Source organism: Microcaecilia unicolor, chromosome 11 (genome assembly GCF_901765095.1).
Source record: "Microcaecilia unicolor chromosome 11, aMicUni1.1, whole genome shotgun sequence".
NCBI lineage: Eukaryota > Metazoa > Chordata > Amphibia > Gymnophiona > Siphonopidae > Microcaecilia > Microcaecilia unicolor.
In genome coordinates, this window is record NC_044041.1 from 193886875 (window position 1) to 193958963 (window position 72089).

The following is a 72089-nucleotide window of genomic DNA, read 5'->3' on the forward strand; positions in this document are numbered from 1 at the left end:
ACTTATTTTTAGCACTTTTAAAATTTCAGGGGTCAGTGCTAGTCTCTTTGATGTGAACTGCTCATGTGCAGTAATTCATGATCCTAGTTAAATATCTCCCTGGCAACCCAGGACACCTCCAGCCAACCCCCCTGCTCTCCCAGCAGTAAGGTAATCAAATTACACTAATTTCTACAACTGGAAGGCTAGAGACAGGCTTTCACTGCAGCTGCTGCAGCCTCCCCAAGCCTCTTATACCGGGCGCCTATGTCTGCAGAGTTTACTAACAGATGAAACCATCATTATAAAGAGAGCTGACAAAGGTGGAGATGTTGTGGTGTTAGACAAGGATGCATATGTAAGAGAGGTTTTGTCACAGCTGTCTGCAACGGATGTCTATAGACCAAGATGCCACTGAGGAGCTACAAGAAGTGATTAAAACAGCAACTTCTGAGGGAGTGGAACTTTGTTTTTTGACTAAAAAAGAATAGCTATTATTGAACCTGAAACACCCCAGAACCCCGGTGCTGTACATTCTTCCAAAATTACATAAAAGCCTAGAACAACCCCCGGGGCGCCCTACTTTGTCTTTGTGAGGGTCTCTATTAGAACCCTTATCCGTGTTTGTGGACTACTTTTTAAAACCTTTTGTGATTTTGTCACCTTCCTTCATTAAGGATACAACATACTTTTTGTGTATTTTGGAGGAGATATCATTAAATAACAACAGTGATATCAAATCCCTGTATACATCTATCCCACAAGATGAAGCACTACAAATTATAAACACAACTCTTGAATTACGTCCTAGACTTTTTGATGTTCCGACTGAGTTTTTGATGGAACTAGCAGAATTGGCCTTGCGAAGGAATTTTTTCTTGTTCCAACATTATTTTTTCCAACAAGTTTCTGGGGTAGCTATGGGGGCGTCCTTTGCCCTTTCTGTGGCCAATTTATATATGGCCCATTTTAAGGGCAAAGGGTTGTTAAACTCTCAGTTTGAAGACTCTATTTTGTTATGGAAACGCTACATCGATGACGTTTTCGTACGATGGAAAGGAGATGGCTCTTCACTTTCTCGATTTGTGGAATGGTTGAACTCCCTGAATCCTGCTTTACATTTTACGCATGAGAGCTCTATGACTTGTATTCATTTTTTAGATGTGAAGATAGAATTGAGAGAGGGAATCTTTCATACGAAGGTTTTCAAGAAACCGACGGATAAGAACACTCTTTTGCAGTATGAGAGCTGTCATCCTCGCTCTTTGAAGAACAGTCTCCCGTTCTCTCAGGTTTTACGATACAGGAGAATCTGTACTGATGTGGAAGATTTTAAACAGCAAGCAAAGCAACTAGCAGATTCCCTACACCAGCGAGGCTATCTGTCGATGGTGTTTAAAAAAATGCTACACTAGAGCTCGTCACAATAATAGAGATCTTCTGCTGACTAACGAACCTGTAGCGAAAAAAGACCAAAAAGAAACGTTTGTCATTAGACACAAGATGGGTGGGGAAGAGGTGGCTAATATTATCCGGAAGAACTGGGATATCATTCAATCTCATGATAGCTTTCTCTAGGGATCGTAACCTCAAAGAAATCTTATGCCTTGCGGACATAAGTAGGGGATTCTCCCTTGAAATCGGCGCTCATAGAACATGTGGGGCATGCACGTTTTGTGCTATGATGGTTGAATGTGATAAATTCTCCAATCCTAGTGGATGGAAAGATATATAAGCTCAGGCTTCAAACTACATGCAGATCTGATCATGTAGTGTATGTTCTTCAATGCCCGTGTAGAAAGTTATACGTGGGCAAAACGGACAGACGTTTAAGCACACAGTTGAGTGAACATAAATCCTGCATTTCCTTGTTAAAATTGGGGGCGCCCTTGATGTCTCATTGTAAAGGGAAAGGGAAATGGGATTTGATATACTGCCTTTCTGAGGTTTTTTTTGCAACTACATTCAAAGCGGTTTACATATATTCAGGTACTTATTTTGTACCAGAGGCAATGGAGGGTTAAGTGACTTGCCCAGAGTCACAAGGAGCTGCAGTGGGAATTGAACTCAGTTCCCCAGGATCAAAGTCCACTGCACTAACCACTAGGCTACTCCTCCACTCATTCCACCAATAAGAGCCAACCTCATCAGTGATGTCACAATGGCTTAAAGTCCATTGCACTAACCACTAGGCTACTCCTACACTCATTCCACCAATAAGAGCCAACCTCATCAGTGATGTCACAATGGCTTGATTGCCCGATACTTGGCTCAGATATTGTGATGTCATAAGGGAAAGGGAAATGGGACTTGATATACCGCCTTTCTGAGGTTTTTGCAACTACATTCAAAGCGGTTTACATATATTCAGGTACTTATTTTGTACCAGGGGCAATGGAGGGTTAAGTGACTTGCCCAGAGTCACAAGGAGCTGCAGTGGGAATCAAACCCAGTTCCCCAGGATCAAAGTCCACTGCACTAACCACTAGGCTACTCCTTCACTCATTCCACCAATAAGAGCCAACCTCATCAGTGATGTCACAATGGCTTGATTGCCCGATACTTGGCTCACTTCTGATATTGTGATGTCATAAGGGGAAAGGGGACTTGATATACCGCCTTTCTGAGGTTTTTGCAACTACATTCAAAGCGGTTTACATATATTCAGGTACTTATTTTGTACCAGGGGCAATGGAGGGTTAAGTGACTTGCCCAGAGTCACAAGGAGCTGCAGTGGGAATGGAACTCAGTTCCCCAGGATCAAAGTCCACTGCACTAACCACTAGGGCTACTCCTCCACTAGCAACATTCCATGTAGAAGCTTGCCCTTGCAGATCAGCAACGCGGCCGCGCAGGCTTCTGTTTCTGTGAGTCTGACGTCCTGCACATAAGTGCAGGACGTCAGACTCACAGAAACAGAAGCCTGCACGGCCGTGTTGCTGATCTGCAAGGGCAAGCTTCTACAAGGAATGTTGCTAGTGGAATAGCAACATTCCATGTAGAATCTTAGCAACAGAATCTCAATAGTAGCAACATTCCATCTAGAATCTCCAATAGGGAAAGGGAACTGGGACTTGACATACCGCCTTTCTGAGGTTTTTTTGCAACTACATTCAAAGCGGTTTACATATATTCAGGTACTTATTTTGTACCAGAGGCAATGGAGGGTTAAGCGACTTGCCCAGAGTCACAAGGAGCTGCAGTGGGAATTGAACCCAGTTCCCCAGGATCAAAGTCCACTGCACTAACCACTAGGCTACTCCTCCACTCCGACAGTGTTTTGATTCATTTAAATGCTGGGCTATTGATTGTGTGAAGGCCCACATACGAGGGGTAGACCGCAGTAGGAAGTTACTATAGGTGGAACAACGATGGATCCCCCGATTAAAAATGCTGGAACCTTGGGGTCTTAACTCCACCATGCACTGGGCTGCCTTCATATAATTGCTTTTTATATTTTTTGTTAGACGTCCTTATTTTGCTTTTGATTAACGTCTACAGTGTTATTCAGTGGCAGCCGCTTGATAGGCTATGGAGCCTCTAATTGGCAATAACGTATCGGTTCAGGATTGGATAAATAAAGTTTTAAAGTCCGCGTTTTCCTGCCCCGATGTTCGTGAGCGGATAAAAGGAAGCTTGCTCTCCAGCACTTAGAAGTTAGCATCTAATATAGTGTCTGTTTGTTATAATCAAGAACTTCTTGGTATTTGTGTATCACATTATATGTTTTGTTTCATTTTCCAGCGCTTTTAAATTTGGAAGTTTTGCGGTGTGGTTCCCTGAAGAAGCAGTGCGAAACGGGACCATTGGGACCGCACTTGAATCATTACACAAGCTGGAGCCTACCATTCTAGACGTAACTGGGCATGGAGCTAAGATAAGTCCCAATGGTTTTTGGTTTTTTTTTAGATTTTAAATATTTTTTATTTGGTTTTTCAAAAATACAGCAAACAAAAGAAAAAAATACAACTTATACTATACAAGATAATGTTATACATTAAGCTGAGATCAAACATTAGGCAATACAGTTAGACAGCTGATGACAGAAAGAGGTCGAGAGTTTTCCATTTCTGAGAACCATAATTAGACCCAGGGATATCATTCACTGACAGTTGCTCATATTTCTTGTACAATAAGACCCAATTCCACCAAAGAATGACATTGACTGGATCGAACAATCGGAAAGTCCCAATGATTTCATCTACTTGATACATAAGGACATTGATATATAAGGACGTTTGATTGATAAGCTATTTTTTTGTTCTTGTTTTTGATTCAAATTGAGTGGAGGAGTGGCCTAGTGGTTAGGGTGGTGGACTTTGGTCCTGAGGAACTGAGTTCGATTCCCACTTCAGGCACAGGCAGCTCCTTGTGACTTTGGGCAAGTCACTTAACCCTCCATTGCTCCATGTAAGCCGCATTGAGCCTGCCATGAGTGGGAAAGCGCAGGGTACAAATGTAACAAAAATAAAATAGATACTACTGGAGATTCTACATGGAATGTTGCTATTCCACTAGCAACATTCCATGTAGAAGGCTGCGCAGGCTTCTGTCTCTGTGAGTCTGACGTCCTGCACGTACGTGCAGGACGTCAGACTCACAGAAGCAGAAGCCTGCGCGGCCACATTGGTGATCTGCAAGGGCCGACTTCTACATGGAATGTTGCTAGTGGAATAGCAACATTCCATGTAGAATCTCCAATAGTAGCAACAGTGGAGGAGTGGTGGACTTTGGTCCTGAGGAACTGAGTTCAATTCCCACTTCAGGCACAGGCAGTTCCTTGTGACTCTGGGCAAGTCACTTAACCCTCCATTGCTCCATGTAAGCTGCATTGAGCCTGCCATGAGTGGGAAAGTGCAGGGTACAAATGTAATAAAAAAAAATTGGATGGAAAAACTTAAACTTATTTGCAAAAAAAGAGGGTTTTTTGTCGATGATTACTTTTTATACTGTATGCAATTGACAAACGTGTTTATGCTGCAGTTTGATGAGACTTTTCCCCTTAATTCATATAGACACTCTTCACTGCGTGTGTGTGTTCTTTGAGGCGGCCACTTAAAACAACATTGAAAACATTTCTTCCCTTTTTAATTGTTTCTGCATTTTTTGCACACGTTTCATACATGCTAAAATGACTTGGCAAATCCTAAAATACAGAAATGAAACACAGAGAAAAATTAGAAGGAAATAAAATATTTTCTCATGTACAAACTGTCTTAAACATTCAGCAGCCTTTTTACTAAGGTACGTTGGCGCCTACACGCGTTCAATGTGCGTCAATTTGGAACTACTGCCTGGCTACTGCGTGGTAATGTCACAACAAAAAGATTTTATTGAAGATCGCCCGACACAGGCCGTGTTTCGCCCACTTAGGGCTACGTCAGGGGCTACAATGAACAAATATATAATAATTATCATAGATCATAATAAATAAAATATAACACACATACGAACATAATATATCAAACATATGAATTGACAAAAAACAATTAATAAAATATGGAATATTACTAGGTATACATAGAGAGTATACTAGAATAATTACATGAATAAACGTATCGATATGCACTGTCCAATATAAATGATAAATATATATATACATGTACATAAAAGAGCATATATAAGAAACTATATATATAAAAGAAGTATATATAATGCAACAATTGTATGACAGTGCATATAAACATATATATAAAAGCATAATAAAATCTGACATCACATAACAGCAAAGCAAGGGCACTGGTATAGGTTACGAACTTCAATACAAATATGTATAAAAAAATGTATAAATGAGATAATAAAAGGCACATACCTAATTTGAAACCTTCATAAAGGGGCACCATATTTGTTCGTATGTGTGTTATATTTTATTTATTATGATCTATGATAATTATTATATATTTGTTCATTGTAGCCCCTGACGCAGCCCTAGGTGGGCGAAACACGGCCTGTGTCGGGCGATTTGTTCATACACGGTATCTTCAATAAAATCTTTTTGTTGTGACATTGATCTGCTGGCTTTCTTTCCCATATTGGATTTTGCAGATCGTTTGCCTTGTTGTTTTTTGGTACCGCGTGGTAATTCCATTTTTTTACACGCAGCCAATATGCGCAGCAGAAAATATTTTTTATTTTCTACCGTGTGGCACGAACCAAGCAGTAATCGGCAGTGTACACGCACTGACGATTACCACCTGGTTAATGTGTGAGACCTTACCACTAAGTCAATGGGTGATGGGAAGGTCTCAGGCCCAAAATGGATGGGCACTGATTTTTATTTTGCCACGCGTCCATTTTCAGCAAAAAAAAAAAGGCCTTTTCGCAGGTGCGCTGAAAAATGGACCTGTGTACGTCCAATATACGCATCTACACCAGCGTAGGCCATTTTTCAGCTCACCTTAGTAAAAAGGACCCCTCAATATCCTCTGTGCCCTCCAACACATTAAGCTGTTAGGTATGGAGTGGAGGAGTGGTTAGAGCACAGGTCTGGCAATCCAGAGGTGGTCAGTTCAAATCCTGCTGCTGCTCCTTGTGATCTTGGGTAAGTCACTTAACCCTCTACTGCCTCAGGTACAAACTTAGATTGTGAGCCCTCCTGGGACAGAGAAATACCCAGCGTACCTGAATGTAACTCACCTTGAGCTACTACTGAAAAAGGGGTGAGCAAAATCTAAATAAATATTCTTTGGGGTTCTACATGGAATGTTGCTACTCTATGAGATTCTGAATTTGAATCTTGTTACTCTTTACAATTCCAGAATCTTGCTACTCTTTGGGGTTCTACATGGAATGTAATGGAGTGAAGGAGTGGACTAGTGGTTAGAGCACCAGTCTTGCAATCCAGAGGTGGTCAGTTCAAATCCCACTGCTGCTCCTTGTGATCTTGGTCAAGTCACTTAACCCTCCATTGCCTCAGGTACAAACTTAGATTGTGAGCCCTCCTGGGACAGAGAAATATCCAGAGTACCTGAGTGTAACTCACCTTGAGCTACTACTGAAAAAAGTGTGAGCAAAATCTAAATAAATAAATGTATTGCTAAAACCCTTGGTAGTTGCTTAACACATTTTAGTAAACATCTCCCGTAATCACCTACAGAAAAGCTTGACGTGGGGCTAAGAACAGAAATCACAGACTACAAAATTTTCAGTTTGCTCCTGGACCAAGATGACTGCCAGAACTCAGCATCATAAATATAGATAGGTAATTACTTTGATATGCCCTAGTTGCAAAGTACTATGTGTAACTATGTACCATGTGAAGCAAATAAATTAGCAGCTATTGGATAATGCAACCTGTCCATACAAGAGATAGTTTGCCAGTGCTTGTGCATTTAGTTTGCTGTTTATATAGCAACCAGCCGTGGTTATAGAGGTTGTGCATTCCATCCAGGGGTTTCTGATGACCTCACAAAACAGCCTGGATTATCAGACACCAAAGCCATGAGTCATCACAAACCAGCCCTGGACATGCACTTAATCCTGCCGCCTCCTGCAGTCAAAAATGTACTTCATATCGACAGGGTTACAGTACCAGTGACCAGAAATAACACTGAAAGCATGTCAAAAATGCAGACACAGAACAGAGTTAATTCTCCAGTTGTGACATCTGAATTTTAAGGGGCAGATTTACGCTTCAGTCAGAAGTAGGGCAAAACAAATAAATAAATTGGGTGGCAGAGCAGGTGGGGGGAAGAGGGGTTGGTGGTTGGGAGGCGGGGATAGTGCTGGGCAGACTTATACAGTCTGTGCCAGAGCCAGTGGTGGGAGGCGGGACTGGTGGTTGGGAGGCGGGGAATAGTGCTGGGCAGACTTATACGGTCTGTGCCAGAGCCGGTGGTGGGAGGCGGGACTGGTGGTTGAGAGGCGGGAAATAGTGCTGGGCAGACTTATACGGTCTGTGCCAGAGCCTGTGGTGGGAGGCGGGGCTGGTGGTTGGGAGGAGGGGAATAGTGCTGGGCAGACTTATACGGTCTGAGCCGGTGGTGGGAGGCGGGACTGGTGGTTGGGAGGCGGGGAATAGTGCTGGGCAGACTTATACAGTCTGTGCCAGAGCCAGTGGTGGGAGGCGGGACTGGTGGTTGGGAGGCGGGGAATAGTGCTGGGCAGACTTATACGGTCTGTGCCAGAGCCGGTGGTGGGAGGCGGGACTGGTGGTTGAGAGGCGGAGAATAGTGCTGGGCAGACTTATACGGTCTGTGCCAGAGCCGGTGGTGGGAGGCGGGACTGGTGGTTGAGAGGCGGGGAATAGTGCTGGGCAGACTTATACGGTCTGTGCCAGAGTCTGTGGTGGGAGGCGGGGCTGGTGGTTGGGAGGAGGGGAATAGTGCTGGGCAGACTTATACGGTCTGAGCCGGTAGTGGGAGGCGGGACTGGTGGTTGGGAGGCGGGAAATAGTGCTGGGCAGACTTATACGGTCTGTGCCAGAGCCGGTGGTGGGAGGCGGGAAGTACTGCTGCGCAGACTTGTACGGTCTGTGCCCTGAATAAGGCAGGTACAAATCAAGGTAAGGTATACACATATGCAGGTCTTTTTCTGCCGTCATCTACTATGTTACTATGTAAATAAAAATGCTGAAAGCCTGCATGCCAGCTCTCTTAAGCAGTTTGTGCTTGCCATTTAATCCATTTGAATATGTAGAAATTAGGGGAAGAGTGGTTTAAAACTAGATGTATTGAGTTGGACAGAGCTATTTGAAACCTGCATTATGTTGGTTCAAAATAGTGTGTCTGTTGCATAAGGATTAAATTTATTTATTTAACACATTTGTAGACCACTTAAATGAAAGCGGTTTACAAGAAAACATTCAGAGCAGCAATACACCCCTGCCAGATGTGGGGGGGGGGGAATCCAGAGGGGAAAAAAATGATGCATCCATGTACAAATGTGCTCAGGGACTTGTGTTAAATTGCAAAATCAGACAGAAGTCTTGCAACAACGTTTTTTTCTTTGCACATGTTTTGAGTTGCTGCTTCCTCTGCTTGGTTTTCCCTTCACCCAGTTGCAGAAAATTAAGGAGGTACTTTTCAGGTTTTGGGTGTAAGTGTATAGATTTTGAAAGCTTCTCTCAGGAATCGGAAAAGTGTGCACACAAATTTTCATCTGTTTTTTTTTTTTTTTTGTGCAGATGCTTTTTCTATGTGAGCTCATGCACAGGCTTAAAATATAAAACAAATAGGTACCAAAACTGTGATTCTCTGTTTCAACTGAAACCGAATCAGCAGCCAAAATTTGCAAACCAAAATGAAAATGGCACCTCCTCCTCCCCCACTGCAGAGACCGGGTCCTGCCGAGCCACTGCCCCCACTAAGACCCCCCCCCCAGGTCAGGCTGGACCAGCCATCCACACCGCCCCGCAGGAAGAGAGCAGGTACCTCCAAGCCAGCCCCCCTGACCAGCCAAAGGCCTTCCCCGGGCCTACCTGTAAGTGTCACTCCTGGTGGCCTAGTGGCCTGCTCAGGGCAGGAGCTATCCCAGTCACTCCTGTCTCTACTGGTTCCTCCATAAAAATGGCAGCTGGAGTTAATATGGGACCACACTTATTGCCCAGTTATTTTGGGGTGAGAAAAGTGATCTTAGCAATTGATGCCGAGAAAGGAGATAGGAAAGAGAAAAGAGAAAGGATCTAGATAATGAGGGGAGGGAGAGAGAGAGAGAGAAAAAAATGTCAGCAAAGAAAGAGAGAGTGGGTCTCAGAAGAGGGAAATGAAAAAGTGGCCTCAGGAAAGAGGGATGGAGGAATAAGGGATTGAGGCATGAGGGAGGGGAGGACAGGAAGAATCAGGGATGGGAGGGAAGGGGATTAAGGGGTGGGAGGTAAAATGAAGATCCAAAGGGAATAATGTACTCACAGTCTTCGTCCCTACACACTGATCCCATTCCTCACATTCCACACTCCCCTCAATCCCTCCATTCCCCTCCTCACACCCTATTCACTCATTCACCCTCCTCCTGCCCCAATCCCCTTACCCCACAGGTCCTGCAGTTTACTCCAAAGAGCTGCCCTTCCGTGACTCACACTTCCTTTGTACCCTCACCCAGGGGCGTATCTGGACTCGGGCGGTAGGGGGGGCCAGAGCCAGAGGGAGGGGGCACATTTTAGCCCCCCCCCCCGGCGCCACCGAACCCTCCCCCCCCCCGCCATTTCCGGACCCCCCCCCTCGCCACCAATGACACCCTCCCCCGCTGCTGTCACTTACCTTTGCTGGCGGGGGACCCCAACCCCCCGCCAGCCGAGGTCCTCTCTTCCATGCAGGCTGCGCCGCTGCAAGTTGCAACGCTTCCTGTTCTTCTGAGTCTGACGTCCTGCACGTACAATGCGCAGGACGTCAGACTGAATTCCAAATTCTGAGTCTGACGTTCTGCACGTTGTACGTGCAGGACGTCAGACTCAGAAGAACAGGAAGCGTTGCAACTTGCATCCTGCACGGAAGAGAGGACTTCGGCTGGCGGGGGCTTGGGGTCCCCCGCCAGCAAAGATCGGCGACGGGTTGGTGGCGGGCGGGAGGGAGGGGGAGGTGGAGAGGGTCTGTGGTAGGGGGGTCCAGGGTGAAATCTGCGGGGGCCCAGGCCCCTGTGGCCCCACGCAGATACGCCCCTGCCCTCACCCCTTCCCTCACGCTGCCCTTGTCATCACCTCTTACTCACTCTGCCTCCTCCCGCCTTTTGACTCACTCTCTCTTATCACTCTGACTCTTTCTCCCTTGCCCCTGACCCCTCCCCCCTCAAACTCATTCTCCCTTGTCCCCATACCCCTCGCTCACTCTCCCGTTGCACCTTATCTCCCACTGCAGCTCCTTGCCCCTGGTACAAAATACTACTACTTACTACTTAACATTTCTAAAGCGCTACTAGGGTTACGCAGCGCTGTACAATTTAAACGAGGAAGGACAGTCCCTGCTCAAAAGAGCTTACAATCTCAAGGACATGTAAACAGTCAGTCTAAAGGACAGATAAGCAGTCAATCAGATGGGGGAGTGTAGGTTTCCTGAATAGAGGTAAGTGGTTAAGTGCCGAAAGCTACAGTGAAGAGATGGGCTTTGAGTAGATTTGAAGATGGGCAGGGAGGGCGCGTGGCATATGGGTTCGGGAAGTTTATTCCAAGCATAGGGTGAGACGAGGCAGAAGGGGCAGAGTCTGGAGTTAGCGGTGGTGGAGAAGGGTACTGATAGGAGGGATTTGTCCTGTGAGCAGAGGTTACGGGTAGGAACATACGGGGAGATGAGGGTAGAGAGGTAATGAGAGGCTGCAGATTGAGTGCATTTGTAGGTTAGTAGGAGAAGCTTGAACTGTATACGGTATCTGATCGGGAGCCAGTGAAGTGACTTGAGGAGAGGGGTGATGTGAGTACCTGAATATATGTAAACCGCTTTGAATGTACAGTGGGGGAAATAAGTATTTGATCCCTTGCTGATTTTGTAAGTTTGCCCACTGACAAAGACATGAGCAGCCCATAATTGAAGGGTAGGTTATTGGTAACAGTGAGAGATAGCACATCACAAATTAAATCCAGAAAATCACATTGTGGAAAGTATATGAATTTATTTGCATTCTGCAGAGGGAAATAAGTATTTGATCCCCCACCAACCAGTAAGAGATCTGGCCCCTACAGACCAGGTAGATGCTCCAAATCAACTCGTTACCTGCATGACAGACAGCTGTCGGCAATGGTCACCTGTATGAAAGACACCTGTCCACAGACTCAGTGAATCAGTCAGACTCTAACCTCTACAAAATGGCCAAGAGCAAGGAGCTGTCTAAGGATGTCAGGGACAAGATCATACACCTGCACAAGGCTGGAATGGGCTACAAAACCATCAGTAAGACGCTGGGCGAGAAGGAGACAACTGTTGGTGCCATAGTAAGAAAATGGAAGAAGTACAAAATGACTGTCAATCGACAAAGATCTGGGGCTCCACGCAAAATCTCACCTCGTGGGGTATCCTTGATCATGAGGAAGGTTAGAAATCAGCCTACAACTACAAGGGGGGAACTTGTCAATGATCTCAAGGCAGCTGGGACCACTGTCACCACGAAAACCATTGGTAACACATTACGACATAACGGATTGCAATCCTGCAGTGCCCGCAAGGTCCCCCTGCTCCGGAAGGCACATGTGACGGCCCGTCTGAAGTTTGCCAGTGAACACCTGGATGATGCCGAGAGTGATTGGGAGAAGGTGCTGTGGTCAGATGAGACAAAAATTGAGCTCTTTGGCATGAACTCAACTCGCCGTGTTTGGAGGAAGAGAAATGCTGCCTATGACCCAAAGAACACCGTCCCCACTGTCAAACATGGAGGTGGAAATGTTATGTTTTGGGGGTGTTTCTCTGCTAAGGGCACAGGACTACTTCACCGCATCAATGGGAGAATGGATGGGGCCATGTACCGTACAATTCTGAGTGACAACCTCCTTCCCTCCGCCAGGGCCTTAAAAATGGGTCGTGGCTGGGTCTTCCAGCACGACAATGACCCAAAACATACAGCCAAGGCAACAAAGGAGTGGCTCAGGAAGAAGCACATTAGGGTCATGGAGTGGCCTAGCCAGTCACCAGACCTTAATCCCATTGAAAACTTATGGAGGGAGCTGAAGCTGCGAGTTGCCAAGCGACAGCCCAGAACTCTTAATGATTTAGAGATGATCTGCAAAGAGGAGTGGACCAAAATTCCTCCTGACATGTGTGCAAACCTCATCATCAACTACAGAAGACGTCTGACCGCTGTGCTTGCCAACAAGGGTTTTGCCACCAAGTATTAGGTCTTGTTTGCCAGAGGGATTAAATACTTATTTCCCTCTGCAGAATGCAAATAAATTCATATACTTTCCACAATGTGATTTTCCGGATTTAATTTGTGATGTGCTATCTCTCACTGTTACCAATAACCTACCCTTCAATTATGGGCTGCTCATGTCTTTGTCAGTGGGCAAACTTACAAAATCAGCAAGGGATCAAATACTTATTTCCCCCACTGTAGTTGCAAAAACCTCAGAAAGGCGGTATGTCGTCCCATTTCCCTTTCCCTATTTGAAGATTCTACATGGAATGTTGCTAGTGGAGAAGTAGCCTAGTGGTTGGTGCAGCAGATGCTGATTCTGGGGAACTGGGTTCAATTCCCACTACAGCTCCTTGTGACTGTGGGCAAGTCACTTAACCCTCCATTGCCCCTGGTACAAAATAAGTACCTGAATATATGTAAACCGCTTTGAATGTAGTTGCAAAAACCTCAGAAAGGCGGTATATCAAGTCTCATTTCCCTTTCCCTATTTGAGATTCTGGAATGTTGCTACTATTTGAAGATTCTACATGGACTGTTGCTAGTGGAGGAGTAGCCTAGTGGTTAGTGCAGCAGACGCTGATTCTGGGGAACTGGGTTCAATTCCCACTACAGCTCCTTGTGACTGTGGGCAAGTCACTTAACCCTCCATTACCCCTGGTACAAAATAAGTACCTGAATATATGTAAACCGCTTTGAATGTAGTTGCAAAAACTTCAGAAAGGCGGTATATCAAGTCCCGTTTCCCTTTCCCTTTATGCAGCAGCCCCCTCCCTCCTCCCCCCACCCCGGGTTCAGGGGCTCAGGTTGTTGTACTAGGAGCAGAGGGGAAAGGACTCTGCTTGAAGTACAGTGCTGCCCTGGGACTGCAAAGGGGGGAGACTGTGACAGAGTAGCCTCAGGCAGGATTGCAGTGGAAGTAAGGGACAGAGAGGGAGAGAGAGAATTTGCCACTATTGTTGATATTCTGGTCCTCCATTTGCCACTGCAGGTTCCCCAAAGAACAAGGAATTCTGCCAGATTGTGCAGCCCTTTCTGCAGTCACTGAATTACAGGAGGATGAGTACCCTGCTTATGCCTGAGCCAAAACCTGGTGATAAATATAACTGTCATTAGGATTCCCAGGTCTGCGGCATTGATTTTGAAGATGTCTGGTTTTCTGATGTTTAAAATAAATGCCAAAACGTGGAATACTATTTATGAAATCGCAGTGCCTGTAAAGTTTTCTGGTTTTTATGCTTGTGCCTCCTCATTGTGTTCGAGAGTGATACCACATCCCCAACGACCGATACAAGTATCATCCTCAAAAATAATCCTACTGCATGCTGCAGCCTGAACTTGGCATAGTATCTTGGAACGAAGCAACAAAGTCAGAATGGAAAGAATTTAATGTTCCAATTATGTAATTGGTGAGTCCCATCCCTCGGGATCTGCTGAACTATAAAGTTCTTTTTTTTATGATATTTTTATCATGAGCTCTAATATATCTGTAGGTGATGATGGTCTGGACGCACCTCTGGAGATATTGTGTGCTGACCAGAATTCCAGAAAACCGCTGCCTTCATACACGCTTCTGGAAGCCAAATTTCTACTCTGAATGGTTGTCAATGTTCTCTCTAATTTTTCTAGCCCATGTGGGCATAAATATTCCCCCCCCCCCCCCCCCCCCCCCAATGTTCAGCGCTATTTAACTGGCCAGGAATGACTTAACTGGCTATCCATGAACATTCAGCAGGAGATAGCCGGTTCTTTCTCACTGAATATTCCCAGTCATCGCCTAGGGCCTTATTCTATAAAGGTTATGCTCCTAAATGTATGTAAGAACATAGATTACGCTCAGAATTGTCTTATAATATTTGCTTGTTATACCAATATAATGTATTCCATTATCATATTACCCAAGAACCTTCTGTAATACTAAATGTATACTTTATCATATATTTCTACTATTCATGATGTATTGTAAGCCACATTGAACCTGCAAAGAGGTGCGAAAATGTAGGATACAAATGCAAAAAATAATAAATAAATAATAATAATTTACAACGTCAGTCAGGACTCACAGCACAGATCAGCGAATGCACCAGAGACCAGCTCTGAAAAAGACTAAGGTTAGCTGGGGTTGGGGACCCCCGCCAGCAAAGGTACCTGGTGGCGGTGGTTGAAAGTGGCGGGGGGGGGGGGTCCAAAAGTGGCGGGGGAGGAGCAGCGGCGGCGGGAGGGGGGGAGGTTGGCGACGGAGAAGCGGGCTAAAATGTGCCCCCCCCCCACCTTGGGCTCTGGACCCTTCCTCCCGCCGAGGTCTGGCTACGCCCCTGCTTCCAACATATTAAATACAATTGCTCCTGAAATAAACTCAAAGTTATGACATTCTACAACCACAATACCTCCAAAGGCCAGAATGAATTGAGGTAAGTTGACCTTCCTGTGCCTAATTGGAAGCGCACTTGATATATCGAGGGGCATTTTCGACCGGGGACGCCCATCTCTAAGGGCACCCATCTCCGAGGACGGCGCCGCAAAGGGGCGGGGCCAACCCTATTATCAAACGAGATGGGTGTCCATCTTTCGTTTCGATAATACGGTTGGGGGTGCCCAAATCTCAACATTTAGGTCAACATTAAAGATGGTTAACCTAAATGCTGAGATCGCCGGAGTTAGAGATGGGCACCCTCAGTTTTCGCCGATAATGGAAACTGATGGCGCCCATCTCAAAAACGAACAAATCCAAGGCATTTGGTTGTGGGAGGGGTCAGGATTCATAGTGCACGGGTCCCCCTCACATGCCAGGGCACCAACCAGCCACCCTAGGGGGCACTACAATGGACTTCGCAAATTGGTCCCAGGTGCATAGCTCCCTTACCTTGGGTGCTGAGCCCTCCAACCCTCCCCAAAACCCACTCCCCACCACTATACACCACTACCATAGCCCTAAGGGGTGAAGGGGGGCACCTACATGTGGGTACAGTGGGTTTCGAGTTGGTTTTGAAGGGCTCCCATTTTCCACCACAAGTGTAACAGGTAGGGGGGGCATGGGCCTGGGTCCACCTGTCTGAAGTCCACTGCACCCACTAAAACTGCTCCAGGGACCTATATACTGCTGCCATGGACCTGAGTATGACATTTGAGGCTGGCATAGAGGCTGGTAAAAAAAGTTTTTAAAGTTGTTTTTTTGAGGGTGGGAGGGGGTTAGTAACCACTGGGGGAGTCAGGGGAGGTGATCCCCGATTCCCTCCGGTGGTCGTCTGGTCAGTTCAGGCACTTTTTTGGGACTTGGACCTGAAAAAAAGGGACCAAATAAAGTGGACCAAATTCTCGCCAGGGACGCCCTTCTTTTTGCCATTATCAAGTGAAGCCGGCCATCTGAAAGCATGCCCCCATCCCGCCCCTATCCCGCCTTCGCTACCCTACCGAAACGCCCCCTTGAAGTTTGGCCGGCTCCACGATGGAAAGCAGTTGGCGCCAGTGGCGTAGCTACGTGGGGCCTGAGGGGGCCTGGGCCCCCGTAGATTTCAGTGGGGACCCCCCTCCCGGCGAACCCGCCCCCGCCGCCGCCTACCTTCCGTTTTGCTGGCGGGGGACCCCACTCCCCGCCAGCCGACGTCCTCTCCCGTAGAACACAGCAGCACTGGCAGAGAAAAGTCTTCTTCCTTGCATGCTGACGTCCTCAGAGAACAGTTCTGTTCTCCGAGTCTGACGTCCTGCACGTACAACGTGCAGGACGTCAGCATGCAAGGAAGAAGACTTTCTCTGCCAGACAGTGCCGCTGCGTTCTACGGGAGAGGACGTCGGCTGGTGGGGAGTGGGGTCCCCCACCAGCAAAACGGAAGGTAGGCGGCGGCGGGGGAGGGTTCGTGGCGGGAGGGGGGTCGGCAGAGACGGGGGCGACAATGGCGGCGGGAGGGGGGTGGCGGCGGGGGGGGGCTAAAATGTGCCCCCTCCCCTCGAGCTGTGGACCCCCCTCTCACGCAAGTCTGGCTACGCCCCTGGTTGGCGCCGGCCAAAATCGGCTTTCAATTACACTGATTTGGCAGGTTTCAGGAGATCACCAGCCATCTCCCGATTTGTGTCGGAAGACGGCCGGCGATCTCCTTCGAAAATAAGCTGGATCAGGTCCCATGTCTCCTACAATTTCTAATTTGTTTTCCTGAAAGCACCACAAATTCTATCAGACTTCGCTCTCCGATATGACTTTTAGGTCAGACAACAAGCTTCGTTAGTTCCACCCCCATCCTCCTTCTCTTCCCAGCTCCCCGTCAGCTCCAGTATCCTTCATCCTGATATTTCTTTTCTGGAGGTCAGAGGATTCTTCCCATCTCTACCAGCTGCCTCAAGCTTAGTTTTTTATCCTTCCCACCAGCATTTCAGATTCACTTTTCTGCTTCCTTCTGCATGCAATATGAGGCCTGTTGTTTCCTCCTCCTTCTAGGATATAAAGATATAACGGTTTTATCTCAGTTTCTTATGAAACCTTCAATTTTCTTGTGGTAGTTTTTGTACTTGCTCTGTTTCTCTTCTCGAAGCTACCGATAAGTAAAGGAGAACATCTGAGCAGAGGATGACTTTCATGTGTAACTGTTAAGCATTGTGTACACCAAGTAGCAGTAGAAGTGGTTACATTGTTACTCAGCAGACACAAGTAGAAGGCGGATTTTTGGCTCTTACAGTGAAGACTGAGGAATATTCTGGTGCACCATGAAAAACGATGTCTACTACTACTACTACTTATCATTTCTATAGCGCTACAAGGCATATGCAGCGCTGTACACCATACATGAAAAGACAGTCCCTGCTCAAAGAGCTCACAATCTAAAAATGGAATGTTGCTAGTGGAATAGCAACATTCCATGTAGAATCTCAACTAGTAGCAACAGCAACATTCCATGTAGAATCTCAACTAGTAGCAACATTCCAGAATCTCAAATAGTAACAACATCCCATGTCCCACTGCACTAACCACTAGGCTACTCCTCCACTAGCAACATTCCATCTAGAAGCCTGCCCTTGCAGATCAGCAACGCAGCCACGCAGGCTTCTGTTTCTGTGAGTCTGACGTCCTGTATGTGGGACTGTTGAAGATTTGATTTTTGATATAGCCATTGAATAGGTGTGCTGCGGAAGATTATGGCTTTTGAAGGATACAGTATATGGAAGATCAGATACAGAAATTGTTTATGTAGGGAGGAGTGCTAGACCTATCAAGATCCGACTGACAGAACACAAATCTAGGATCACTACCAATAATGCTCAAGCCCCTCTGGTAGACCATTGGATGCAGTGTCATCATACGGTTGAAGATATTAGATGGAGGATCGTTGAGTATGTGAGGCCGGGTGTGGAGGGTGGTTCAATAAAAAAAAGCTTCTAAATTATAGGGAACAATTCTATATTTTCACCTTACAGACAGTGATGCCAGCAGGTTTAAATGCCGAGCTGGAGTGGACATCGCTGATTTGAAGAGATTTTCCTTTGTCCAATAGGAGTCGGGGGGTGGTACTAAATCATCATCGATGATGAGGATATTTAAGAAGGGTGAAAAAACGCTGGCGCCATCTTTGAATGAGAATTTAACTGTCAGAGCTGGCGCTAGATTAGATCGTAGGTAAGAGAATGGGGTAAAATTGTTTTGGTTTTTTTTAATTTATATGAAGTCTTTATTAAACAGTAATAAAATACAATGAACTCTGAAACCAGGTCAACAGTGTACAAATACAAAACTTTAAAGTCAAACAAAAGCACCAGAGTCTCGCACATTTCTTTTCTGAAGTCATCCAAATTTGTTTCGCATTAAACTTCATGAATTTTTTTTTTTCCCCTTTAAAGAGTATGAGTTATTGAATTACCCCCCTCCCCATCCCCACCCCTTATCAGTTCGGTAAAATTGTTTTTTCAAATGCTCTTTGCTGCTGAAGATGCTGAGGGTGATTTTTGGGAGCAAGGAGAGAATTTTATGCCTGCTTTTTTGCCTTTGTTTGCAGGGGAGGTCCTTGAGACAGCTCCTATTGGAGCGAAACATGCATGTCGGGCAGCAGAGCCCCTGGATCTGATTCTTGAGATAAGTTTCATTATTAAATATAAGAACGAAAAGAAAAGTTCATTTATAATATATTAGTCGGGTGTACCGATGACGAAGTTTGCGTCGTTGATACTGCCATATGAATTTTAGTGTTGGCAGTAGACGCTACTGAGGTACCCTAAGAAATGAATGTTGATTGAAGAAGAGGGAATGTGTGACGTTGAAGCTATTGTTTGAAAGAAATATATGAGTAGAAAGTTGGATCCCATAACCTTTATATCGTTCTGCAGAAAGAAAAGTGGTCATCAAGAAATGATAGCTTGATAGCTCTGGGACCAAAAAGAGAATCCTTTTACAGAAAGTATAAATATTTGGGTTTTTTTAGATGCATTAATGTTTTTATTTTATTTTATTTTATCATTCCATTATGTCACCAAAGGATCAGTCCAGACTAATGGGTTGTGCCCTTCCACCAGCAGGTGGAGACAGAGAACACTAACGAGCTGTGCCATACAAGCACCTGTGGATTAGAACTCAGCCAGTGTTCTCTATCTCCAGCAGGCGGATAGATGTTCCCTATGCAGTTCTGGACTTCCTCAGTGGTCTCCTGTCCTGTTACCAGGTTCAGTTGAGTTGGGGGTTGAGATAGTACTGTGCCTCAGTGGTGTACCAAGGGGGGGGCGCCCGGTGGGGGCGGTCCGCCCCGGGTGCATGCCGCTGGGGGGTGCTGTGTGCCGGTCAGCGTCGTTCGTTTCCATGCTCCCTCTGCCCCGGAAGTAACCTGTTCCGGAGCAGAGGGAGCATGGAAACGAACGACGCTGACCGGCGTGCGGCACCCCCCCCCCAGCGGCATGCACCCGGGGGGGTTCTTTCACCGGGGTGGGGGGTGTGCCTTCACCAGGGGAGGGTCGCGCTTCATGGGGGGGGCGCTGCACCCGGGGGGCGGGGCACATCGGCGATCCTCCCCGGGTGTCAGCGCCCCTCGGAACGCCACTGCTGTGCCTCAGGTGTAAACCTAGTGGTACTAGGTCCCTCCCTGCTCCCCCATTACCACTTCTCTGCCTCTGTTCTTCCCTAGCTAATTTTCTCCTGCTTCTTAAAAAACAAACAAGCAAACAAAACAAAAAAACCTTTGCCTTATGCTTTCTCTTTGGGAATTAGCTTGGTATGGGAAGTTATAGGACTTTACAGTGCCTTTGAAGCAGACAGACTACCAGACTACCAGAGACTATCTACAAACTGTGAGTACTAGAACATGGCTGAACTTTTTAAAAGCTGCGTTACGTTCCAAAGTGGCAGTTTGTACCTCTTTTGTTGCTAGAGCTTCTTTATCTTGGGTTCAGCAATTGCCTTAGATTCTCCACATAAAGGTATGTCTGTATCAAGGGCTACAGCAGCTAGATGGTTGAAAGAGGCTATTTCTTCACCTTACTTGTTGTCAAGCAAAGCTTCTCCATTAGACCTTAAAGTTCATTCCACGAGAGTTTTGCCTACTTCTTTGGCAGAACCTCGTGCTACCTCTTTGGTGGAAATTTGTAGATCCACTTCCTCTCATTCCTTTGTCAAGCATTATCACTTAGATGTGGCGGCCAGATCAGATGCCTCCTTTGGAGCTAAAGTCCTCTCTGCAGGGGTATCACATTCCTTCCCTGATTGAGGATTGCTTTTCTACATCCCATTAGTCTGGACTGAACCTTTGGTTATGTAATGGAAGGAAAAATTAGCTTCTTACCTGATAATTTTCTTTCCTTTAGCCCGAAGGATCAGTCCAGAACCCACCCTTATTCTCTCTTCAGTGTAATTGTTTGTACATAGTTACACTGTTCCTTGTTTCTGGGGCACATGTTTTGTCCTCTTTAAATTGTTTAGATTCTTTAGATTCTTTAGAGGCTGGAGTTCTTTAGCTATGAGTCACTCTCTCCACTGCTTAGCTATCCAATACTGGCTCAGTTCTAATGCACAGGTGCTTGTATGGCACAGCTCATTAGTGCTCTCTATCGCCATCTGTTGGTGGATGGACACAACCCATTAGTCTGGACTGATCCTTTGGGACTAAAGGAAAGAACATTATCAGGTAAGAACAAATTTTTTCTTACTGTGTGTTTTTATTGCTTATGTTGATTGTAATGAGATAGATAAGTGAGATATAAATAAATAAATAAATAAATATAGAAACAGCATCAAAAATCACTCTAAATCTTGGAAGACCGACACCTACCACTGGTGATTTAATCAACTTTATGGCCTTCAGAAGCCAATGAATGTCCGACATTCTTATCAGAGGAAACAACAACCACAAAAAAAAAAAAAGGTTGATTAGGATGATTGTGAATTCCCTTCACAATGAAAGTTTACTTTTATATCAAGGTATGATGGCTGGTACCCAAAGAGGGGCATAATCGAATGGGGCACCCAAGTTTTCCTGAGGGTGTCCTCGCAGGACGTCCCCACAAAGGGGCGGGGAAACCCGTCTTATCGAAACAAGATGGGCTGCCATCTTTTGTTTCGATAATACGGTCGAGGATGCCCAAATCTCCACATTTAGGTCAACCTTAGAGATGGTCGTCCCTAGAGATGGTCATCCCCGATTTTCGGTGATAATGGAACCCAAGGACGCCCATGTCAGAAACAACCAAATTCAAGCCCTTTGGTCATGGGAGGAGCCAGCATTCGTAGTGCACTGGTCCCCCTCACATGCCAGGACACCAACTGGGCACCCTAGGGGGCACTGCAGTGGACTTCAGAAAAAGCTCCCAGGTGCTTAGCTCCCTTACTTTGTGTGCTGAGCCCCCCAAAACCCACTCCCCACAACTGTACACCACTACCGTAGCCCTTAGGGATGAAGGGGGACACCTAGATGTGGGTACAGTGGGTTTTGGAGGGCTCACATTTACCACCACAAGTTTAACAGGGAAGGGGGGATGGGCCTCAGTCCGCCTGCCTGAAGTGCACTGCAGTACCCACTAAAACTGCTCCAGGGACCTGCATACTGCTGTCATGGAGCTGGGTATGATATTTGAGGCTGGCATAGAGGCTGGAAAAATATTTTAACCTTTTTGTTAGGGTGGGAGGGGGTTAGTGACCACTGGGGGAGTAGGGGGAAGTCATGCCCGATTCCCTCCGGTGGTCATCTGGTCATTTAGGGCACATTTTTGTGGCTTGGTTGTAAAAAAAAAAAGGACCAAGTAAAGTCGGCCAAGTGTTCGTCAGGGACGCCCTTCTTTTTTCCATTATCAGCCGAGGACGCCCATATGTTAAGCACGCCCCAGTCCCGCCTTCGCTATGCTTCCGACATGCCCTCGGGAACTTTGGTCATCCCCACGACGGAAAGCAGTTGAGGGCACCCAAAATCGGCTTTCGATTATGCCGATTTGGGCGACCCTGGGAGAAGGACGTCCATCTCCCGATTTGTGTCGAAAGATGGGCGCCCTTCTCTTTTGAAAATGAGCCCAAAAGTAATTCTATTCTGTTAGCTGTAACTGTCTGTACCCTGACTGTAAAAACTTCACTCTCTCTATATACACCATTTTAAGATTGATAGCATTCTTCAGTTGGCAGAGAATGACAGAACATTAATATGTCTTGTGTGTATGTGAGGTGTTATGTAAAAAGGATATTTGGGTTGGGATCCACTGTAACATGTTTCACCACATTAGGTAGCATCACATGGCTTAACCATGTCACAACCCAAATAACAAGATGCATGATCTGTGCCAAAGAGGGCAAATAAAACACACCGCCTCAGACAGCCATGCCCAACTCCTGGCACGCCTGTGCCCCTCCCTGCTTCCAAACCCACAGTCCTCAGGAGTAAATTCTGAGTCAAGAAAACCTAGGACAGAAGAGCGTTATAAGTGAATTATTTCTTTCTGTTTTAATGTTAGTTTATCTTAACCACTTGAAGTATTATTGTTTGTAGCATTGTCATGCCAATAAAGTTATTTAAATCTAATAAGGAAGGATAACTTAAGAGTGTTCCAGGTGGGTTTGTCTTTGACCATCCTTGGAGTCACATATGCAATTCTGATTCCTAACACCATGTTTGGCTCTGAATTACTCCTAAACACAATGATTTAAAACCTAACTGGCATGGAGAATTGCTTCTGGTATCCTCTGTCTCATCCCTCGCCTTCATTTATGCCCACCTGTAGGAAGGGCTATCCTGAGGCAGAGAAGAAATGGGAACCTTCCTTTTAAAATGTTCAGTGGCTATTTTTAAAGCAGCTGTGAGAGAACCACTGATATACTTCTGTTTATTGGACAGCTGCCCTGTCCAAACCAGTAATAACTGGGTATGACTCAGAGCAGGGCCAAGAGAACGGGGTGAAACACTTATGAAGGAGAGACATGAGAGTGGAGCAGTGGTTAGGGTGGTGGACTTTGGTCTTGGGGAACTGAGGAACTGAGTTCGATTCCCACTTCAGGCACAGGCAGCTCCTTGTGACTCTGGGCAAGTCACTTAACCCTCCATTGCCCCATGTAAGCCGCATTGAGCCTGCCATGAGTGGGAAAGCGCAGGGTACAAATGTAACAAAAATAAAATAGATACTATTGGAGGTTCCACATGGAATGTTGCTACTATTGGAGATTCTACATGGAATGTTGCTATTCCACTAGCAACATTCCATGTAGAAGGCTGCGCAGGCTTCTGTGAGTCTGATGTCCTGTACATACGTGCAGGATGTCAGACTCACAGAAGCAGAAGCCTGCGTGGCCACATTGGTGATCTGCAAGGGCTGACCTCTACATGGAAGAATAGCAACATTCCATGTAGAATCTCAAATAGTAGCAACAGTGGAGGAGTGGCCTAGTGGTTAGGGTGGTGGACTTTGGTCCTGGGGAACTGAGTTCGATTCCCACTTCAGGCACAGACAGCTCCTTGTGACTCTGGGCAAGTCACTTAACCCTCCGTTGCCCCATGTAAGCCGCATTGAGCCTGCCATGAGTGGGAAAGTGCAGGGTACAAATGTAACAAAGATGAAATAGATACTATTGGAGATTCTACATGGAATGTTGCTATTCCACTAGCAACATTCCATGTAGAAGGCTGCGCAGGCTTCTGTTTCTGTGAGTCTGACGTCCTGCACGTACGTGCAGGACGTCAGACAAGCAGAAGCCTGCGTGGCCACATTGGTGATCTGCAAGGGCCGACTTCTACATGGAATGTTGCTAGTGGAATCTCAAATAGTAGCAACAGTGGAGGAGTGGCCTAGTGGTTAGGGTGGTGGACTTTGGTCCTGGGGAACTGAGTTCGATTCCCACCTCAGGCACAGGCAGCTCCTTGTGACTCTGGGCAAGTCACTTAACCCTCCATTGCCCCATGTAAGCCGCATTGAGCCTGCCATGAGTGGGAAAGCGCGGGGTACAAATGTAACAAAAAAAATGAAGAAGGGGGAAGGAGAAGAAGCAATAAAGGGTGGGAAGGAAAAAGAAATATTAAGAGAAAAGGAGGAGAGGGGGAAAGAACAAATCAATGTATCAAAAAGAGGAAGGGGAACAGACATAGAAAGAAAAGGTGGAGAGAATTTAAGGAGGCAGAGATGGAGGAGAAGGAACCAAAACCTGTAACCTAGCAGCATCCCCTGGGGAGGAACTGGAAAAAGAGCCTGGAAGGTCAGGTGACCTCTGAGGAACCCTGGACTTTACTTTTCATTCCACCTCAGCTGTGTTTTGCCAGGTTTCTGACATCTGCGGCCTGCCACTGTGTCCTTCTACTGTCTTCAGAGTGAAAAATAATCACAATTACCGGTATTTTTAAGTTCATACTTTTCATTCACTTTTACAAAGAAAAATTACAAGCCAAGCAGTGTAATATCAAAACACAGTGATGTATACAGGGAAACAAACAAAATCCTATGTTCTTTTTTTTGAACTGCCTAGTGAATTACCTGGGCTGGGAGTGTTAACACCCTCCTGGTCACTTTTAATAAGAGGAGAAAATATTCATAGAAACCCGGCAGCTCCACTAATGCATCATTAGACAGGGAGAAAAAATCTTCCACCGCTGGCTGGAGCCCAAGATGGCAGAGCAGAGCAGTGCCTGGGAGAGGGCTTCCCTTTACAACTTCTCCATAAGAGGAGGTGTTCGGGAGAGCCAGTAAGTGAGCTGAGCCCTGCCTCCCCCCCAGCCCTGATGCTTCATCCCTTAAGAGGCAATATGAAGGGGGGAGGGGTGGAAGGGAAGATAAATGGGACCAGTGTGCAGGCTAAGCCCACAGCACACCCCATCCAGGAACAGATAATAGCCACTGGGCTCAGCCACTGGCAAGTGCACTCTTTTCTAGGCAACTCAAGGCAGCCAAAGTGATGCTGAAAGGGAGAGATGGGGTCAGCCCCATATAAAGCTACTGCACAGCACTTGTGTCAGAAGAAGGGTGGCTCTGCTTCCTTTCCCTTTGTGAGATGTTTCCCCTGCAGAAGCCATTGTTTGGATCATCACAACGGTTTCCATGGTAGCAAAGTGCGTTGACACAATTGACTGACATCACAGACAAATATCAGAAGTCACCATAGCAAGAAGAACACAGCCTAAGCTTTACATTCCAGTTTCTCCACAATGTACAGCAGTGGCTCTTAATGGGGGAGGGGGGGAGGCAGGGGGTGAGTAGGAAGACAGGAAGGAATATAATAATCGGTTTAAGGTACGTTCAATGGCATTACACATTGTGCTGCAATTTAAAAAGCCATATTTTACAGGAAACCTAAATATTTATAAATATTTAGGTTTCCTGTATTCTTTTTCTTTTTGACTTTTAATCATCTTTTTCTAAGTTCAAGAATTGTAAAATGTAAATTCTTATAAATAAAAAAAAAATTTTTTTAAGCCATATTTTACTCTTTTTGGAGGGAGAAGAATGATTAAAAGTACTTCAGAGAAAGACAAGTGAAACAGTGCAGTAGAGGAGTAGGCAAACAGAGGGCTTCATCTATCCACAGTGATTCTGAGCTCTAGAGGGACGCTTGGCATTTACCTGGCGAAATCAACTAGTTATCTGAGATATGTCCTCCATCATAAGTACATAAGTACATAAGTAATGCCATACTGGGAAAAGACCAAGGGTCCATCGAGCCCAGCATCCTGTCCACGACAGCGGCCAATCCAGGCCAAGGGCATCTGGCAAGCTTCCCAAACGTACAAACATTCTATACATGTTATTCCTGGAATTGTGGACTTTTCCCAAGTCCATTCAGTAGTGGTTTATGGACTTGTCCTTTAGGAAACCATCCAATCCCTTTTTAAACTCTGTTAAGCTAACCGCCTTCACCACTTTCTCCAGCAATGAATTCCAGAGTTTAATTATACGTTGGGTGAAGAAAACCTTTCGCCCTTCGCTGCACCTTTTCCAATTCTACTATATCTTTCTTGAGATGCGGCGACCAGAATTGAACACAATACTCAAGGTGCGGTCGCACCATGGAGCGATACAACGGCATTATAACATCCTCACACCTGTTTTCCATACCTTTCCTAATAATACCCAACATTCTATTCGCTTTCCTAGCCGCAGCAGCACACTGAGCAGAAGGTTTCAGTATATTATCGACGACGACACCTTTCTTGGTCTGTAACTCCTAACGTGGAACCTTGCATGACGTAGCTATAATTCGGGTTCTTTTTTCCCACAAGCATCACCTTGCACTTGCTCACATTAAACGTCATCTGCCATTTAGCCGCCCAGTCTCGTAAGGTCCTCTTGTAATTTTTCACAATCCTGTCGAGATTTAACAACTTTGAATAACTTTGTGTCATCAATCCAGCTAAGTGTACGTGAGGGCTTCCATAGCACACGTACTTTTAATCTGAGGGTGGGGGGGGGGGGGATCGGCTTTGTTTGTATTCCCACAAGGACCACATTGAACTAGTCATGCTCTACACCAGTCCACAGAACTACAAACAGGGCCTGGTTTTCAAGATGTCCACAGTCCCTAAAGATCTAAAAATGAGGTTTATTTATTACATTTGTACCCTGTGCTTTCCCACTCATAGTAGGCTCAATGTGGCTTACATGTTATATACAGTTACTTATTTGTACCTGGGGCAATGGAGGGTTAAGTGACTTGCCCAGAGTCACAAGGAGCTGCCTGTACCTGCAGTGGGAATTGAACCCAGTTCCCCAAGACCAAAGTCCACCACTCTATCCACTAGGCCACTCCTCCATTTGCATAATACTGAAAAACTGTCTGTGGCACTCGAGAACCCACAGTTCCGGAGCTGTGACTTAGGGCCCTGTGTACTAAGCAACGCTAAGGGCGTTTTAGCGTTTTTAGTGCACGCTAAACGCTGAAGACACCCATATATTCCTACGGGTGTCTCTAGCATTTAGCGTGCATTAAAAATGCTAGTGCACCTTAGGATTGCATCACATTTAAAATCTGCTCCCTAGTACACAACATTCTCTATGGTGAAGTCCCTGACTACACGATTGACCTAATCAGCCTGCCACCGAGGAATGCATTAAGACTATCCCGTTCATACCTTAACCTTCATTATCCAACCTGCAACGGGCTTAAGTATAAATCCACATATGCTTCATCCTTCTCCTTTATCAGCTCACAATTATGGAATTCCTTGCCAAGAGCTATAAAAACCATTCACAACCATCTAAATTTCAGAAAATCTCTAAAGACTTTGTTATTTGGAAAAGCTTACCCCAAGGACTCAACATGTGTCTCCACTACTTGAAACATAAGTATATAATGACAATTTTGGACACATCCACCCTTCCCTTCTCTCCCCTGGTTTCCTGTTCCTTTCTTTCCTTCCCCATCCTCTCCTTTATTTCTTATGTAGGTTTCATGATGTATTAGCTTAATTTACTGCATTGGCGTCTGCCTTTGCAGTGTGATGTAAGCCCAGTGGTGTGCTGGAGCAGGCTCTCACAGGCTCGCAAGAGCCGGTTGTTAAGTTTTTAAGAATTTTGGGAGCCGGTTGTTAAAATAGGCCCTCCATTGCTACTTTAACAACTGGCTCCCAAAATGTGGGCTTGGGCCCTCTGCTGAATTATCTTTTACTTTGCTGGTGGGGATGCTGAGCCCTGCCAGCCAAGTAAATAGACTACTGCTGCTCCCCGCTCCTTGTTTCCAGCTCTGGGCAGCAGGCTGGGACTTCTCGAGCATGTGAGAGAAGTTCCAGCATGCTGCTCAGAGCAAGACGTTGGGAGTGGTGGAAGTCCATTTATTGGCTGCCAGCAAAGGTATGCCTAGCGTGCCCGCATGAAGGGAGGGAGGAGAGAGAGGCAAGTGTTGCTCCCCACCCCCGGCCACCCCTGGCCCTTCCAACTGCAGAGCTGGCTATGTCCGGAGAAAGAGCCTGTTGTTAAAAATTTACCAGCACACCCCTGTGTAAGGCACATTGGGCCTGACACAGTTGGGAAAATGTGGGGTATAAATGAGATAATAAATAATGGCCCTAAGTCTTCTGTCTCTGGTTTCAAATAATGCACATGCCACAAAAGCATATAATCTCCCCAGAGCCCCACCTTTCAAAGAGCATCGTATTGCCTATCTCAGCTGGGGCTAACAGTAATAACCCAGTGAAGAAAGGGGCCGTGCCTTCTCATTTCTGAACTAGAAAGCTAAGCCAGTGAGTTTGTTGGCGAAATAAATTGAACGGTATCTCCCAAGTGCCTCTCACAGTTGGTGCTGGGCTAAGAAACGAAGGATGGTGAATGCTCCTCTTCCATTGATTTGCTGCTCCTCGGGGTGACCCTGGGGCTTTCCCCGAGGCCCAGACAGACTCAGAGAGAGAGAGGTCTGCAGCCTGCTGCCACAGGCTCCTTTGGAAGAGATGGGAAGGGTGGCAGGCAGGCAGGCAGGAAGCGTGCCAACTTGATAATTATGGTTTACATTTGGCAATCATACTGGTAAAAAAAAAACCCTTTAATTAACTAAGCACTAGTCACAGCTTCTATCCTGAGATTATTATGTTTAAATCACTTATCAAAGATTTCTGTAAATTATAATATCCTCCTGGTGTTATTTTAGCCTATAAATTATTTTAGATTGTTTCAGCGTTGCCAGCCCAATGCTTTGTCAACAAAGACAGCTGAAGAGTGGACTCAGAGAAAAGATATGTGTAAACAGGGGCTATAACCATAATAATAGGTACAAATATTTTATTTCTAAAGGGTGTGAAAGCCTACAGAACGTAGGGCTCTGTGTACTAAGCAGTTTTATAGGGCGCATTAACGTTTTTAACACGTGTTAACTATGTACATGCCTACAATATCCGTATTGGCAACTACATGGTTAGTGCACTAATGAACCTTAGTAAACAGGGCCCTTAGGGTTTTTTGGGCACACAGTTTATTCCTTCCACGGTTAACTTTATGTGTACATCTTCTGCCTCCTTACAATGTCTTTCTCCATTCTTTTTTTTATGACTTCCCCTTCTCTAGTTATGAAGAATTGTTTTCTCTTCCCGCCAGGGGTTTAGCCAGACACCCAACTTTGGGTGAGCCTGGGCCAGTGGTGTAGCCACAGGTGGGCTTGGGTGGGCCAGGGCCCACCCACTTAGGGCTCAGGCCCATCCAACAGTAATGAAAATGTTGCTCTCCACAATACTGGCACCTTCGCATGCTCAGTTTTCAGCTCATGCCTGCTGCAGACTACCAAGGTGGAGACTGGAGAGAAGCATTTTCCCTCCAGCTGAGATATTGTTTTGATGTGGGGGTGGGGGAGAGAAAATTTGGTGCCCACCCACTCCTTGCTTAGGTCCACCCAAAATCTGCTGTCTGGCTAAGCCCCTGGCCTGGGCCCAAGATGGGTGGGCAGAAGAACCCCTCCCCATACCACGGGTGATTTGGTCTCTCCTTCTCTCATTTGCTTGCCATATAGTTTCTCAAACATCGCCCCCCCCCCTCCCGCATACCTTTTAAATAGCAGATTTCCACCGGCAGAGAACAGCAACTAATACACACTGCTCATGTTGGCCCCAAAGCCTTCCCACTGATGCAACTTCCTGTTTCCGCATAGGCGGGAACATGTCAGAGGGAAGGCTGTGGGGCCGGTGCGCATAATATGTATCAGTCGCTGCTTGCTGCAGGTGAAGATCTGCTATTTACAAGGTATGCAGGAGGGACAGTTGTTGGGAGTTTTCAGCTGGTGGGGCTTAGGGAATCTCTGCCAACCACATCTACGCCACTGCTTCCCGCTCTTTTGTAAGGCTTATTCTTCTCTCTAGATACTGACCTTTCTCAAGTTAAGTCAATGCTCCAGCCTAGTAGGTTGATCCCTTAGTCGGTAGGGCAGCCCTACAGATGAAGTGGCAGCCAAGGCAAGGGCGTCCGTAGTGAGTCTCTTCAAATGAAATCAATCCTGAGCAGCTTTCCGATTCTACTTGTTGTTGTACAAAGCTGATATTAATTAAGAATCCAGCTCATTTAAATCTTAACGGGCTTTCCCATCAAACCTCACCTCCATGTGTCAGCAAAGATGTCCATCTGTGAAGAACAAGGTTAGAAAATGGAGACGTGGGTCTAGGACAGCCAGGGATTTCTAACAAGCAGCCAGTAACTAAGAACTCTGTGATTAACTCCCTCCGTAGAATCACCATAACCCCCTAAACACTACCTTTCACCAGCACCAAGCAGTGAGTTTTGGCCAGAACAGCAGATTCAGAAAAAACTGTGTTTCGGAAGGATTATCGTTTCTTTGTCTTCTCTGATGTTGGCATCTCTTAGATCCCCCACAAAAGAATGCCCCCTTCTGAATACAGTAAGGAGCTGGTATATGTGTAAGTATTCCTTTGGAAGCTTGACAGAGCAAACCTCTAGAGTTTGTGGGGAGGGGGGGGGTTCCTATTAATTCTGTGATGGTTTGCCATCTACCTTTCAGGAAAGCATTAAAAACCCATTTATTCAAGCAAGCCTACCCTAAAGACCCTGATTAAACTTATGAACCGATCTACCTAATGAACACCGAAGAAGCAACGATGACATTGATCTCCCACATCACCCCCCACATCACCTATCCCTACCAACCCATCCATTCTTCCACTTATCCATCCAATCAATACCCCATATCGCCTATATTTACCGACCCATCCAAGCTATTCCTATGCTACATTTAATTTTCCTACCTATCTAACAAAATTCTGTATAACTTAATACTATGTAAGCTGCATTGAACCTGCTTTTAGTGGGAAAGCGTGGGATACAAATGTATTAAATAAATAAATAAGGGATCTTAAACCAGATATCTAGGATCCAAGATGGCGCCGATGAACAGACGTGCGCCGTGAGAGCTCCCGTACCTCCGATCTTTTTTGGTAGCCCGGCGCGTCCCCTGTGAAATGGGTAAAAGAAAGGGTAAAATCGGCACCCCTGCCTCCTCGGGACCGATTGGGAACCCCACCTCGCGCCAATCAACTTTGGAAACATACGGGATCCGGGCGCCGGTTACTCCAATGCCTACCTCAACCGCGCAGACATCCGCACACAGCAGCTGCGAGGGAGTGACGCTTAGCCCCCCCTCGCAAGGCCTAACCCCTCCGCAACCCGGAAGCAGTGTTGCTTTGAGCAGCGATCGCCTGAGGACGTCCGAAGTGGGCTTAATTCCTACAGCGCTCGGAGGAGGCTTACTCACTGAATCTTTCTCTGGAGAAACACCAATCGAGGGATTGAGATCTACCTCGACGCCGTTGCAGCCCAGAGAAGGTATTTTCGGGGGAATTGTGGAGTGGTAAAACCGGCCTCAGTCACAATTGACATGCTCTGGAATGTCATACAGAGGCTTGACTCAACCTTAATAAAAATCTCTGAGTCTCTTCAAGGAGAGACTCAGGAACTGAGAAATAACTTTCAACAATTATCTACTAAAGTAGAGGAAAACACAGATAGTTTAAAAAAGTTGGAAACTGAAATAGTATCTTCAAAAGAAACAACGGTTACATTAATTAAGGAAAGGAATGTACTTGCTAGAAAACATGAGTTTCTTGAGAATCAACTTCGGAAGAACAATTTACGATTATTAAATTTTCCTGTTACAACATTTATCTCTCCAATAGAGATGTTAAAGAAATATCTATCACAAATTTTGGGTTTTACAAATGATAATTTTCCACCAGTGACAAAAGCTTATTACGTTAAAGGAAAAAGTGTGAATGAACAATTACCCAATGCAGGTGCAGAATCTTTAAATGTGACAGAACTCTTAGAATCTTCTGTGATAACAGATAGAGCTACTTTAATAGTATCGTTTGCTTTTGAACTAGATAAAATCAATGTCCAACGAATATATTTTCAACGAATGAAAGAAGATTTCATGGGGGGACAGATTAAAATTTTTCCTGATTTATCATGGGATACTCAGTTAAGAAGGAAAAAACTTTTGGCCTTTAGGGCAAGAGTTTTAGCCCTAGGTGGATCTTTTTTTATTAAGTTCCCATGTAAATGTTTAATTTCCTATGAGTCTAATAACTTTCTTTTTATTGACCCCATGAAACTTCAAGAGTTTGTTATTGCTAAAGAAAGTTTGAGGAATCCCTCTGGGGCAATTAACCAGAATAACTCTGCTGTTTGATTGTATACTTGGTCTAACCTCTGTTCATAATTATTACAAATATGATGTTTAATATAATTTCTGATTCTTGGATCCTATTCCTAAGTGGTTCTTGTAAATGTGAATATTTCCTGTATGCAACTTTTAGTTATGACCTTAATTTCTAATAATTTCTGTTATCAACGTTCATTTGTGAATGTTATACATAAAATCAATAAAGAAAATTATAAATTAAACCAGATATCTATTCACTGTGCAGGAGAAGGAGTTTGCATTCTGACTCTTCTGGTCAGGGCAACCCTGGTGCCAAGAAGATGCACATCACTGGAGAGAATGAGTTTGGCACTCAGATGGTATTTAAACTAAGCAGTGTCACAGAAACTCACATAGGTGGATCTGTGTGGCAGGCTACGCCATGGACCCAGGAGGTCAGATCTTTGTGTAACAGCTACACTCCTATTGCTGGCTATTTATATTACTGTGATCCAGAAAAAAAAGCACAAAGGGCTCCCAAGAATGGAACAAGTGTGTTTTTATTGGTGACCCGACACGGGCTGTGTTTTGGCGTAACATAAACCTACCTCAGGAGTCAGTTCCATCAAACAGCATAGAATCCGTAAATCGCAAGACTTCAAGGCATTGTGCTCCGCTCCAGTTGCTCATTGATAACTTCGTATGTTGTGCCGAAAGGCACCCAGTCATAATAGCCCCGACAAAACAGCTTTGTAACAAAATAACCCTTGACAAAATGGCCCCTCCCACAAAACAACCATTGACAAAATAGCCCCTACACAAAACAGCCCCCTAAGAAAAAATAACACATCACAAAAATATAATAAACTATAACTGAAATCTTCACTGATAAAGACTCCTACCAACATTCAATTCAGTAAAGCATATATACTGTAAATAAACAAAATTCTATAGCTACCAACTGGTATTCATGATCTGTTCTGCTATTTAAAGAAACTATTCTTCCATCAACATGCTAATTTAAAAACAAAACAATATTGTCATCATTTTCATAGTCTTACCAACCTTATCCTGTTTGGCAAGGTAAGATTATTAGGAAGAAAAAATGCAGTCCCATATTCTGGGCAGCCTGATCAGGCCCTTTTGTCGGGGGTGGGGGGCTATCTCGTCAAGGGTTATATTGTGGGCAGGCCCATTTTTTACAGTGGCTGTTATGTCAGGCAGGGGCGTAGCCAGACAACAAATTTTGGGTGGGCCTAGGCAAGAAGTGGGTGGGCACTGTGTTCTCCCCCCCCCCCCCCCCCCAACCTCCACCAAAAACAAAATTTCAGCTGGCGGGGAAAGTGCTTCTTTCCACCTTGGTAGTATGCAGCAGGCACGCTCTGAAAACTGAGCGTGTGCAGGTGCCAGTATCGTGGAGAGTAGCATTTTTGTTACCATCAGGGGGAAGTCTTCAGCTGGCTGAGCTTGAGATCCCCATCAGCTACCACTAAATGTGTGCTACTGTTGGGTGGGCCTGAGCACTAAATGGGTGGGCCCCAGCCTACCCAGGCCCACCTGTGGCTACGCCACTGATATCAGGGACTATTATGTCGGGAACTTTTTTTGTTTGGAACTTTTTTGTCGGGGCTATTTTGACCAGGTACCGTGCCGAAACACGGCCCGTGTCGGGACACCAATAAAAGCGCATTGTTCCATTCTTGAGAGTTCTTTGAGCTTTTCTTCTGGATCGTTTGTGCTGTGTACTTTGACCCTCTCTGCTGGATATTATTTATCTTATTGTGAAATTTTGGGATTAAGCAGGCATGGGAAAGATGGATGCTGGAAGGAACTAACCCAAGATGGTGAAATGCAAAGGAGGGAGACAAATGTGCAAGGAGACATTTTGCAGGCTCTGTGCCGGCAGCTTGGATCAGGGTAGAACTAGCAAGCTAGGCAGATCCTAAGGCACAAAGTCAAGAGTGGGCATGCAGACCTGCCAAGTGTCCCGCCTGACACTGATAAATCTTTGACAGATGTGAAGCCTTAGGGCCAGGGAAGAGTTCTCAGCCAGTTGTTTTAATTAAGGGAGGCCAGCAATCTGCCAAACCTCTGCAACATCTCTAGCAGTAGATATGCCACAGGCTCCTCTCCCCCTCCCTCTGGATACAGTCCCTCCCCAGGTTCCTTTAATATACATCCTCCCTATGTATCACTCTCCTCTCTGCCACAGACCTCCAATCTCTCCCCTTCCCCCACTCATCTCCAGAAAAGAGACAAAGGAAGCTTCCAAGACTGATCCCCATGCTCACTCACTACTTCCACATCTAGAACCAGCCCCTGCAGTTTCCTAATTCCATTGCTTTCAATGGAAGCAAAACCCAGACTGGATCGATGTGTCCTTCTTTTTCTGGAACTAAATAAAGAAAGGCTCTCTCATGTGATTCTAATAGGTAGGGAATTTTCCAACATCATGATAAATTTTACCAAATGAAACCTCACGAGTCCAGGTGACCTACAGCGATGGTCTAACCCTTACTGGACTCATCATCATAGGTTCCCAACCTACCCCCGAAATCAACCTCAGTGTAAAAAACTCCAATGTGGAGAAAAAACACAGTGGCAAAAAAAACGGAGGATATTATATAGTGGAAAAATCCCTACCTATAGAATCTGCAAAACAAACTGGAAGAGTTAATCAGTGGCATTCCTAGGTCGGCTGCCACCCGGGGCAGATCGCCGCTGCGCACCCCCCCCCCCCCCAGGGTGCAGCGGCATCCGTCCCCCCAGGGTGCAGCGGCATCCGTCCCCCCAGAGTGCAGCACGACACCCCCCTGGTGCAATGACACCCCCTCCCCAGCTCATCAAGCCCCCCCGGCGCAATGACACCAACCCTCCCTGACGCATCGGACCCCCCCCCCAGGTGCATTCTTGGCTGCTGGAGGGTGCAGAGAGCAGCCGCGCGCCTGTTGGCTCCACCGGCTCCCTGCTGCCTCTGCCCCGGAACAGGAAGTAACCTGTTCCGGGGCAGAGGGAGCAGGGAACCAGCAGAGCCGACGAGTGCGCGGCTGCTCTCTGCACCCTCGAGCAGCGTGCACCCTGGGCGGACCGCCCCGCCCTTGCTACGCCACTGGAGTTAATGAACATCAATTTTCAAAATTATGGATGCACCACGTGAATGAGGAAAAAAAAGTCCAAAAAACACTTAGCTTGAGTCCTGGAACAACACCGATCAATTCCAATCCAGGTACGCCTTAGCTTTCACAGTTATAATCCTCGTGAGTGGCCACTCATTTTTAATAGTTCTTTTTCTGGAGCCATATGGTAACCCTACTCAAGTAACATTGGGTGAACATGAGAGGAGAAGGTAATCTGTGGAGAAGGGGCAAAGGCCAAGGAGGAGGTACCTGGGGGAGGGGGGGAGTCCAGAGCTTCAGAGCATACTGGGAGATCATGAATATGACAAACATTGAAATTAGCATTGCCTCATTTGTTTCTTATGACTGGTTTCCTTTTAGCTCCATTTCTGACATTCCGATTTATGGATGGATTTCTGAGTGTGGTGAAACCAGAAGAAACATTTATTTATTTATTTATTTATTGCATTTGTATCCCACATTTTCCCACCCTATGGCAGGTTCAATGTGGCTTACATATTGCTAAAAAGGCGGTTACAACATTTAGATTTGTAGAAGTCTAGTACGTAATACAGACATACAATAAATGCTTAAGCAGATATCAAACATATAAACAGCGAGTGACCGAACTCACTCGCAAATGCGCAGTAGAGACTTCCCTCTCTGTCCCGCCCCCGCGTCAATACGTGATGACAGGGGGGACAGAGAGGGAAACTGTGCTCCCCCCCCCCGCCGAGGTTGCCACCACCGGTAACCCCACCCCACCCCCCCGAGTCGCCGCCGCCACCCCTCCACCCGGCCCGGGCCCTCTGATCGCAATTAATTCAACTTACATCGCCGCAGCACACAGATCAGCTGAGCTCCGGTCAGCCTTCCTTCCCTGCCTGTGTCCCGCCCTCGCCGACGGTACGTCACACGAGGGCGGGACTCAGGCAGAGAAGGAAGGCTAGGCCGACGGGAGCTCAGCTGATCTGTGTGCTGCGGCGATGTAATTTGAATTAATAGCGAACAGAGGGCCCGGGCCGGGTGAACCGGTAGCGCCGACCTCGGGGGGGGGAGAGGGGGCGGCGGTGACCTCGGGGGAGGGGGGCCTTGGAAAACCCCCATTCCAATAGTAGCCCGTTTTAACGGGCTCAGCGGCTAGTATTAGCATATTGTGAGAGAGGTTAATATTATTGTTTTCCATTTCTGAACTTTTCGTGATGTACGGTGGTGTGGGATTAGGCAGATCCAGGAGGGAAAGACTTCTTGAAAAAAATGTGTTTTCAGGTTTTTTTCTGAATTGTAGGTAGTTTTCTGTGAATTTCAGGTCACAGTTACTTTTTTTTTATATAAGAACTCCTGTTTCACAGATTTCTGGGATATGCTCAACTTGAATATCTGGAAAAGGCACTTGGCCACAAGCTCTATGAATATCACAGAAATATAAATAGAACTGACATAAGCTTGAAAAAAATCAAAGTTTCCAAGGATGTTTTTGTATTTACTAGGAATGGGAAGGTGATGTTCCTTCTCATGCACAAGAGGAAAACAGAGAACAAATGCTATCAATCCTATTATCCCCACACTCCAAAGTCGATATAATATTCCAATTGTCCTTACTATTCAAATCATTTTAGATAGTTGGAAAAATGCATCCAATCTAAACGGTACATTCTGGTAGCACTCCATCTGCCAAACTTTGAACTGAAATCAGCTGGAAAATCAAACAAATATTTTAAAATTTTAAAATTCTCCTTTACTCTGTAAACCACTTTGATTCTCACTATAAAAGTGATATCTTAAATGCTGACTTGACTAAACTAAAATATGGAAACCACTAGAGCTACATTTAGCTCAGTCTAATTCTCGTTGACCTTCCATTTTATCTTCATTGTATGTTGATTTTATAATAATACTAGTAAAAAAAAGGCCCGTTTCTGGAGCCAATGAAACGGGCGCTAGCAAGGCTTTCCTGTGGCCCCCTCCCCACCCGTCGTCAATGTGGGTGAATTGCTCCGCCTCCGCCCTCAACGTCATAACGTTTGACGCGAGGGCGGGGCCCAGAGACTGTGAGTTTCGAGGCTTCAGAGCTTCGAACATACGAACCTTGGCTTCAGTGACGTCAGCAGCCAATAGAATGTTGAGGGTGAGTTTTATATATATAGATATTTCTTTCACTTTGGGGTCCTCCTGTGGTGGCTAATGAGGCTCCTTTTTACCTCAGTGGGTAAAAGGCCTTTATATATATATATATATAAAGGAAATAGCCATGCAGTAAGTTAACCACTTGTCGTGTGGCCATTTCCTGGGGCACCCCCTTACTGTCACCTATTTTTAAGGGCTTACTGCCAGGTAAGCCCCCAGTGTTAGCCCCCCCCCCAAAAAAAAAACAAATTCTGACATTCTGGGCTCCTGCGCTGCGGTAGTGCCTCATTGCCGCATGACAATCCTGTGGTGAGCTTGCCATGCTTTAGAAAAAGGTCCGCTTTATCTCTTCACAATATCCATCATACTATGGTCATGTCTTATTTCTTTTAAGTACTTCCATCACACTCAACATGTTTTAATTCCATTTAATCTATGCCTTTATTCTGTGACATCCATCATTGTTGTAGTGTTAACTTTTAGAAAATATAACAAAAACATCTCTCTATATAAAAGGCACCACCAACGTTCTAAATGAAGCTTCCAGCCAGAAGTGTGAAGTGGTGTAGATATCCGGTTTCCCCATGACACAGCTCCCGAGTCCTGACAAATATAAACAGTGAAGGAAAACACAGCAGGAATCCTGTATAATGACCAAACACTGCTCTCCGAAACTGGGAGGGGGGAGGAAGGGGAGAGGGGGCAGAGGGGAGGGACAGCAGAGGGAGGGGAGGGGGGAGACTCTCACTCTCTCTCTCAAACGTGCACACTCTGATAAAAAAAACCTTGCTTGCGCCCGTTTCATTTGCATCAGAAACGGGCCTTTTTTTACTAGTAATTAATAAAAAAAAGAAAAGTTTGAACCCAAAAGAAAGAAAAAAAAAAACCTTCCCTACAAAAACACTACCCATCCTTACATCAGGAAATACAGCACAAGCTTAGCATTACACCATATAACCCAACATAAGCCAGCACCAGATGATAAAAAAATAGGACAATAGCCCAGCCAGAACCATACCACCTTATAAAACCCAGCACAAGCTGGAACCACGTCATGAAACTCAACATAAACCAACACCAACTGACAAAGCAACACAACCAACCCATGTGAAAGCACAACAAAAATATGCTTCGGGCATTTCAGTCCATTCCCTGGTGACATACTGGGATGATGGAAGTTTGATGGTATGTTCCCAAGATCCCCAGCTGGCTTAAGAGATAAAAATGTGTTCCTGAGCAACAGTAATATAAACATATGCCTAGCTAGATCTGGCAACTGTCTACTGTTCTGTATTCCACAGTTTTCTTGCCATCTTTGCACCAAAATGATGAAAAGCAGAAGTCTGATCACTCTTTCCTCCAGAAACAACCATTCTGACCGGTGGTAACCTCTGCGTGAGCTGTTCTACAAGGTGCTGCTTCTTGGACTTGGAGTCACCTCTTTCACCGGAGAGCAATAGTGCCACCTTCTGGGTGGAAGGGGCAGTGCTCCCATTCCAAAGCCTGCTTGTTCCTACTCATTTCTTCTTGCTACTACTGCTACTACTTATCATTTCTGTAGCGCTGCTAGATGTACGCAGCGCTGTACACTTGAACATGAAGAGACAGTCCCTGCTGGACAGAGCTTACAATCTAATTAGGACAGACAAACAAAACAAATAAGAGATAAGGACAAAGAATAGCAAGATTCCGGAATCCCAAAGACTAGCAAGATTCTGTGCAGAACCCCAAAGAGCAGCAAGATTCCGGAATCCCAAAGAGCAGCAAGATTCCGGAATCCCAAAGACTACTACTACTTATCATTTCTATAGCACTACTAGACGTACGCAGCGCTGCACGCTTGAACATGAAGAGACAGTCCCTGCTCGACAGAGCTTACAATCTAATTAGGACAGACAAAAAGGACAAATAAGAGATAAGAGAATTACTAAGGTTGGAATGATAAAATATGAGTACTGAACAAGTTTCCTGCTCCAAAGAATGGCAAAGGCAGAGCTGCCAAATTACCCATTCCAGAAGGGAGACTTTTTGGCTTGTCCTGGTTTTAAACTTACATCCCAAAGCAGTCTAGTATTTGTAGTCTGTGATTCTATCCATTGAAATCAGTGCTGCAAGTCCCATAACAGCTGTTTGTTGATGAGTTTAGATAAGGAGCAACATGCTATGACTTTTTACAAGAGCAGTATTATTTGTCTGATGATAATCTGAATTGTTATGTGAGTTTTTGTTTTTAATTTCTATATATGTTTTACTATGTGTATATATATATTTATTAATTATTATTATTAATAATTAAATAAATAAAATAATGCACCAGGATGAAGTTGGCAGAAATCCAGGACTGGCCAAAAAGCCTCTCTCCTGAAATGGGTAACTTGTCAGTTCTATAAGGGCCGCCACACCAAAAGAGCCCCAGCCCCTATGCTATATAGATTTTCAATGTCAAGACAGCAAACCCCTCTCCATCTTCCTTTTCTGCCTCTCATTAGCGTATTAAGTTAACTGCTGAACAGTTGCTTTCTCAGGTCATTAAAACCTGATTCACACTTACCTAGGTAAACTAGTAGAGTTCATTCTGGACAAGTTGCAAGGTGGAAAGCAGGTCCTTACAGAAAGAACACTGACTGAAATCAACATTTATGGATATACTAGTAAAAAAAAACCCCGTTTCTGATGCAAATGAAACGGGGGCTAGCAAGGTTTTCTTCAGAGTGTGCATGTGGGAGTGTGTGTGTCCCTGCCCTCTGCCCTCTCTCCCTCCCCCTCCCACTCCCCCTTGGAGTCCAGTCCTTCAGTGTTGTTTCCTGCTGTTCTATGTTTTTGTTACAGAGAGAGTGAGGGAATCTCTCTCCCCTCCCCCCTCTGAGTCCTTCACTGTTTCCTGGGATTTTGTGCTGTGCTGTTTTCCTTCACTCATGGGGAAACCGGATATCTCTGGCACTTCACACTTCCGGCTGGAGGCTTCAGTGGTGCCTTTTATAGATTTGTTACTGAACTCACCAGTACTTCAAAGAACAATACTAGCTACCTAACCACTCTGCCCTTCCTTGCATGCACTGATTCCATTAAATCCTCATACATAAGCATTACAGGTGTCCTCAAAACCCGTCTGGTAAAGTTGGTTCCTACAGTTAGCTTGGCAGGTTTTAAAACAGGTTTGAATAATTTCCCGTAAGAAAAGCCCATAAGCCATTATGAAGATGGACTTGGGAAAATCTACTGCTTATTTCTAGGATAGGTAGCATAAAATGTGTTTTACTGTTCTGGGATCTTACCAGGTACTTGTGACCTGGATTGGCCACTGTTGGAAACAGAATACTGGGCTTGATGGACCTTTGGTGTGTCCCACCAGTATGGCAACACTTATGTTCTTAGATTAAGACTGGGAACCAAATTGAAGACTCAAAATTTCAGCTTACCTGTTTGCTGGCTTTTTACCTCCAATGTTTGGTTTTATTTCTAGGTCTTCTCTCTCTTTGTCCGTATCTAGTTTTGTACATGCACCTTTAATTATAATCAGATCCTATCTTCTTAAACTCTACTGCCTCCTCCCGCAGTTCACTCCTCAGTTATTCATGGTTTTGTTTGTCTGAAACCCGGTGGAAATCAGCTCAGCAATGCTGAGTTTCCTTAGATTGTAACACCAGAGAGGGAAAAAAAACCCTCCCCAAAAGGGGAGAGGCATCAACAATGTTGTTTATTTCAGTTGCCAATATTTGTTTTGCAACTTCCCTCTACCTCAACAAATATGGCATTCTAGAGGGGACCATCCCAGAGGGATTTAATTGCGTTAGCAAACTAAGGGTTAACTAAGGAAATGACGTCAGAAGAAGGCGGGACATTGAGCGAAGGGAAGACTAGTAGAGATGTCGGGAGCACTGCCTCCTTCACTGACGCTGCGCCTTCGTTCGCTGCCGGAGGTAAATTTAAAAGGGATCTTGGGGGGGGGGAAGAAGAGGGCGGGCAGTTGGGACATGGCCCAAGAAGCGGGAGAGCAGCGATCACCTTCACGGGGCGGGGGGGGGGCGCGCAACTGTTCGTCTGCGGGGTGGGGGGCGCCAACTGATCATCTGCAGGGGGCGCCACAGATCCTTGGCATGGCCCTGCCCATGCAATAAAACAGCAAAAGTTATCTTCGATCACTCAGACACTGGCACAAGATGTTCCTTTATTACCAAAAGTTAGGTGAGAGTTAAGACACCCTGGCGTAAGTTTTCAGGAGAATGTCTAGCAAATAGCTTGAAACACCAGTCTAAACATTTCAAATGACATGCACATATTGGGGTATGTAGGTGACTCACATAAGTCTAATCAGTACATATAAACAAAGAAAATCAGGCACTCTGCTTATAAATATGTCTTGCTGGGTCACCTTAGTTAGAGGTGGTATTTTGGTAGCACCGTGAAGCACGTACAAAGGAATTCTATAAATGATGCGCAAATTTCCACGCACAAAACTGCACACTGTTCTGAGAGGCACACGCAACTAAACTAGCTAGCGAGCCAATTAGCACTAATTGGGTGCTAGCAATTAGTGCTAATTGGCCACAATTTGGATTTGCATGTGCACCTTGTAAGAGCTGATTTAAAAGATGCGTGTGCAAATCTTTCAACGCACAACCAAAAGGGGACGTGGCCAGGTCAGGGACATTCATGAAAGGTGCATGCACTATGATAGAATTCAGAAGATTGGCACCTAATTTAGGCAAAGTGATTTCCACCAGTTGGTATAAATTCTCTCACCTAAAAGTTGGGCACAAACCCTGGCTCAATGCAGTATTCTATAAAACAGTGCCCGACTTGGAGCCCATTTATAGAACAGCGCCCAGTGTGCTTTTTTTCTGTTTTGGCCCAAACTTGGACACCATTTACTGATAAATGTATAGCAGCCAAATGATAGCGCTTATATACACAGATGATATATGGATGCTGCACCTCCTTCATGAAGTCCTATGTAGTGATGTACATTATTTTATAACAGCAATTCTACAACTAGGTGTCCAGATTATGTGCCATTTATACAACAAACGTACAGAATATCGGCACTTTCCTGTGGATGCGTCAGAAACATAGGAGCCAGCTCTGTGGGTGCTTGAGCACCCCCAACATTGAGAAAATTCCTTGTATATGTCCGCGAGGGGGTTTATTTCCACTGGACTTAGCACCCCCAATTTTGAAAAGTTGGCTCGCATGGTCAGCAAAGTGATTAGGTGCTATCCTGTAAGGGCCAGTTCTGCCACTTAAGTTACATACTGCCCTTGCCGCGTTTACACAACCACAAGTACGTCAGGTCTATAGCATATCTCCTTACCATGGATCTCCTGGCTACACCACTGAAATATGCATTGAATACAGCACCTGCTGAAATGCCTATAACTCAAGGCAAAAGGATGATGTGAGTTTAGTTATTTGCTCGATTAATAATTTTTTGTTGAGGACTGCAAAGCCAGGTCTGTGGTATTGCTTCTGGTAGGACTGGCTTCTTCTCTGCCAACTTTCTTTGCATTTCCAGCAGAAGCTGAATATACGCAGTGTACCTGAATGTAACTCACCTTGAGCTGCTGAAAAGGTGTGAGCAAAATCTTTTTTTTTTTTTATTCATAAATTTCCAAATTTCTTACAAGCATATCACTTGTTACAGAAAAACAGCATAATACAAACGTTAAAGAAAATAATCAAAGGAAAAGTTATACTTGCTTCCTTAGACCTCAAATTGAAGGGAGAGTTACAATTTAGTGGAGTTTTATACAGGTATATTAGCACAAATATAAAAAAAAATGCGGTTTAAGTATGTAATTCGTCACATATCATTTAACTAATTCTACATTAAGCTGTTTCATATCCAGAAAGGATTTTAGCTGTTCTGAGTCATAAAATACATACTTTATCCCACTATACCTGACCAGACATTTGCAAGGATACACTAAAAAAATGAACCACCCAATTTGAGAACATCCTGTTTCAATGCTAGGAATAATTTTCTACGTTCTTGGGTTACTTTAGTAACATCTGGAAATATCCATATTTTTGTTCCATAAAAAGGAACCTTTGAAAATGTAAAGTATAACTTTAATATTGCATTGAGGTCTTGTTCGAATACCAACGAAACCAAAAGGGTGGCTCTTTGCGGAACTATTTCAATAGATTGTTCTAGAATTTCAGACAAATTATTAAAGTCTATACCATCCAAACCTTCTTTCTTTCCTTCTTTTCCACCTGAACTTGTCGGAAGATAATAAATTTTATTTATAGGAGGAATAAGTTCTTGAGGCATTTTCAAATTTTCTTGCAGATATTTTTTAAATAACTCAATAGGCGTCTTATCAGGAATTTTGGGAAAGTTTAAAACACGGAGGTTTAGTCTTTTATTGAAATTCTCAATCTGTTCAATTTTTCTATGTATTGCCAAATTATCTTTTATCACCGTCATTTTAAAGTCTTGCAATTGATCCATATCTTTTTTTAAATCTTTTACTTGAATCGTCAGGTCTTCTTTAACCGTTTCTAAATTTTTTGCCATGTCCTCAATTTTCAAAGACAAAGTATTTACCTTTTCTGAAGCATTTTGAAGCGTAGAGTCCATTTTACTCAGCTTTAGCCAGATCTTCTCTAGATTAACCTCCGGAGTTGTTATGGGTCCTTTAAATCCAAGGACCTCTCTCTCCTGGCTACTTTCCTGAGGCATGGGTCCTCCGTCTGCTGGCTCCTTGTTCCCCATATTGGGCTCTAGGATGCCTGCTCCCCTCACCACATCTGTAGCCGGACACGGAGGGCATTTAGAATCGGGAGGCGGGGATAAAGATATTTCTAGGCTCATCAGGAGCTCCGCTCCACCGGTTGCCCCTGCTGCAGGCGACCCCGTCTCTTCTCTCTGTGACGGGCGCGTCAGGAAGCGGACCATGCTGCCCCGAAGTGGAGAAGAAGAAGCTGCGGGCGGCGGTGGAAGCCTCACGGCTCCTTTTCGTTTTGTATGCGGCATTTTGAAATGAAGGAATCTCTTCACCCTCGAGCAGCAAGGAGCAGTTTCGCCGAACGCACTCACACTTCCGCCATCTTAGGTAACGCCCCCTTCTGCCAGCAACCGGCTGGAGACCAAGGTGTGAGCAAAATCTAAATAAATATTCCTTTAATCTTGAGTGCCAGACTGCACCAAATAACTGCTCTGAAGTTAATAAAAATGTTTAAAAAGGCATCAAAGTGTAAGAGCTAATGTAAAGTGACTCACAGCTGTTGGCTAATAACCCTGAACAGATGCCTGCACCTGGCACAGGGAGGCTGCCCCTACCCTTCCCAGTGCTGCCGGCATAACGCAGCGACTCTTCCTCTCTCTCCAGGCCTTACAGAAGCAGCAGTTCCCAAAACAGAAACTACTATAATAAGCTCACTGATTTCCTCCCCCCTTTCCAATTCTAGATTTCATTGTAGAGGCAAACGTTTGACGTTTGGAAGCAGAGCCCTAGCTTACATTATGATCCACAGCAAACTGAACTGCTCCTGTTCTGATCGCCATCAGGAAGGCTGTATTAGTACAAGACCAATGTGTATTAAGCCACGGGCAGCATAACACGCAGAAAAGAATCTATGTTAACATCTAACTTCCGCAACCTACTGAAGACCCATCTCTTTAACAAGGCAAACCACAAAGATCAACAAATGTGAACTCCTACACACATATCCAGAATTGCCTTACGATATTTACTTGTTACACTACTATCATGCTTTATCATTATCATGTTACCCAAGATCCTTATGCAATACTAAATGTCTATTTTCTTATATATTTCCATTAATCATGATGTATTGTAAGCCACATTGAGCCTGCAAAGAGGTGGGAAAATGTGGGATACAAATACAATAAATAAATAAATAAAATAAAATCTGGACAAGGAAGAAAAGAATATGCAGATATCTGCTTTGAAGGAAGCACTAAAAAGGCCACATGAATTCTCTCTATTGAGCCCATATAGCAAACATGTACCCAGCCATCAGAGCTGAAATAATATTCCCCTTGCTCTTCCCTCAGTGGATTGTTTTAATTAAATGTAGTGCTGGTTGTCAGGTGCCCCACTCCCCTTCCTGGAAACTGCAGTATAACACAGGGGGATCAGAGCAAGCACCACACCCCCAGCTGCCTGCCCCAGGACTCTGCCAGTGCCCAAATGCTGAAAAGCCAGACTCAGCCCGTTCACCTCCCAAGATGTTGATTGATATGGGCAATTGTCCCATACAGGAACTAGACTCATACCACCAACCCATTCTTCTTAAGTTGCTAAACTGTCACCACATGTCCCTGCCTGTAGGCGGAGGAGTGGCCTAGTGGTTAGGGTGGTGGACTTTGGTCCTGAGGAACTGAGTTCAATTCCCACTTCAGGCACAGGCAGCTCCTTGTAACTCTGGGCAAGTCACTTAACCCTCCATTGCCCCATGTAAGCCGCATTGAGCCTGCCATGAGTGGGAAAGCGCAGGGTACAAATGTAACAAAAATAAAATTGGAGATTCTACATGGAATGTTGCTACTATTGGAGATTCTACATGGAATGTTGCTACTACTGGAGATTCTACATGGAATGTTGCTATTCCACTAGCAACATTCCATGTAGAGGGCTGCGCAGGCTTCTGTTTCTGTGAGTCTGATGTGCAGGACGTCAGACTCACAGAAGCAGAAGCCTGCGCGGCCACATTGCTGATCTGCAAGGGTCGACTTCTACATGGAATGTTGCGCTAGTGGAATAGCAACATTCCATGTAGAATCTCAAATAGTAGCAACAGTGGACGAGTGGTTAGAGTGGCGGACTTTGGTCCTGGGGAAATGAACTGAGTTCGATTCCCACTTCAGGCACAGGCAGCTCCTTGTGACTCTGGGCAAGTCACTTAACCCCTCCATTGCCCCATGTAAGCCGCATTGAGCCTGCCGTGAGTGGGAAAGCGCAGGGTACAAATGTAACAAAAATAGATACTATTGGAGATTCTACATGGAATGTTGCTATTCCACTAGCAACATTCCATGTAGAAGGCTGCGCAGGCTTCTGTTTCTGTGAGTCTGACGTAGACTCACAGAAGCAGAAGCCTGCGCGGCCACATTGGTGTCTGCAAGGGCCAACTTCTACATGGAATGTTGCTAGTGGAATAGCAACATTCCATGTAGAATCTCAAATAGTAGCAACAGTGGAGGAGTGGCCTAGTGGTTAGGGTGGTGGACTTTGGTCCTGAGGAACTGAGTTCGATTCCCACTTCAGGCACAGGCAGCTCCTTGTGACTCTGGGCAAGTCACTTAACCCTCCATTGCCCCAGGTACAAATAAGTACCTTTATATAATATGTAAGCCACATTAAGCCTGCCATGAGTGGGAAAGTGTGGGGTACAAATGTAACAAAAAAATATATATAGTCAGTTTTATACTGGTTAATTAAAAGTTAAAAAAAAAAACTGCACATAGTAATCTATCAACCCTCTCCTCCTGCATGGAAAGATTAATTCTGCTTATATTATCCTGTGATTCTTTTAAGTGATTCCCTCCAGCTCAATCAAACAGCTCATCAAGATTATGAAATATTCAGTTCCACATGAAGTGTGAAACTGGTTCAAGTCATATTTTGGTGGACAAATGGAGCAGGCAGAGCCTACTGGTTTAAATGCCACTATGACCTACTTCTTATGAAGACCCTGGGAGGGACGGACAGGGGTTTGGTGTTTATCATTATTGTTATTGTTGAGAATCTTCCCAGGTGCCAAATGAACCTTTATACGATGTCATGACCAACAGCCCTTGTGTCCCAACCTAGTCTCCCTTCATGACTTCCCTAGCAAAACAGGGCTCACGGGACTGTCACAGCCCTGGGAGAAAGAGGAAAGAGAGCAATAACAGAAGCAAAACACGTAACTCCACCAACAGGCCAGAAATGTGACCTGATCAAGCACAATATGAACCAGTACATTGGCTTGTGATTGATGCAATTATTTTTTTTTTACTTTTTAATCATCATAGGGTTAATTTAATAAAGCATTTTCTGCATCTGAGAAAAGCTAGTCTAAGATTTCACGAGAGTATGCATGCATAAAACATAAAGACGGTATTAGGGCAAAGTTGGAACTAAGCTGGGATAAGCATTCATACTTTTGTGCATGCACAGAGCACACTTGCTAATCTGCATCTGCTTTAGAGCAGGTTGCAAATTAGCACACTATTGGCGCGGGTTCTGGGAGTCTTATTTCATAAGGGAACACAGGGGCCTAGGTTCCCTTCAGAAAATAGGCACATTTTTAGGTGTCTTGTTACAAGATTACCTAGAAATGCAGGAAATGGCAGTCTGCTCTTCAGTCAAGCAAGCCAAACCACCACGAGGGTGGAGGTACACAAATTCCTACGAAAAGTAGAATCTGAGGAAAGGGGGAGTAGGAGGAGTAGGCTCTTGAACAACACTAGTAGGCGACATTCTCTTTGAGCTTAATATTCGTATATCTATATATCACAAGACTCCTGAAGAAGGCGTCTGTAGCGTCGAAACACGGCTGTGTTGAGTCGAGTGTATATTTAAATAAAGAGACTGTTCCTAACCTACGCCTACTAGTGTTGTTCAAGAGCCTACTCTTCCTACTCCCCCTTTCCTCAGAGTCTGCTCTTCAGTACCCGCTAGTATCCCATTATCTCCCTTAGAGATCCTACATATTTGTTCCGTGCTCTCTTGAATTCACATACAGTCCTCATTTCCACCACCGTTGCCAGGAGGCTGTTCCACGCATCCACCACACTTTCTGTAAAAACAGTTTTTCTTAGATGACTCCCGAGTTCTTCCGCTTTCGTACTCATCCTATGGGTTCCAGAGCTTCCTTTCAATTGAAAGGTCCTCCTCATGTGTATTAATGCCATGGAAGTATTTAAATGGCTTTATCACATATTACACTGGCATCAGATCTACAAACTGCAAGTTTCCTGACTCTGAACACTGGCTATTAAAAGGCGCAGGAATCCAGTTGCATGTATCAACACAAACAGCTCTCTTGTATGCAGGAAGCCATAGATCTAACATAGTAACATAGTAGATGACGGCAGAAAAAGACCTGCACGGTCCATCCAGTCTGCCCAACAAGATAACTCGTATGTGCTACTTTTTGTGTATACCCTACTTTGATTTGTACCTATGCTCTTCAGGGCACAGACCGTATAAGTCTGCCCCGCACTATCCCCGCCTCCCAACCACCAGCCCCACCTCCCAACCACCGGCTCTGGCACAGGCACAGACCGTATAAGTCTGCCCAGCACTATCCTCACCTCCCCAGCCCTGCCTCCCAACCCTGGCTCTGGCACAGACCATACAAGTCTGTCCAGCACTATCCCCGCCTCCCAACCACCAGTCCCGCTTCCCACCACCGGCTCTGGCACAGACCGTATAAGTCTGCCCAGCACTATCCCCGCCTCCCAACCACCAGCCCCGCCTCCCGATCTTGACTAAGTTCCTGAGGATCCATTCCTTCGGCACAGGATTCCTTTATGCTTATCCCACGCATGTTTGAATTCCGTTACTGTTTTCATTTCCACCACCTCCCGCGGGAGGGCATTCCAAGCATCCACTACTCTCTCCGTGAAAAAATACTTCCTGACATTTTTCTTGAGTCTGCCCCCCTTCAATCTCATTTCATGTCCTCTCGTTCTACCACCTTCCCATCTCTGGAAAAGATTCGTTTGCGGATCTGTCATGGCAGGGCTAACGTCTGTTTACTCAGCGGTGTTATGGGCACGTTAGCATTTTTAATGTGCATAAATGGTGTGTGCAAATTAAACACTAACGCACCCATAGAAATGTATACGTGCGTTAGCATTTAACAGGCCTTAAATTTACAGGTGCGTTAAAAACGCTAACGCACCTCAGTAAACATACCCCTAAAAGTACTGACTGTACTGGGGGGGGTCCGCCTGTATTTCCAGTGCAAAGATATCAAATACGCATTCTCCGGCTTTCAAAGGCAAAAATAGAAATCAAACAAAATAAAACATGGAAAAGAAAATAAGATGATACCTTTTTTATTGGACATAACTTAATACATTTCTTGATTAGCTTTCGAAGGTTGCCCTTCTTCGTCAGATCGGGCAACCTTTGAAAACTAATCAAGAAATGTATTAAGTTATGTCCAATAAAAAAGGTATCATCTTATTTTCTTTTCCATGTTTTATTTTGTTTGATTTCTATTGATAACCTTAAGAGTGGACTAACACGGCTACCACACTCATCTACTTAAAGGCAAAAATGAAAGTTCAATGCCAGGTTTCTAGAATTAGAATTTCTTGCAGAACATCTCTAGAACAAAGGCATGGAAAGGATAATGCTATAAAGTGGGTGATCATATTTACATGCCAATTACTTGCATATTGGCCAAAAAGCAGCCCAAGGCATTATTCCGTCACTAGTGTGCAGTTGACAGGTGTACACACGGTAGAGGCTGGGCGGTACTCACATTTACATGCATTACTAAGTTACATGTGAAGTTCAGCATGTAGAAGTGAGCACTTCTGCAAACCTCTACGGCCTACATATGTGCTTGTAGGTAGCTAAAATATAGGGATGTATTTCACCTGTTACACTAGTGTGTTATCAGGCACCTCTTTCCTATATACAGGTGCAATGTTATAGAATTACCCCCATCACCTGACCCTTCAAGTAAAGTTAGTTCCTACTCAGGGCCTATGGCAATCAGCGAAACCATACTGCAAGTAGGAGGACTCTAAATATATTTTATTTTATTCCAAATCGAATTATGTGCCAGCCAGCCAGCTCGCCCTTTCAGTAATGAATCACACTCACAACTCACACTCAAGACCATTTTTTTCCCAAATCTCTATTTTGCTAATTCATGAGCTAGACCTTGAATTTTCTTTTTAATTTTATTATAAATATTTAGTGACTACAAAAGGCAGCTATGATCAAAGGAAGAGCTTGCTTGCATGGAAAGCAGTAAGCACTGAAGAAACGGAGCTTGTAGACAGCTGTACAGCAGCTCTGGTACAGGACAAGGAAGGAGGCAGCTCCTGCCTTGATTTGCCCATCCTAGCTGGAGCCCCTCTCTGAGTCAAAGGCTGCAGATCTGGAGAGAAGCAACTTCTCTTTAAGGAAGCACAGCCAAATAGCTTTCAGTGAAAACCTGGAGGAACGAAGACCAGCAGCACGAGAAGCACTGCATCTACATGATGTAATAATAAAATTGTCCTGAATTAATCACATGCATAGTTCAATAACATTGTAGACAGTTTACTTGGTGTGTACACACTATGACTGCTGCAGATGAGCTGTGGCATTCGAATTACTGCCTCTCACAGCTGCTAAATAGCTAAACTGCCTATTTTCATGCAGCAAAATCAATTCATATGTTGATTATTACATTTACTGTACTGGCCGTAAGTATGAATACACTTCTGTGTATTCGTTAGGTATGATAAGTTATAATCTGTCTCAAACAATTACTGACGTACCACAACATAAATAAGTTAAAAACAGGAATATAGCATACCATTTTAAACAGCAGCATGGTAGCACGAACAAACAACATTATATGATAAACACAACCTTCCACTTAATCATTTAAGGTGGTTTGATGGTATTATGAACTATTGGTTTCACAGTATAATAAATAATGCATTGCACAATTTTTGTTAACCTGCAACCTCTTCACCAGTGAGCATGGTCTCACCATTAGGCACCTGTCCAGTCCCAAGACCCACCTCTAGCATTTGGGGAGGGAGGAGGGGGGTGGCTATTAAATGTGGGATATGTATTGGGTCTGTTCCTGTGGTGAATAAGATTTGATCTCTCTCCTGCCTTTTCTATTTTAACCCGTATTAATTGTAAACTGCTCTAGTGCTCCTTGAATAAGGCCTCCCACTTAGCCATCTATCCCCCCTTCAATCTGTTCAGAACTCTGCTGCACATCTCATATTCCGCCAGAACCGATATACTCATATCACCCCTCTCCTCAGGTCACTTCACTGGCTTCCAATCAGATACCGCATTCAAGCTTCTCCTTCTTACCTACAAATGCACTCAGTCTGCTGCCCCTCACTACCTCTCTACCCTCATCTCCCCTTACGTTCCAGCCTGAAACCTTCGTTCATGGGACAAATCCCTCCTCTCATTACCCTTCTCCACCACCGCCAACTCCAGGCTCTGCTCATTCTGCCTCGCCTCACCCTATAAAGGATCCCATTAAAGCAAAGTACGTGTTAATTCCACTTTATGATGCAAACTTTGTGTATGATAAAACTGATATAGTAAGGGTCCCAATAAGCAAGTTTGGACAGGTTTGTGCACTTATGCTTCAATGCTCTCTGGTTCAACCCTTCTACTCCCTCCACCCCCACCTGCAAATGACAGGAAGAGAGTGGTACTTCATGCATGTATCTTCCTGCTCCTCTGCTGGCTTCAATCTGAAGTCTGAAATGAGTGGGGTGGGGGTGGGGGGAAGTACATCCTACATGTTTAGAGTCCATAGGACTGGCAGGTCTTAATTATAAGTGAACATATACAGACAGACATATCCACATGCACATACAAACTTTGTCTTAGATATGTTGATATATGTAATTTTGGATGCAAAGCTTCAAGAGTGAACTGAAATGAAATTGTCTCTCCTCTCCTGGTAGTAGATTTTTCCACCCTGGAATAGGCGGGAGGCATTTCCCCTGTGCTGCATTGCTGTAGAGTATCTCCTTGTCTGAAATAAGATTAGGGCCTTAGACTGTTTCATGTTTTGAAGGTTAATCCTGGGAATCCAGTCACTGTGCCAAGCTGAAGTAACCAATTTGCTGATCTGGAGTGTTTGCATCTGGCTACTTCCACGAGTCTCCAAATTTTTGGTACAGTTGGGTGTAAAAAGAAATCCAAAGGAAACTGTTAAGTAAAATTAATTTTCCTGGTTTAAAGGAGAGGGGCTTCCCCAAGTACTGTCTTCACAAGACAGGGACTGACTCTTTGGGGTACATTGAGAACGGATCGTTTTATACCGGCCATGTTGGGGTGTGCCCCTATTTAAAGAGCACTCTCCAATCCTGGAAAACAGAATTTCATAAGGGGGACGAAGAGACTCTGTGGGAGAAGAGCAAAACTAAACATTATAGTAAAGGGATACACAGTGGATATATGCAAAAGGTGACCTCACCCTGGAGAAGTCTAAGCAGGCAGAGGCAGAACCACACAGGATAGGCTGAAGTCCATCATGAAATATCCATGGGTCTAGGTGTGATGCTATGTTGGAAATCATTTAAAACATCTGGTGATAGGTGGAATATAAATGGTTTACATACATACATAAATAAATATATATATATAACTAAACAAAAGAGACACAGTTTACTCTTCTGGCCAGTTAACTGCATTTGTATATAAATTCAGAACAGACCTAAGAATTTCAGAAGCTCTAACGTTTCAAACTGGATATGCTGCTTCACAACATCATCTTCAAGGCACTAGCTTCCATTCACAAACACAGCATGAAGCTGGATACTGTCTTGTCCCCGATAGACACCTTTCACACTTCATGGATCTCTCCACACTTTGCTGAACAAAGCCCGATTTTAAATGTCAACAACTTGCTTGGCCCAGGACATTCCCCACCTATATGACTGACCACTTTTAAGGGGCGCTATTCTACCTTCTGAATAAGAGACGTCCCGACTGAACGATCCTGCTATAGGCAGATGGCTTTTTGTTATAGTGGAATTGGAATCTTTTAAGCCATTATGTCGGAACACTGCATCTTCTTCCAGAATAAATTTTAGTATTGGATAGGAGAACTCAGAACAGCGGGCACCGATTGAAGACAGATTAAGGAATAACTGCTGAAGAACGGGTGGTAAATAGATTTTTTTTTTTCACGTAGCTGCGGAAGCTCTGTTGGGCAAGGTGAGTGCTGACCCTCATGAGATCGGCGTTTAATTGCAATGAAGTCCATCTACGCGTGGATCTGGGCTCTTCTAAGCCCAAGCAAGGAGCTGTCCTGCACAGGTGAGTGCTGAAAGGGGGCGGGGTCTTCTGCCCCTGCGGACGAGAGCGGGGGACGCTGCAGCTGCTGCAACAACTTCTCCCCGGCAGGGGGCGGAGCCGACGCCGACCTCCGCCTCCCCCTCCTCCCCCAGGGGACGCAGCCGCCCAAGCCCAGGGCAGAAGCCAGGATCCGCGGGGTCTTCCTGTGTCGCCGGACGCTCTTCTTCAGGCGCTGCTCGTGCACGGCGATATAGAGCTGGGCCTGGCCCACGCCGCCCCCCAGCCGGCTCAGCCCCTCCCCCTGGCCGGCCACCTGCAGCTCGGTATGCACGAAGACCAGGTGCAGCTGCCGCACCCGGTTCTCCAGCTCGCACAGCGTCCGCCGCTGGCTCTCCGCCTCCAGCAGTCTGCGGCGGGCTTCGGCCAGCTCCAGGTGCTCGGCGGCGCGGGGGGGTCCCGGCTTGGGCTTCCTGGGGTGGTGGTGGCCCCCGGCCCCTCCGGTCTGGGGACAGATCCGGGCCGGGCTTTGCTTCAGCTCCCTCCGCAAAGCGGGCGAGGAGGAGCGGACGGGATCGGGGAGCCTCGCGCTGGGGAAGACCTTCTGCAAAGCCCGTAGGCTGCGGGCGGCGGTGACCCGGGGCAAACGGCGCCTCCTGAACCCGGGCATGGGGGTCGGATGAAAGGAGCCGACCCCGATCTCGCGATTGGCTGCCGGCGAAGGAGAAAAGCGCGAGGCTGAGGATTATTCTGCAGCAGCTGCAGCGCTCTTCCGCCCATACTAGACTAGACCGGAAGTCAGCCGCCGCTTCCGGTGCTACGGCGCCCACTGCGCATGCTCGTTGCATGGGTGTCTGGGGGAGGTAGTACTTTTCTAAATCTGAGGAGTTTCTTTATTCAAAGGAAAAACAAGAAACAACAATCAGAGCCTTTGACATTGTGATGCACATTACATATAAAATAATACAGTCAGGCAGTATCTTGAACAAAAGAAGATGTAGGAGACCATTTATTGGATTTCTTTGCTAGATATGCTTCAAATGATCATAATGAATATTAGATAGATTCTAACACGAAATTAAAATATTTTGTTAGAGCAAGAGATAGCAAAGAATTCAGTAAAGAGCATTCAGATTAACAAATCTTGAAAACAAGGAGAATAACATTTATTTATTTATTTATTATTATATTTGTACCCCGCGCTTTCCCACATAATACAGGCTCAATGCCACTTACATAGTAATTTAAATTACAAAGTCATATAATAGAAATTTCAAAACATTATAAGTTGAGCTTGATAGTGTATGATATGGACTGTGTCGGCATTGCCACGCGGCTTTGTAAACAGGGAGGCAAGTGAGCAATATAATTTATTTTATCTGGTTAAGTAATATACATTGATAATCTATTACCCTCACTCTTCTGAGCTTTTCATTCTTGTACCTAGAGTGTTAAGTGTGAATGATAAGTGCAGCAGATAAGTGTATATTTGGGAGCCCTGCCTATGTCCCACACCCGTGTATTCCTCCTCCCCCTTGGAAATATGTGCACATGTGGGAACCCTGCCTATGTTCCATCCCAGTGTATCCTTCCTCCCTTGCAAATTCATGTTATGTAGGGTTAAGCGGGTCTTTGCAGAATAGCATTTAGGCTTGTAAAGACTAGTATTTTAAACATTCATTAACAATTTCGACTGGCAGAAACATGTGAGTGGAAGGTCGAGGCACAATTTAGCTTTGTACCATTTAAAAGTTGGTAGATTTTGTTCATTTAGATACTCATCAAAACATACAAGTTAACATTGTGCTAAATTTCTGCTCATAGGATAAAATATTTCTATTTTGGCTTTGAAAGTCACAGTGTTTTCCAAGACGCTAGCATTTGCTGATCTGCATGTGGCTTTCTTTGAAGGAAGCAACTTGGGGAAAAAAAAAGAAAAAGCTCGGTGCAGAATGTCTTCAGAGGTAAGGTGACCTGTATTTGATCCGGCAATGAAGAACGTAGCCCGAACCTTGGCTGAAGTACAACTTCTATGATTCATCATCTTTTGTGCTGTGTATTCATTTTTGCTATCACACCTACACAGTTGGCTTCTTACATTTCAATAGGCCTTAATGAAGCATGGATCCTGAGGCTGTGTGTACATGGGCAAGGCTCCCTCACCATCTGTTAGCACAAAATTCTGCTAATGAATCTTTTCGAGAAGTCATTTAATCTTCCTGTCTCATCGTTTGTGCACCTGCCATTGGTAATTACCTTGTTGTGACGATTGAGATGAAAGTGCTGTGACATCTTTCTTAGAGTGAAGAAGTTCAGTAACTTATTGCACTTATAATAATTGCAGTTCTAATTAGTTATGGCAAGCAGCAGGGGTCAGAAGTAAAGAACATAAGGACAGACAGCATGGGAGCAATGGATCCATCTGCTGTAGACTTGTAGTTTCTTCCAAACGCTGCTTGCGCTGAAGAAGAAAAAGAACGCATGAGCTCTAACAAAACTAAAAGGAAGTAATTAGTTAGCAGTTATAAGAAAATCAATAAGATTCTGTTTTTATGCATTGATTGTTTTATTTCAGTGTTGAGGAGAAACGAGTAATTGATGGGCTCATTTCCAAAAGCCGCTAAGTCCATGTTGTTTGCAGTGGACTTAGAGGGTTTTGGAAATAAGCCCTTCAATTACAACATTGGAAATCTTTTTCTTAGGTTCTTTATGGTGGGCAGGAGGTGGGCTAAGATTAGCAGAGACTGCTGGGATGACTCCAGCAGAACCCATGCAAGTGTCACATGAATCATGGAACAACAGAATAAAAGAGTGACGTGCTGGAAAGAAAAAAATTTATACCCCCCCCCCCCCCCCCCCGGTAAAAAAAAAAAAAAAAAGCTTAGAAACAGAGCACAAGAGACAAGTGTGCTGAACTGCCTTTTGAGCAATCTGTGCATCAGTATCTCGGAGTCACTGAGCTGAGCTGAAAGGAGCAAAAGAGAATAAAGGGATCCTTAGGAGCTTAGCCTAGAATGGGTGGCAGAGCTGGTGGTTGGGAGGCGGGGCTAGTGCTGGGCAGACTTATACGGTCTGTGCTGGGGCTGGTGGTTGGGAGGCGGGACTAGTGCTGGGCAGACTTATACAGTCTGTACCGGGGCTGGTGGTTGGGCGGCGGGGATAGTGCTGGGCAGACTTATACGGTCTGTGCCGGGGCTGGTGGTTGGGCAGTGGGGATAGTGTTGGGCAGACTTATACGGTCTGTGCCGGGGCTGGTGGTTGGGCGGTGGGGATAGTGCTGGGCAGACTTATACAGTCTGTGCCAGAGCCTTTGGTGGGAGGCAGGGATAGTGCTGGGCAGACTTATACGGTCTGTGCACGGAAGAGGACAGTACAAATAAAAAAGTAGCACATATGAATTTATCTTCTTGGGCAGACTGGATGGACCGTGCAGGTCTTTTTCTGCCGTCATCATCTACTAACCACCCCTACCCCACCCCAATACATTGTCCAGATGTAGAAGGAACAGGAGGGATGGAAGCAGAGAGAATCCGAAGACAAAACAGAAACATTAGTGGAAGAAAAAAAGAGGAGAAATCCTGGAAAAAAAATGTAAAGACAGAAATAGAGTAAATGAAAAAGATTGGAATGATAAATATAATACAATTATATGATATGATATGATATATAGTAAATGAATAAAATATACTAGAAGACAAATACAGCAACAGCAGGAAAATACCAGTTCTACCCACATGTACAGTAACTTGCTTTAAGCTAAACTGAAAAGGCCTGAGCTAAATCCAGATAAATATATGTAGGTCAAAGCATTAAGGCACTATGAGCGTCCTATAACTGGTGGGAATAAGCTGAGCTCAGTACAGCCCCATCGCAAATCGAACACGTCAAATATTTGAAAGGTATTAATCTGCAAACGAACCTTTTCCGGAGATGTGAAGGCGGTACAACGAGAGGACATGAAATGAGATTGAAAGGGGGCAGACTCAAGAAAAATGTCAGGAAGTATTTTTTCACGGAGAGAGTAGTGGATGCTTGGAATGCCCTCCCGCGGGAGGTGGTGGAGATGAAAACGGTAACGGAATTCAAACTTGCGTGGGATAAACATAAAGGAATCCTGTGCAGAAGGAATGGATCCTCAGGAGCTTAGCCTAGAGTGGGTGGCAGAGCTGGTGGTTGGTAGGCATGGCTAGTGCTGGCCAGACTTATACGGTCTGTGCCGGGGCTGGTGGTTGGGAGGCGGGACTAGTGCTGGGCAGACTTATACGGTCTGTGCCGGGGCTGGTGGTTGGGCGGCGGGGATAGTGCTGGGCAGACTTATACGGTCTGTGCCAGAGCTGGTGGTGGGAGGTGGGACTGGTAGTTGGGAGGCGAGGATAGTGCTTGGCAGACTTATACAGTCTGTGCCAGAGCTGGTGGTGGGAGGGGGAGATAGGGCTGGCCAGACTTATATAGTCTGTGCCCTGAAAAGGACAGGTACAAATCAAGGTAAGGTATACACAAAAAGTAGCACATATGAGTTTATCTTGTTGGGTAGACTGGATGGACCGTGCAGGTCTTTTTTTGCCGTCATCTACTATATTTATCTTTCATATACAGTACAGCTGTGCATAACTCAGGCTTCATGGTGTTCCCCAGTATGCTATTAATCTTGTACAACTGTATACATGGCACCCACGATCTCTTCATCTCCCATTCCCTTCAACTGCTCGCCCTAACTGAAACCTGGCTCACCCCTGATGACTCTGCCTCAATCGCAGCCCTATGCCACGGAGGCTATCTTTTCTCCCATTCGCCCCGCCCAGTTGGTCGCGGAGGCGGCGTCGGGCTACTACTTTCGCCCTCCTGCAGTTTTCAACCTCTCCACCTACCTCAGTCTCACAGCTTCTCATCCTTTGAAGTTCACTCCATCCGTCTATTCCACCCGCTGTCACTCAGAGTTGCAATCATTTACCGCCCCCCTAATAAGTCCCTCCCTTCCTTCCTTCCTTCCTTCCTTACTGATTTCGATGCCTGGCTCTCCGTTTTTCTTGAGCCCTCATCCCCATCCCTCATTCTTGGTGACTTCAACATACACATTGATAACCCATCCGACTCATATGTCTCTCAGTTCCTCACTCTTACCTCCTCCTTCAACCTCCAACTGAGCTCCTCCACCCCTACTCACAAATCTGGCCACTGTCTTGATCTCGTCCTCTCTTCTACTTGCTCACCCTCCAATCTCCGTGCATCAGCTCTTCCTCTCTCTGACCATCACCTAATCACATTCACACTTCAGCACCTTCCCCCTCATTCTCGCCCAACACTAAATACTACTTCCAGAAATCTCCAGGCTGTTGACCCCCTCACCTTATCCTCTAGTATCTCTGATCTCCTCCCTTCCATCATGTCCTCCGAATCTGTTGACAAAGCTGTTTCCACTTACAATGCCACTCTCTCCTCTGCTCTAGACACCCTTGCACCATCCATCTCCCATCCCACAAGGCATACAAATCCCCAGCCCTGGCTGACCCCTTGCACCCGATACCTTTGCTCCTGCGCCCGTTCGGCTGAACGCCTCTGGAGGAAATCTCGCACCCATACTGATTTCATTCACTTCAAATTCATGCTATCCTCATTCCAATCCTCCCTATTCCTCGCCAAACAGGACTATTACACCCAATTGACTAATTCCCTCAGCTCTAATCCTCGTCGTCTCTTCACCACCCTCAACTCCCTCCTCAAAGTGCCCTCTGCTCCCACCCCCCCTCACTCTCTCCTCAATCTCTGGCCGACTACCTCCGTGACAAGGTCCAGAAGATCAACCTCGAATTCACCACCAAACCTTCTCCTCCTCTTTATCCTATAACCCACTCTCTCAACCAACCAACCCAGGCCTCCTTCTCCTCTTTTCCTGATATCACCGAAGAGGAAATCGCCGATCTCCTCTCCTCCTCGAAATCCACCACCTGTTCCTCAGACCCCATCCCCACCAACCTACTTAGCACCATCACTCCTACTATCACCCCCACCATCTGTCATATCCTCAACCTCTCTCCACTGCAACTGTCCCGGACACCTTCAAGCATGCTGTGGTCACACCACTCCTCAAAAATCCATCTCTTGACCCTGCCTGTCCCTCCAACTACCGCCCCATTTCCCTCCTACCCTTCCTCTCCAAGATACTTGAACGCGCCGTTCACAGCCGCTGCATTGATTTTCTCTCCTCTCATGCCATCCTCGATCCGCTTCAATCCGGCTTTCACCCCCTACACTCGACAGAAATGGCACTATCTAAAGTCTGCAATGACCTGTTCCTCGCCAAATCCAAAGGTCCCTACTCCATCCTCATCCTCCTCGACCTATCCGCCACTTTTGACACTGTCAATCACAACCTACTTCTTGACACACTGTCCTCCTTTGGGTTCCAGGGTCCTGTCCTCTCCTGGTTCTCCTCTTATCTCTCCCATCGTACCTTCAGAGTACACTCTCATGGTTCGTCCTCCTCCCCTATCCCGCTCTCTGTTGGAGTTCCTCAGGGATCTGTCCTTGGGCCCCTCCTTTTTTCAATCTACACCTCTTCCTTAGGCTCCCTGATCTCATCTCATGGTTTCCACTATCATCTTTATGCTGACGACACCCAGCTGTATCTCTCCACACCAGACATCACTGCGGAAATCCAGGCCAAAGTATCGGCCTGCTTATCCGACATTGCCGCCTGGATGTCCAACCGCCACCTGAAACTTAACATGGCCAAGACTGAACTTATTGTTTTCCCACCCAAACCCACTTCTCCTCTCCCTTCACTCTCTATCTCAGTTGATAACACCCTCATCATCCCTGTCTCATCTGCCCGCAACCTCGGTGTCATCTTCAACTCCTCCCTCTCCTTCTCTGCGCATATCCAGCAGATAGCCAAGACCTGTCGCTTCTTCCTCTACAACATTAGCAAAATTCGCCCCTTCCTCTCTGAGCACACCACCCGTACTCTCATCCACTCTCTCATTACCTCTCGCCTTGACTACTGCAACCTACTCCTCACCGGCCTCCCACTTAGCCACCTATCCCCCCTTCAGTCCATCCAGAACTCTGCCGCACGTCTTATCTTCCGCCTTGACCGATATACACATATCACCCCTCTCCTCAAGTCACTTCACTGGCTTCCGATCAGATACCGCATACAGTTCAAGCTTCTCCTACTAACCTACAAATGCACTCGATCTGCAGCCCCTCCTTACCTCTCTACCCTCATTTCCCCTTACGTCCCTACCCGTAACCTCCGCTCTCAAGACAAATCCCTTCTTTCAGTACCCTTCTCCACCACCGCCAACTGTAGGCTCCGCCCTTTCTGCCTCGCCTCACCCCATGCTTGGAACAAACTCCCTGAGCACATATGCCAGGCCCCCTCCCTACCCATCTTCAAATCATTGCTCAAAGTCCACCTCTTCAATGTCGCCTTCGGCACCTAATCACAACACCTCTATTCAGGAAATCGAGACTACCCCAACTTGACATTTCGTCCTTTAGATTGTAAGCTCTTCTGAGCAGGGACCGTCCTTAGTTATTAATTTGTACAGCGCTGCGTAACCCTAGTAGCGCTCTAGAAATGTTAAGTAGTAGTAGAAAACCCAACAAACCATTAACAATAATAACCCATGTGCAGACTGAATAGCACTCCAGCACACTTTTAAAAGTGGAGCAAAAAAGGCTCAGTTGACCCACCCAGCCAACCACTGTTATAAGGCGTGGGCGCGGCTCAGCATCACGGGTATATATAAAAAACAGACTCCACTAAGCAGGGTGCATGGAATGACTTTTCAAAATGTCCACCAGAGTCACAAACGCAAGTGTAATCTCACATTGGGTATTGGCGATTTATGGATATGTTGGTTTATCGATATTTGAAGATTGAGATGAGTATCATGTTACCAGCAGGTTTTGTTTGAACCTGAGTATTGACTGGCAATTTTTATATCCTGTGAGATTACACTTGCGTTTGTGACTCTGGTGGACATTTTGAATAGTCATTCCATGCACCCTGCTTAGTGGAGTCTGTTTTTTATATATACCCGTGATGCTGAGCCGTGCCCACGCCTTATAACAGTGGTTGGCTGAGTGGTTCAACTGAGGCTTTTTTCTCCACTTTTTTCTCACATGCTCATCTTCCAATGTGGTATACACCATCCAGTGTAAAAAATGTGACCAAGGATGCTATATTGGAGAAACAAGCCAGATGCTAAAAACAAGATTTAACTTACATAGACATCACATGAAAAACGCCATTGCCAGCCAGGATGCCACGCCTGTGGGGCAACACTTTACAAAAATAGAACACTGTACTAGTGATTTTATGGTCAGAATCCTGAAAGGTAACTTTAAAACAATACAGGAACGTAAGACCTTTGAAGTCAGAATGATTAAATATTTTGACACCCTCCAGACAGGACTTAACAGAGATCTGGGCTTTCTAGCCCATTATAAGCCATAAAATTGTAAATTGTACTGCTTTGTCACTCATGCATATCCCCCTGTCTCACCCATCCACCTCCATCCCCACCCTGTTAGATTGTCACTGAAATGCTTTGATGTCTCACTTATATATACTGTCATCTACCAAGATTTGCTTATTTCCGATCTGACGAAGAAGGGCAACCTTCGAAAGCTAATCAAGAAATGTACTAAGTTATGTCCAATAAAAAATATATCATCTTATTTTCTTTTTCATGTTTTATTTTGTTTTATTTCTATTGATTACCTTTAAAAGTGGACTAACACGGCTACCACACCTCTCTTCTCCACTTTTAAAAGTGTGCTGGAGTTCTGTTCGGTCTTAGAGTCCCTGCGTGTGGGTTATAATCGTTCATGGTTTGTTGGATTTTCTGATTGCAATTTTTTTTTGAGCTTGTGTGAATTTTTCAGACACTTTATAATAAACATCTTTATTTCCAGATATTCACTTGCCATTTGAGAGGCACAGAAAGGAGGTCTATAACATGGTAGACTTGCCAACTATGTCATAAGGGAAAATGCAATCCAGCCCTGGCATTACTCTATTTTAAGCTAAAACATGTAGTTCCAGATTCTCTATCAATGTCCCTGAGAAAATCAGAATGAAAATAACCTATAATGCAGTCCCTGTTATGAGTGGGAAAGCGCAGGGTACAAATGTAACAAAAATAAAATAGATACTATTGGAGATTCTACATGGAATGTTGCTACTATTTGAGATTCTACATGGAATGTTGCTATTCCACTAGCAACATTCCATGTAGAAGGCTGCCCTTGCAGATCACCAAGGGTGGAAGGAGACCAAGTCCAAATGACCAGTCCAAACAAAGATGTGAGATCTTCAAAGTTTATTGGGTCTTCTTCCACCCTTGGTCTGTTTTGCTTGCATTCCTGTGGAAGGAGTGGACCCCCCCCTCCCCCCCCCCCCTCCCCGTCCCTGTTCTGATGACATGGAGACTGCTAGGAGCCCAAACCCACGCTACTCAGACAGCTGTAAGTTTTAACAAAATGGTTATTTGCACCAACAAACAAGGTATTGCAAGTCTATCTTGTGTGAGGCTAATATTTTTGGAAACCTTGTTTGTACATTATCTAAATATTTTTATAGTAAAAAAAAACAACAACTCCATTTTCAGAATCTTTGCAGCTTGATCACTTTCTTCACCACTCCTTCCTTCAACCATTCATCTGCACCTCCTCTAGAAAATTCATCTCCCTTGTCACTAAAGCTCTGAATCACACAGCATGACTCATTCTTCCAAGGCAGCTAATTAGCTGCATTACAGCTGCCTATGCAGGGTTTCTCAAGGGGGAGCATTTCCCTCCCCCTCCCTCAATAAGTAATGGAGAGCTATCACTCCCCAGAGCCACAGGGATAGAAGTCAGATAAACAGGAGTCAAACTAGGTAGCAACTATGATTTACTCAGAAACAGCAGTGTTCAGTTCTAAACCAAGAGGCTTTTCCAGGGCTATAAATACAGGAGAAAATGCTTACATCAGGTTGAAGCTGAATATGTCCAGGGGGCTCCAGTTTGTTTCACACCTGACCTTACTAGTACGCCAACAAAATACTGCAAAATTGAAATATAAAAGGGCTTGTGGTGGTCTCTAGAGGATAAGGTGCAGGAGCAGGTGGGGGAAGAGAGGTTGGTGGTTGGGAGGCGAGGATAGTGGAGGGCAGACTTATACGGTCTGTGCCAGAGCCAGTGATGGGAGGCAGGACTGGTGGTTGGGAGGCGGGGAATAGTGGAGGGCAGACTTATACGGTCTGTGCCAGAGCCAGTGATGGGAGGCGGGACTGGTGGTTGGGAGGCGGGAAATACTGCTGGGCAGACTTGTACGGTCTGTGCCCTGAAAAAGGCAGGTACAAATCAAGGTAAGGTATACACATATGAGTTTATCTTGTTGGGCAGACTGGATGGACCATGCAGGTCTTTTTCTGCCGTCATCTACTATGTTACTATAATCCCTGGTTTGCCACTAGGGGGCCCCTTTTACCAAGCTGTGGCAGAAGGGGGCCTGCGCTGGCATCGGCGTGTGTCTTTCATATGCACCAAGGCCCCCTTTTACCACAGCGGGTAAGGGCTCCCGCGCTAACCCAGCAGTAACTAGGCAGCATGTGACACTACCCAATTACCGTCGGGTACACTCCGGCGCTACAAAATTAAATCTATTTTTGTAGCGCCGGATATGGCAGCGCGCTAGGGGTGGGAAGTACAGCCCAGCGGTACGTCTTGTTAAGCGAGTGGTAAGCCCGCATTGGGCTTATCACCACTCAGTAAAAGGGGCCCTAGATAAATGGGAAGAAAGAGACTCAGTAGCTGTACCTTGGGTTCTCAGATCCAGCCACAGTCATGTGTTGACTGCTGATTTTGCTTCATGACTTAACTGCTACTATGCTTTGCACCATTTTTTTTTGCTGTCCAACTCCAACTGATATTAGGCTTTATATATATTTTTTTTTTACTTTAAAGTTTTTATTGAGAGCTTAACAAGCATAACTCCTCAAAATACTGAACACATGTTACATTCCTTGTAGAACAATATACCTCCAAAGTTAGACATATACATGTATAAGTGCATAGTTCTCTTTTCGACCTACCCACTCTCCATTTTTGTCCCCCCCCTCCTCCCTTCCTTGAATCTATTTATTCCCCTTCCCCCTCCCTCCCTCTCCCACCCAAACTAACTCCCTTCCCTTCCCCTATACATAGTAACTTAAACTTTACATTTCACCCAGTATGTTATCCAAATGTACCCACTACTCAGCATCTAATTTTAATCGCCCCAGTCTGTGATCTGTTAGTTTCTCCATCTCGGCCACTATTTTAATTTTTGCTGCCCATTGCTGTCCAGTCGGTCCCAATTTCGATTTCCAATGAAAAGCTATGAGGGACTTCGCTGCCGCCAGACTTATGCGTTTTACGCGTCTATGCCATTTCAAACCCCTTCTATTCCCTCCCCCCAGAAGGCACCATTTAGGATCACGGGGGATAGGCTTTATATTTTTGTTCTGGATCTAAAGTACTGCTGCTAAATAGCTCAAGATGGAAAATGTTTTGTGTGTCAGTATATGACATTCAGGCAGCAATAAAAATGCACCTACAAGATGAGAACGAAAGCAAGGAACCAATGCCCAGGCAAAGGACCAGAAAGCAACATCACATACACTGTGATATGCACACGCTGCAGCTGGCAATAAGGCAGTCTGCAAAAAGGGCATGCTACTGCTCTGATTGCCAGGTGAGGAATGTAGTTATTGCTGCCAGAACACCTAAAGTTGATTCCATTTTGAAGAGATGAGCTGGAAAGTGTGAATTATTAATCAAGTGGAGGAGTGGCCTAGTGGTTAGGGTGGTGGACTTTGGTCCTGGGGAATTGAGGAACTGAGTTTGATTCCCACTTCAGGCACAGGCAGCTCCTTGTGACTCTGGGCAAGTCACTTAACCCTCCATTGCCCCATGTAAGCCGCATTGAGCCTGCCATGAGTGGGAAAGCGCAGGGTACAAATGTAATAAAAATAGATACTATTGGAGATTCTACATGGAATGTTGCCAGTGGAATAGCAACATTCCATGTAGAATCTCAAATAGTAGCAACAGTGGAGGAGTGGCCTAGTGGTTAGGGTGGTGGACTTTGGTCCTGAGGAACTGAGTTCAATTCCCACTTCAGGCACAGGCAGCTCCTTGTGACTCTGGCCAAGTCACTTAACCCTCCATTGCCCCATGTAAGCCGCATTGAGCCTGCCATGAGTGGGAAAGCGCAGGGTACAAATGTAACAAAAAAAAAAGCCACACACTGGGGCAGTAACAACTTAATGATACAGCACTTGCTTGATCTAAAACCCTTTCTTGTGGACATGGCCAACCCTCAAGTGATGCTAAGTGAAAGTCAGTGGACACAGGTGACAGAATTGGAAGAGCTGCTTCGTCACCCATTTACAGTGACTTAAAAATTACAAGTTGAGGATTTAACTCCTGGTGTATTCACGAAGGAGTGGAAGAACCTGTCCCAAATTCCAGATGGCATTTCTGCTTCAATGAAACAAAGAGAGGCACAATTATTAGAAAATAAGATTCTTTTTGGCAGCTGTTTGTGTAGACCCAATGCATTGGGGGGTAGGGGATGAGTGGGATGGGATGGGTTGGGATAGAGATGCATGTTAAGAAGCTTCACTCTTTAGGGGACCACGATAAGAAACAAGGCCCTTCTCTACTTTTGTATTGTTGGGATGTATCATGCCTCGCGTTGAGTTATCTTGTTTACGTAACTGGAAGTTTTGCTGTTTCTGTCGAATTCAATAAAGCAAATTTAAAACTCTGTGAATTCAATGCACTGGATTCTGCTGGTTAATGAACAGCTGACTAAAGGGAAAGGTGCTCAGTGTGTGGTCGCAGTTAGGATGAATGGGTTGCAGGGATGTCAGGAGGAAGAAGTTGAGGCTGAAGACATTGTAGCATTAACATCAACTGAGGATGAATTTGATTTTGATAAATATCTGAATCAAAAGGAGCATGCAAAGCATCTCTGCATAAAAAAGGATTCCTCCAAACACATAAGGCTCTGTTTACTAAGCCATGCTATAGGCAAGCTAGCGTTTTTAGCGTGCACTAATGCTAGAGACACCTACATATTCCTATGGGTGTCTCTAGCGTTAGTGCGTGCTAATTTTTAGCGCACACTAAAAACACTAGTGCACCTTAATAAACTGGGCCCACAGAGAACAAACTGAGTAAATTTCAACTTAATTTTTCACTAGCACTAAAAGAAGTTGAAAAATGTAACCGTTCATCAAAACCAACAGCGCAAAAATCTTAATTGATCATTCTTTCTTTTGTTTGCCAAATTTCCAAACTAGTCTCGAATGTCTTTAATTCATTGTGGAAGCTTTTTTTTTTTTTTTGAAAATATTTTTATTACGTGAGGAGTCAGTCACCATACAGCATATGTCTCCAACATAACAGAACCTGTACAGTCATAATAAAACTCTTTATACAACAACATATAATAACTTTATATCTATCTGATCTCCACATCAATTTACCTATTACCCCTTTCCTCCCTGTTACCCCCCTCCCCTCCCTTCCCCCTTCCATTCCCCACTCCCCCTCCCCAGTGAGTTCCCCAAACTACACACAGACTCTACTATCCAGGTTTGGAGCATTGTTGTGAGAACAGAGCTTGAGTTCTTCCCCAAAGATCTCGATATTGGCGGAGTCTCAGAGCAGTAGCAAATTTATATGTCATGCTTACCCAACTACCCATTTCTACCATACATGACTTCCACGACTCCAGGTCCGGGGGCTCCTCATCAACCCACACCCTTAATATACACTTCTTCAAAATTATCATTGCTAGTAGTATAAATTTGGTCTGGGCCGCACCCAATCCCTGCTTTTGGAGTGACTCCCCACATCCCATCAGGGTGACAGAATACTGCCACTCCACTGTACGCTGCAATATCTCCTCCAGTAGGTGCAACGCCCTTGCCCAGAGCTCATGTAATGATGGACACTCCATAAAGGAATGTAAAAATGAACCCACACTCCTCTTACATTTGTTGCATGTATCCTCCTCCCACATCCCCAACACCTTCCCTCTTGCCTTAGTGATGTGCACCCTGTATAGGATCTTGTACTGAATGTCCTGTAATGATGCATTCGGAGTTATCTTCCCCAAGTTTCGAAATGCTGCCCCCAGGCATTCCACCGTGACCTCTTCTACTATGTCTCTGCTCCATTCCTCTGCTAAGTGTGACATATGAGGCGCTTTTTTATGATCTCTGATCGCTTGATGCCACCTTGACAACCCATTACTTAATGGGCTAGTCTGCATAAACAATAAGTCTAATTTGGTGAAACGAGCTAAAGACCGAGTCCTGCGCTCTTCACTGAGCACATAATCTCGAGCTTGCAAATAAGCAAAAAATTGTGAGCCAGCTATCTGCAGTTCATGCTTTACCATTTCAAAGGTTGGAAAGGCATCTTCCCCCTCCTTCCGGAACTGGCCTATAAACCGACATCCCTTGTCCCGCCAGCTCCCGAATATCGATACGCCCTGCCCTGCTGGGAAGGCCATATTTCCCACTAACGGCATAAATGGACTGACCCCCTTGCCCGCATCTCCATGTCCTCTCCACCACCTCCATGCCCGTTGCAACGCAGCCACATAGGGGTTCCCCACTATTTTCCGGGCTCCCTGCACTGCCCAGGACTCTAGTACCGTAAAGGGGTCATTTGGCCTGCACCAACTCTCCCAAAATCCCGGGAGCGCATAATGCCCCTCCCCCGAGATCAATTCGTGTATCCACCGCATTAACGTTGCCACGTTATATCTCCTCAGGTCTGGAAGCCGGAGGCCTCCCTGTGCTCTACCGTATATCAATTTGGTAAATGCTATCCTTGGGCGTTTAGAATGCCAAATAAAGGTGCTTACTATGCTTCTATATTGTTTCTCTTCCTCCCTTCCCACCCACAATGGCAGCATTTGCAACGGGTATAATAACTTAGGTAATAACACCATTTTTACCAATGCAATCCTGCCCATGAAATTTACTGGGAACTCCTTCCACTTTTTACAAAGTTGTTTTACCTCATCTATGCGGTCAACTAGATTCCTTTTATATACCCAGGCCATGTCCGCACTAAGGTATACCCCAAGATATTTGATACCTCCCTGTGCCCGGCGTAGTGGGAAACTCAGCGATTCAAAACAACGACACGCTTCAGTGACAGACAACGCCTCCGATTTTTCAAAATTTATACGAAGGCCCGAAAAGGCCCCGAACTCCCGTATAATATGCATAGCTAACGGCAGAGCTTCAGTTGCGTCGTCTATCAACAGCAACATATCGTCTGCGAACAGATTTATTTTATATTCTTCTCCTCCCACTCTTATACCTTTCAAGCTCGATTCCTGTCTTATTTTGGCTGCCAGTGGTTCTAAAGTTAGTATAAACAGTAAAGGCGACAGAGGACACCCCTGCCGAGTCCCCCTTCCCAGAGCAAACGCATCCGATAAGGAATCATTTATGAGTATTTGAGCCGTTGGGGAGCTATATAACGCCCTAATCCAATTCAAGAATTCCCCCTGGATGCCGAAACGCCCCAGAATCCAAAACATATATCTCCAAATCACCTTATCAAAGGCTTTCTCGGCATCCAGGCTAGCCAAAATGGCATCCCCTCTCCTCCCCTTCCCCTCCAACAAAACTCTGCACACTTTTAAGATGTTAGCCGATGCATACCTTCCCTTGACAAATCCGACCTGATCAGGATGTACCAGATATGGCATCACCTGCCCCAAACGATTCGCGAGCACTGCCGCTAATATCTTTACATCTTGGTTCAGCAGTGAGATTGGCCTGTAGGAACCCACCAACTCTCCATCCCTCCCAGGCTTGGGAAGCACCACTATATGTGCATGATTTAACACCGAACCCATAGTGCCCGCTTCTCTAACATCCTCACACATTGCAATGAACGGCGCCACTATCATATCTTGGAGAATTTTATAATATTCCCCTACCAGTCCATCGGGACCCGGTGCTTTTGCTAAGGCTAATCGCTTAATGACATTTTGTACCTCCTTCCCCTGAATCGGAGCGTTCAACATCTGCTGCTGCTCTACCGATATGTTGGCCAAGCCCACCCCCTCAAGGAATTCTCTACATTTATCCTCTGGAAAGGACCCCTCTTTATACAAGGACGAGAAAAAATGTACAAACTCCCCTTGAATTTCTGTTGCTGTGGCACATATTCTCCCCTGTTCGTTTTTAATTTTACTGATATATTTCCTCGTTGACCTCTGATTTACGAGAGACGCCAACATTTTACCTGTTTTATTGCCCCATTGCTGTAATTTATATTTATACAATTTCACATTATATATCGCACCCTCATCCAACACAACCTGTATGCTTTTCCTGCACTCCATATATGCCTTTCTATTGCCTTCAGTTGGGCGACCTATCAGTGTCCTGCGCGCTTCCCGCAATTGTGTAGAAGAACCTTTATTTTCTCCCCCCGAGCTTTGTTCTTAGAAGCAACATATGAAATAATCTTCCCTCTTAGCACTGCCTTTGCGGCCTCCCAAAAAATTCTCGGGCTCACCTCCTGCGTGTCATTATCCACTATATAATCCAGCCAGCACTGCCTCAAGTATGTGCAGAAGTCCCTACTTCTATATAACGCCGGATTCATCCGCCATCGGTCCGGACCCTCCCTCTTTCCCCAAGATAACTCCACCCACACTAGGGCATGATCCGACACAGCTGGCTCTTCAATTCCCGAGCGATTCGCTACGACACTAATGGAATACGATACCAGCAGATAGTCAAGGCGGGAATGGGCCCCATGGGGGTGAGAAAAAAAAGTATAATCATGATCTTCTAAATGTTGCTGCCTCCATATGTCCACTAATGCTAAATCTTTCATTAACAAATTCACTCCCTTATCCTCATGGTCCCTTCCCGCTCTCCGCGCTGGCTTACAATCAATTGAAGGGTCACTGGTAATGTTGAAATCCCCCCCAACTATAAGCTGGTAATTGTCTAATGTTACCAACTTTGCTATCAGTAAAGTAAAAAATTTATGGCTATAAACATTGGGAGCGTAAACACTGCATAGCCCCACCCTTTTCCCTTGCAGGTCACCTGTCACTATTAAAAAGCGCCCTTCAGGGTCCTGATACATGTTATGCAAATCAAAGGCCACATTTTTTCTAAGTAATATTGCCACCCCTCGTTGCCTTCCATTATATGCTGCAAAAAATATATCCCCTACCCAGTCTTTCTTTAGTTTAAGATGTTCTAATTTGCTTAGATGGTTTTCCTGAAGCATGGCCACATCCGCTTTTTGGCGCTTAAGAGCCTGCAGTATTTTAGTTCTCTTTACCGGGGAATGCACTCCGTCTACATTCAATGACACAATTTTAAGATTAGCCATTAAGGACAGAGTATCTCTTGTCAACTCGTGCTCTAATTCCCGGTGCAATCTGCGGGCCTCCCAGCTGAGCCCCCAGACTTAAAATACATTGTACCTGTCTCTTCTGGTTCTCACACTCTCCTCTCTTTTTACTCTCTGGTCTTGTTTTTTCCCATCGTCCGCACAATCTCCACATAAGTATTTTTTGAGAAACTTTCACTCCCTCCCTCCCTCCTCTCCCCCCCTTAATTGCTCCCCTCCCCCCCCCATTCTACCCCTACCATTCTTACCCTTTGAGCACACATACCCCTTGTGCATACCAATGCTCAACACGCACACTCCCCTTTACACCACCAACTCTCCCGAGCTCCGCACTCACTGCCCCTACCTCCCCTCTCCCCCCGGGGATACCCCCACACCCCGCTCAACACAGATTCCTCTTATACATTCCATCTTAATCCTGTAACTAGGCACTTGCGCTCCCTAAAGAGAAAAACATGAATATTAGTAAAACAGGAGCATAGTTAAAGGTCCAACACATAAACTATGTAACTTAAACTGGGCAGTTCATGGTACAAGACTTCTTTTCACATCCCTGCAGATGCGCTTACATAATGCACTGGCCAGCTGCTTATTCGATGTCTTCTTTAAACGCCTCACATCCATTTCTCGTCTTGCCACCTCTACTGCCCTTAAATTCCAGAGCGAAGAAAAAAGCTCCACCAACACATGTCCTCTCTTTTACTGTTCTCTCTCATGGTAAGGTAGCCACAAATTTTTCCAGCTCCACCGCCTCACTGAAAAACAAAGTTTTGTTCTCGTGCAGCACCCTCACCTTTGCTGGGTATAATAAAGCGAATCGGACTCCCTTGTCATACAATCTTTTACATTGACGGCCCATAACTTTCCGCTGATCAGATACTGTGGTCGAGTAGTCCTGAAAAAGCAGGATTTTCTCCCCTTCATATGCAAGGCCCGATTTATTCCTGTATTCTTGCAGCAGTGCTTCCTTGTCCATATAATTCAACAGCTTTGCTAGCACTTGTCTTGGCCTGTTCTCATTCTCTCTTATCACTCCTACTCTGTGCACTCTCTCCACCTGCAGGGGAATTCTACTGGTGTCCAGGCCCAGTTCCTTAGGTAGCCACTGTTCCACCATTTTCCGTAAATCCATTGCTTTCACTGACTCTGGTATGCCCACAAGTCGAAGATTATTTCTTCTGCTGCGATTCT

The 72089-nt window shown here is 45.3% G+C and overlaps 1 protein-coding gene across 1 annotated transcript; it reads right to left on the reverse strand.

The window, feature by feature from the left end:
* Positions 1–51498: 51498 nt before the first annotated feature.
* TRNP1 (TMF1 regulated nuclear protein 1) lies at positions 51499–54216 on the reverse strand. Its single transcript, XM_030218651.1, has 2 exons — positions 52867–54216; positions 51499–52712 (listed from the first exon to the last, which is right to left on the reverse strand). The coding sequence occupies exon 1, from the start codon at positions 54115–54117 to the stop codon at positions 53419–53421; it is 699 nt and encodes a 232-aa protein (XP_030074511.1). The 5' UTR covers positions 54118–54216; the 3' UTR covers positions 51499–52712; positions 52867–53418.
* Positions 54217–72089: the final 17873 nt, after the last annotated feature.

Coding starts and splice junctions, on each gene's coding strand:
- TRNP1 (XM_030218651.1), bottom strand. CDS start 54,117: ATGCCCGGGTTCAGGAGGCGCCGTTTGCCCCGGGTCACCGCCGCCCGC.